The 72,089-nt window shown below is 45.5% G+C and overlaps 2 protein-coding genes and 1 pseudogene across 2 annotated transcripts in view; 2 read left to right on the top strand and 1 right to left on the bottom strand.

Annotated features, from left to right (window-relative positions):
- The window catches only part of LOC148502455 (uncharacterized), a 7,524-nt gene extending 5,017 nt beyond the window's left edge, over positions 1–2,507 (bottom strand). Inside the window, exons 1-3 of the mRNA XM_088449878.1 lie at positions 2,406–2,507; positions 1,800–1,975; positions 1,293–1,487 (exon numbers count right to left, since the gene is read on the bottom strand). Coding sequence (XP_088306004.1) covers positions 1,293–1,487; positions 1,800–1,871 — 267 coding nt within the window. The 5' untranslated portion in view covers positions 1,872–1,975; positions 2,406–2,507. The remainder of the gene's footprint in view (positions 1–1,292; positions 1,488–1,799; positions 1,976–2,405) is intronic.
- Positions 2,508–15,666: 13,159 nt separating this feature from the next.
- Positions 15,667–54,070, top strand: LOC148502454 (uncharacterized). The gene is made up of 11 exons (XM_088449873.1): positions 15,667–15,752; positions 16,376–16,441; positions 19,593–19,684; positions 20,300–20,360; positions 22,822–22,919; positions 26,748–26,853; positions 31,647–31,741; positions 41,820–41,928; positions 50,009–50,449; positions 51,962–52,033; positions 53,401–54,070. The coding sequence occupies exons 3-11, from the start codon at positions 19,628–19,630 to the stop codon at positions 54,018–54,020; spliced, it is 1,659 nt and encodes a 552-aa protein (XP_088305999.1). The 5' UTR covers positions 15,667–15,752; positions 16,376–16,441; positions 19,593–19,627; the 3' UTR covers positions 54,021–54,070.
- A 4,835-nt stretch (positions 54,071–58,905) lies between these two features.
- LOC148502453 (uncharacterized) lies at positions 58,906–60,383 on the top strand (annotated as a pseudogene).
- The last annotated feature ends 11,706 nt before the right edge of the window (positions 60,384–72,089 follow it).

Genomic DNA, 72,089 nt, shown 5'->3' with positions numbered 1-72,089 from the left:
GACGCATACCCTGGTGTTACTGTAGAATGTCCCATTCCCAGCAGTCACCTCTCCAGTCATCACCCAGACACATCCCCTGGTGTTACTGTATAATGTCCCATTCCCAGCAGTCACCTCTCCAGTCATCACCCAGACACATCCCCTGGTGTTACTGTATAATATCCCATTCCCAGCAGTCACCTCTCCAGTACCACCCAGACACATCCCCTGGTGTTACTGTATAATGTCCCATTCCCAGCAGTCACCTCTCAGACACATCCCCTGGTGTTACTGTAGAATGTCCCATTCCCAGCAGTCACCTCTCCAGTCCTCACCCAGACACATCCCTTGGTGTTACTGTATAATGTCTCATTCCCAGCAGTCACCTCTCCAGTCATCACCCAGACACATCCCCTGGTGTTACTGTATAATGTCCCATTCACTGCAGTCACCTCTCTAGTCATCACCCAGACACATCCCCTGGTGTTACTGTAGAATGTCCCATTCCCAGCAGTCACCTCTCCAGTCATCACCCAGACACATCCCTTGGTGTTACTGTATAATGTCCCATTCCCGGCAGTCACTTCACCAGTCATCACCCAGACACATCCCCTGATGTTACTGTATAATGTCCCATTCCCAGCAGTCACCTCTCCAGTCATCAGCCAGACACATCCCCTGATGTTACTGTATAATGTCCCATTCCCAGCGGTCACCTCTCTATTCATCACCCAGATACATCCCCTGGTGTTACTGTAGAATGTCCCATTCCCAGCAGTCACCTCTCCAGTCATCACCCAGACACAGCCCCTGGTGTTACTGTATAATGTCCCATTCCCAGCAGTCACCTCTCCAGTCATCACCCAGACACATCCCCTGGTGTTACTGTATAATGTCCCATTCCCAGCAGTCACCTCTCCAGTCATCACCCAGACACATCCCCTGGTGTTACTGTATAATGTCTCATTCCCAGCAGTCACCTCTCCAGTCATCACCCAGACACATCCCCTGGTGTTACTGTATAATGTCCCATTCCCAGCAGTCACCTCTCCAGTCCTCACCCAGACACATCCCCTGGTGTTACTGTATAATGTCTCATTCCCAGCAGTCACCTCTCCAGTCATCACCCAGACACATCCCCTGGTGTTACTGTATAATGTCCCATTCACTGCAGTCACCTCTCCAGTCATCACCCAGACACATCCCCTCCTGGTGTTACTGTAGAATGTCCCATTCCCAGCAGTCACCTCTCCAGTCATCACCCAGACACATCCCCTGGTGTTACTGTATAATGTCCCATTCCCAGCAGTCACCTCTCCAGTCAGCAGCTGAATGATCTTGTTGGTGAGTTCCAGGATCTTCTGCTCATTGTCTCTCTCATGTATTAGTGAGTGAGGTGGAGATACCGTGATGGGGCTCTGGGTCCTGCTTCTTCCTCCTGACACAGGGGAACGGATGCTGCTGTTGGGTGTCAAACCATCACTAGATTTCTTCAGTATGGTGTAATCCTGCGTTTTGAAAGACACATTAGTATACGCGACTATTCATAAACAATTTGTCATTATGGAAATATAATGTTAGTGTGACATTTCTGTAATCCCACATTTCTCCAGTCACATCCCTATTTTATTAATAGAGTTAGTAGTGAAACCACTGACATTTCCAGAAGCCCTCACCTCTCCAATCATGTCCTTGTTTTATTACTATAGATATCAGCGATGTCACTGTGACACTTCCAGATCCCCTCACCTCCCCATTCATGTCAATGTAATATTACTTTAGATATAAGTTATGTCACTGACACTCCCAGAAGCCCTCACCTCTCCGGTCAGCAGGTAGATGATCTCCAGGGTGAGGTTTAGTATGGTGCCGGTCATGTGACTCCTGTCCATATTCACTGAGCCAGTCAGATGCTCTATACAGGACACTTCCCGATAGCAGTATTTAACTCTCACATGAGATCTGTTAGAGAGAATCACTATTCTATTGCTGGCACCTAACAGAATAAGAAAAGAAATGAATATGATCTCCAATAACAATCACTGCTGAAGAGAGAAAATGGAAACTGAATAGGAATACATGTGAAAAAAAAGTTTAATCATACCGTAGTAAAGGCGTGATTTAACCCCAGAACCACAAGATCGATGTTGAATTATTTTTATCGATTTTAAAATAATCAAAAAGAATTCAAATCAACCTTTAGTAAATAAAGCTTCCTAACTGTGACTGGTTAACTGTCCTGGAAGATGCTGCAGTGACACTATAGTACTATTCAGTAATATCTAGGTGAAGACTAGAGCCCATCAGTGCAACATAGAATTATAGCTAGCATTATATTATACAACATATAACATTGGTGGGAGGAGAAGACATATATATTACAATGTGTATATAGTAATTATAATAAACCACTGGGGACTTCTCACACTCTTCTGTCAAGCTACAGAAATCACGACCAAAGCTTATTTTCTCTCTTTGCAGCCCTAAAGTCGGCTGGTTGTTGCTGATGACAACAATACGTGTCCTGGTGTCCAGTGACAGTGGGTAATCCTGGGAAATGTAGTGTACTGTTAAACTAATTTCATGTAACAGAGATATAACTATGTTTAGAAAAATGTCTCCAATTTATGTAGTAAGGATGAATGACGTCGGCCATTTTGTCGGAGACCATATTTATCAACATCATTTTTTCACACCATTTTCACAATATTTAAGTAGCACAGATATGTACTAAAGGGCAATTGGTGGCGCAATCGCAAATTTCTCCTTCAAGCCCTTAATTTAGCATTTTTTTAGTAAGCAGATCGCATTTCCCATAGTTGTAAAGAAAAATGTGTTCTGCTGAAATTTACTAACCTCAAACTGTAACAAATATTGGAGGAAGCCTGTGTGATAATAATGTCATCTTTAGATAGCGTTGTCCAGGCTCCCTCCAGTCTGCAATTGTGATAAGTGTGTTTTTATTTCAGGGAGAGAGCGTTCCACCTCCCTTCTTCCCATCCCTTTGTCTGCTGTCAGTGTTTACAGCTGTCCATGGCCGTGCATTATTAGAATGTCCATGTGAGCGATTGCTGCGGCACTGGATGGGAGGGAAACACCCAACATGAACAAGAAATAATATACTTCTGTAAATTATTTCATATCCATGTTGGGTCTCTCCCTCTCGTCCAGCGCTGTGGCTGTCTCTCATATCCATGTTGGGTGAGTCCTTCCCATCCAGCGCCGCGGCTGTCTCTCATATCCATGTTGGGTCTCTCCCGCTCATCCAGCACCACGGCTGTCTCTCATATCCATGTTGGGTCTCTCCTTTTCGTCCAGCGCCGCGGCTGTCTCTCATATCCATGTTGGGTCTCTCCCTCTCATCCAGCACCACGGCTGTCTCTCATATCCATGTTGGGTCTCTCCCTCTCGTCCAGCACCGTGGCTGTTTCTCATATCCATGTTGTGTCTCTCCCTCTCGTCCAGCACTGCGGCTGTCTCTCATATTCATGTTGGGTCTCTCCCTCTCATCCAGCACCACGGCTGTCTCTCATATCCATGTTGGGTCTCTCCCGCTCATCCAGCACCACGGCTGTCTCTCATATCCATGTTGGGTCTCTCCTTTTCGTCCAGCACCGCGGCTGTCTCTCATATCCATGTTGGGTCTCTCCCGCTCATCCAGCACCACGGCTGTCTCTCATATCCTTGTTGGGTCTTTCCTTGTCATCCAGCGCTGCAGCTGTCTCTCATATCCATGTTCGGTCTCTCACTCCAGTCCAGTGCCATGGCTGTCTCTCATATCCATGTTAGATATCTCCCTCCCGTCCAGCGCTGCAGCAGTCTCTCATATCCATGTTGGGTCTCTCGTTCCCATCCAGCGCCACGGCTGTCTCTCATATCCATGTTGGGTCTCTCCTTCTCTACCAGTGCTGCGGCTGTCTCTCACATGCATGTTGGGTCTTTCCTTTTCATCCAGCACTGCAGCTGTCTCTCATATACATGTTGGGTCTCTCCCTCCCGTTCAGTGCCGCGGCTGTCTCTCATATCCATGTTGGGTCTCTCCTTTTCAACCAGTGCTGCGGCTGTCTCTCATATGCATGTTGGGTCTCTCCCTCCCGTTCAGTGCTGCGACTGTCTGTCTCTCATATCCATGTTGGGTCTCTCCTTCCCATCCAGTGCCGCGGCTGTCTCTCATATCCATGTTGGGTCTTTCCTTTTCATCCAGCGCTGTAGCTGTCTCTTCCTCCCGTCCAGTGCCACGGGTGTCTCTAATATCCATGTCGGATCTCTCCCTCCTGTCCAGCGGCGCAGCTCTCTTATATTGATGGTTTGCTCTCTGCCGTCCAGCGCTGCAGCTGTCTCACATATCCATTTGGGTCTCTCCCTCCCGTCCAGCGCTGCGGCTGTCTCTTATATGCAAGTTGGGTCTCTCCTTCCCATCCAGCGCCGCGGCTGATCCTTGAAGCTGCACATGCACAGTAAAAGGATGTCTATAGCAAATACAATTAGACTAAACTACAAGCAAAGAGAGGGATTAGCCCGGACAGAGCTTTATCGCAAGCTCTGTCCCAGTGTAGAGACTTTGTTACATTCATGTGATAATTAGAATTGGCACATTGAGATTTTAATTGTTAATATGACTTAATAAATGCAATTAAATTGCGGATTTTGATAAATAGGGAAGAGGCTGCCGCCGTCTGCTTTGCTTTTTCGGCTTTTAATAAAAATGTGTTGTGGGATGGGCACAGGGTGGTTTGGCCTTTAGTAGTTAGTAATTCAGATGTCATGTTATAGAGGCTGATAAGTATTATAATGACTGGGCTCCTATTTATTAATATGAAGTTCTAATTGTGGTACTCCCAAGCTATGGGAGTACCACCTTAGAGGCTCCCTGGTGTTAAGATAACTCTGTATTATTAAAAGTGATGGTCATGATATATGGTACATTCGTTAGTAATGTTTTGCACTGTTTTGTATTTAATGCCTGTACCCTGGCTGTCATTATCCTGCCTTATTTGATGCAAAAGTGACGTGCCCTATTTCCCTAGGAATGATGGTGCATCCCCTTTGACTTGCACTGTTACTGTTAGGAGAGGGCACGAGGCAGGACTCCTCCATGGAACTGTAAAGGGGAGCCCTATATAGCAAGGGAGGAATGGTTGGCTGCTGTTAACACTACCAGCTGTAGCACGCGACTCCGGCGGGAGGAGAGACGGCATGTGTAGGAGCCCGGATGGAACATATTAAAAGGGCTGACCGTTGGGCAGTCCTGAGGGGATAGCGTCAAAGCTGGACCTGCACACCTACCTTCTTAACGTCGGCGGCCGGCCGACGGGAGCAGGGGACGCTGATCGCGGAGGTGACCGGGCTGTTAGAGACTTCAACTCCCCTCTTGTGGCCGGAAAGTCCGGTGGAGCTGGGAAGAGAGGTGGGCTGCTGGCAGTGATGAGGTCCAGAGGCGGGATCAGAGGAAGGAGGAGTAGACGAGCGGGGGCCATCCTTCTGTGGAAAGTAACTCCCATCACCAGCTGAGCACTCGCAGGAGAGGTCTGCAGATACAGTAAGCACCATCTCTGCATTACTCCGATATTACACTGCTGTCAGCTCTGCAAACATAACCCCCAGCTAGCTACAGAAGCGAAGGGATCTAACATCTGTGCCCATTATCTCTAAAGCTGCATACACACACACAACAATTTAGTTAATGAACGATTTTAGTAAACGATTTTCTCCCTTGAAAAAATTAACTAAAATCGTTTACTAAAGTTTTTCATTTAATATGTTCATTTAAATGTAATGAACGATTTTTATGAACTACAAACGATTTTTGCATATTAACTTAATGAAAATCGTTGAGTTGACAAGTCTGCCTGAACTACAACCTACAAACTACAAACATGAACGCGCATGAACAATAATCGTTCATCGTTTGACTCAGAAAGTGGACAATTTTTTCAAACGATTATCGTTAAACGATATAGTTTAACAATAATCGTTCAAAAAATCGTTGTGTGTGTATGCACCTTAAGTGTCGCTACAGCGGACAGTAGGGAAACTTAAAAGCAGGAGTATAAACTTAAGCTGCATACACACACAACGATTTAGTTAATGAACGATTTTAGTAAATGATTTTTTCCCTTGAAAAAATTAACTAAAATCGTTTACTAAAGTTGTTCATTTACAAAATGTAATGAACGATTCTTTAGAACTACAAACGATTTTTGCATATTAACTTACTGAAAATCGTTCAGTTGACAAGTCTGACTGAACTACAAACTACAAACGTGAACGCACATGAACGATAATCGTTCATCGTTTGACTCAGAAAGTGAACGATTCTTACAAACGATTATCGTTAAACGATATCGTTTAACGATAATCGTTCAAAAAATCGTGTGTGTATGCAGCTTAACTCTTAAAGCAAAGTGATTGAGACTTGCTCTTACACCTCCTACAGTGTTATAATTTACAGAGATTAGGAGTGCAATTCAGCCAACAGGCTAGTAAAGTGAAGAACAGGACGAGGATAACATTGTTGCAAAATACTATCTGCATGTATGAATTCCACTTTCTGGATTCTTCAAAAGGTTACAGCAGCTTATTTGCTTATATTGCAGCCAAGACTGCCTTAGCTACTGTTATAAGTGATTTATAGGTTGATAGCAGCATTCCCCACCAGGCAGTATTAGCCCAAAGGGGCACATCCACTAGACAATCTACTCCCTGTCCAATCTCTAAACGATTTTCCCTTGATTTTTTCCCTTTAAATTTTATCTTTCAGTCTGAACGATTTGTAAACGATCTTTAATAGATCAAGTGAAATTGACCTGCATGTTCGGTCGACTGACGAGACGATCAAACGACCAGGGGGAGCGCGCATCGTTGATCGTTAACGATCAAACACTGCACGATTTCTAAACTTTTTTTAAATGATTGAACGATAACGACGTCGTTATTGTTCAATCGCCTGCTAAAATCGTGTAGTGGATACACCCCTTTAACCTCTGTACCCTGGGTTACAAAAGGCAGGGACTCGTTTAATTGCTCTGAAACTTTTATGTACTGAGTTAATAGTTACTGCAGAGCCCTCGGTTAAAATTGTCAGCGCTGGACCAGGATTATACAACACATCCTCATCAGACTCTACATTTAAAAACCCCATTGGAGGACTTTAGGATTCCCTCAGCAACAATTGTGCACCACCGGTACTGTTAGCTGATCAGCTATTATAGAGTATAGGGTTCAAGTCTTGATAGAATACATTGCTATTGTTGATTTGCCTGATTTATACATTTCTGCAAGTAAGTTATCAACTGTCCAGTGCATTGAGTTAACCCGCTTACTTAGCAGGGGAGCGGCTGTGGAGGTATCCTGTTTCCAGTTAAATAAATCATCCATTGGACCTGTGTCCTTTTCTTGTAGTGAACAAGTTGTTATATGCATGCTATGTGTGAAATGTTTGAAGCAAGCTTTTGTTACCAGTATTTTGCATAATCTCACTTAACCTTAATATTGAAATAAACAGTAATACTGTTTGGCACCAATTGGTTGATATTTTGTGTGGGGGGCTGATCGCTGTTAATCCACCCAGAAAAGAGTCGTACGAAGAATCATACCAGACTGGGACCCTCCCGGTCATATTGGTAAGACACCCAGTGGACATTATCAATAGCAGTTAATTAGGGGGTGTTACATAATCTCAATAAAACAAATTATGTCCTTAACCACAGCTCAGATCTTGACTTCTGTCATTAACCTATATCATACTACAGTACATCCTCATTCTTAATTAGATGGGATACCCGGCGTTGCCCGGGTTGTAGACTGGACCCTGAAGTACACCTGCAGCCTTATTTGTTTACGTTGTCCTCGCCAATAACCCCATTCCATTGATCCTGAAAAGGACTCCACTTTGCTAACATGCATGAAAACAGTGGTGTAACTACCATGGGTGCGAGGGGTGTGGCTGTTATGGTGCCCGAGCTGCGTATGTGGCCCGCCACACCACCTGCACCCAGTCACGCACACAAGGTGGGCCAGACCAGTCATGGCCGCCGAGGTGGACCTGGGTGGCAGCGGTGTTGATTTGCAGCAGCAGGCAGACATGGAGAGACAGCGCCGCCGGTCGCGAGACACTCAAAGTTCACAGACCGACAGCCAATCAGCAGTGGTGACTCCTGAATGGCTGCCGGTCCGCGATCTCCGATTTGCTCACGACTGGCGCCAGATTTAAATTGTAATTAGTTGATGGCCCGGCCCTAAATCCACACCTGCTGGCTGCTGATGGTACACAGGAGAGGCAAGAGGCTGTTGGAGGGTAAAGGGGAGGTGAGTTGCTGGGGGAGGGCATAATGTGTAAGGAGCAATACTGTGTGGCATAAAGTTATAACGAGCATTACAGTGTGGCATAGTATGTATGGGGCACTACTATTGTGTGGAATAATGTGTTATATGGGGCACTACTACTATGTAGCATAACCTGTAAAGGGCAATAATGTGTAAGGAACATTACTGTGTACTGTAAGGGGCATTACTGTGTGGCATAATGTATAAGGGACACTGCTACTGCATGGCATAATGTGTATAAGGGGTACTACTGTGTGGCAAATGAATGCGTTCTGTGTGGCATAACATGAATGGGCTCTGCGTGGGGGCAAATGTATGCAATTTTTTTTTTACGTCTGGGGTGCCACATTTTTCAAGTTTTTATTTACGGGTCATGGAGCTTACCTCCGCCCGTGTTGCTAAGCCCTGCCCCTGAACCTGATTGGCCCACCCATCGATGTGGGTAATAGACCATGATTTCATGCCACTGATTTTAAACACTGGTGGTGACCATCGATGATTAACCCACTGATGGCCTCACTAATTCTTGCATTATTTGGGCAGGATTATAGATTAAAGTTATAAAATCATTGGATACATTTGTGAACTACAAGCCCTACTAAGCCTTGGCAGCCCCAGACTGCAAAAGCATGCTGAAACCTGTGGAACTACAAGTGCCAGCTTGTCCTTTCTTGTGCACGTTGAATTATGTACAACCACAAATCTACAGAACACAAAAAAATCACTAATACTGGTTGCTGTAGTATTTTATGTGAAATACGCAACCAAAGCTTTTGTTTACCAATTTATTATTTCCATAAATCCATATGGAATACTCCGTGTTCCAAAGATATGTCAGCCTACATTTACTGCAATTATGGTATGTGAAGTTTCACTGTTACTTTGTATGTGCCTGTACGGCACTTATATATAATAATAACTAAGTATTCTTTCTTGTTTTGAATGACTTCAATAGAAAAGTGAAAAAATACAAACGTTAGATTGATAAGTATTTGCTTCTATGAGAATCGGAGAGCGATTGAAACAGAGTGGTTGGTTGCAAACTCAGGGCCTGATTCCAAGACTTACGCTAATACAATTGCAGCTGAATGCAGGGGCGAAAAGATGCCACTGCTTCCAAAGTTTAGGCGTGCATAGTGGCGCCCACTGCTGCCTTCTCATATCAAATGCGGCACTCCTGCGTAAACATCGGTAACATCGACACGCATCAGCCAGTACGCGTGCGCAGTGCGAATTACACGCATGCTCCATGGCTATCAATCGCTCGATCTGCGTAAATATCGCCACTGTGTCCGTCTCTGGATCAGGCTCTCAGACGCGAAAACGTGTACAGTACAGGCCATATTCTGAAGGAGTATCTGCACCTGGCTTGGGGCTGGTGCAAGTCCTGATGGTGCTTCCTATGGTTGTGACCAGTGCCGTAACGAGTTGCACTGCTCCCTGTGTCGACTATGCCCCCTGAACGGATGACATCATGACATCACACTGAAGGGGTGGGGCTACCAGTGACATGAATGACAGCACTGCCTAGAAATTCCTGTGTATACTTGCTGCAGTGTCATACTTGCCAACTCTCCCTGACTGTGAGATTTCCCTGCATTGGTTATAAGGCACAATGATTCCCATGCATTTTCATATAAGGTTCTTGTGCCCACTTACTGTATATGGAACCCCTTGTAATACCATTACATGAGCAAGCCCTGAAAAGTATTAATGTGGTTTCATCAACAAATATATCTTACTAACTGCTTTGGGGCTCATTCAAATTTAGATGTAAGTCAGTTTTATGACATGGCTCTCAGATGTAGCAGTACGTGCCCACTTTACCGCCATGTTGCTCCCACAATCTCCCTGAATGCTTTTTCAAAAGTAGGGAAGTATGTGCAGTGTACATGCAGAAGCAAGGTCCATGGGACAGCGACGGTGCCACTCACAAAGCCCTGCGTGGCTGCGATAATATGCAAATACTACAAGAGTGTACTGAGGTGCCCATTTTTCAATGTCTACAGACATTCTGTAGACATCTGTCAGTGTACTCAAACACTCCACCATTGGCCCACCATCTGTAGACATTGGGAATCCGTCAGTGTACTCAAACACTCCACCATTGGCGCACCATCTGTACACATTAGGAATCCGTCAGTGTACTCAAACACTCCACCATTGAGGCACCATCTGTACACATTAGGAATCCGTCAGTGTACTCAAATACTCCACCATTGAGGCACCATCTGTACACATTAGGAATCCGTCAGTATACTCAAACACTCCACCATTGAGGCACCATCTGTACACAGTAGGAATCCGTCAGTGTACTCAAACACTCCACCATTGGCGCACCATCTGTAGACATTGGGAATACATCAGTGTACTCAAACACTCCACCATTACCGCACCATCTGTAGACATTGGGAATACGTCAGTGTACTAAAGCACTCAACCATTGGCACACCATCTGTAGACATTGGGAATACATCAGTGTACTCAAACACTCCACCATTAGCACACCATCTGTAGACATTGGGAATACGTCAGTGTACTCAAACACTCAATCATTGGCGCACCATCTGTAGACATTGGGAATCCGTCAGTGTACTCAAACACTCCACCATTGGCGCACCATCTGTAGACATTGGGAATCCGTCAGTGTACTCAAACACTCCACCATCGCGATTGCCATTGACCTTCTGATCTTTCTCTATATACTGGGGCCTATGTAATAGGTTGTTATCTGCAGCCGCTATCGATGGCAAAGTGGAACCCGATGTTTATTTTTCCTGACACCGAGCTTAGCCCCACTCCTGGTGGCCCATTAAACTTCACCTACGTTTTGATTGGCTCACCATGCACCCAGCAGTGGTGGCCATCGAGTGGTGCAAACCACTGATGATTCCCCCACAGATGGTTTTTGTACCATCGATAATTATTACCAATGGCACCATCCATGGTCATCCCTAGAGTAACTTCCTGTTCTGTTTTTTTGGCTCGTCTCTTTTTGGCACATTGTGGATCCACCTAGTGTCAGCCTCCTGAACTACAACATCCATTGGCTCCTATAAAGCCAGGACTATCACACATGCTAGTTTTATATGTATTATTACTGTATAACATGATTTTTCTTCACAGGAAACTGATCATATAGATCACACTGCTGTCACTTGGCTAATAGTAGGCAGGTACATATGTCATCTGTTCTGTGTCACTGTAGATAAGCGGCATAGGCCGACCCACTGGCACCCCACTGTCTTGCGCTAACCATGTCTATTGGGCAAAAATTGGTCCCAGCTTTATCTTCACAATTGCATGATGGCAGGACGAGGGAGCGGGTCCAAGGCTACCACATATTCTCTGAATCCTAAACTTCGGTTCAGCCTACCACACTCCTTGGAGACCAGCCCAATAATGCATACCACTCTTTGCTTGTACCTGGCACTCTGCCTGTGGCTGCCCACCTGTTAAAGATGGAGGTAGGGGTGCGACCGTCCTCCAAGGGTGATCCTGCAATACATTGCTTGCTCCACCCAATATCGTAATTGTGCTATGTATTTATTAATGCCGCTCTAGATTATCTGCAGATGTGTCTCATTATTCCATGCAGGGTAAACGATTGCACCCATATCTAGAGTACAGTCTTGCTCTCATATCTGCAATTATACCCGCTCACCTCATGCTGCGCTCGGGGGCCCCAGGGCAATTAACTTGTGGGGGCCCATACCAATAAATATGACAATAAGATATGCTGGCAATGTTATTAAAAAGTGCTATGTGTAAATACTCCCAGCACCGCAAGTGTATTAAACACCCAGTTCACATATGCCACAGTGCCGGGCCCAGGTAATTAATACCTGCTCCCCCCACCCCATCTCGGTGCCTGTGATAATACAATGGCTGTATAATACAATGTTCCTATACCCAGTATATAATTACTGTATAATGCACTGTTCCTTTACCCAGCATATAATGGCTGTATAAACTATAAAGCAATGTTCCTATACCCAGTAGACAATGGCTGTATAACACACTGTTCCTTTACCCGATATATAATGACTGTATAACGTAATGTTCCTATACCCAGTATATAATGGCTGTATAAAACAATTCTCATATACCTGGCATATGATGTTTGTATAACTCAATGTTCCTATATCCAGCATTTTATGGTTGAATAATGCACTGTTCCTATACCCGGCATATAATGGCTGTATAATATACTCTTCCTATCCCCATATATATAATGGCTGTATAATATACTGTTCCTATACCCAATATATAATGGCTGTATAATACACTGTTCCTATACCCAATATATAATGGCTGTATAATACACTGTTCCTATACCCAATATATAATGGCTGTATAATACACTGTTCCTATACCCAATATATAATGGCTGTATAATACACTGTTCCTATACCCAATATATAATGGCTGTATAATGCACTGTTCATTATTATTATTATCATTTATTTATATGGCGCCACAAGTGTTCCACAGCGCCTTACAAAGTATATAAACAAATTGTAGACAAGTGACTTACAGAACAATACAATACAGGACATGGATAATATATATTGCTACATTAGCGACCATATCACCCAGATAAGCAACAGAGCATAAGCAACCAAGTGTCAGGTGCCCTAGCGGTGAGTAAGAAGTAAATTACACTATAGTAAGGAGAAGCACAAGAGGGTAGATGGCCCTGCTCATGAGTTCATATACCCAATATACTGTATAATGACTGTATAATGCTCTGTTCCTATACCCAATATATAATGACTGTATAATGCTCTGTTCCTATACCCAATATATAATGGCTGTATAATGCACTGTTCCTTTACCCAATATACTGTATAATGACTGTATAATGCTCTGTTCCTATACCCAATATACTGTATAATGACTGTATAAAGCACTGTTCCTATACCCAATATATAATGACTGTATAATGCTCTGTTCCTATACCCAATATATAATGGCTGTATAATGCACTGTTCCTTTACCCAATATACTGTATAATGACTGTATAATGCTCTGTTCCTATACCCAATATATAATGGCTGTACAATGCACTGTTCCTATACCCATTATATAATGGCTGTATAATATACTGTTCCTATACCCAATAAATAATGGCTGTATAATGCACTGTTCCTATACCCAATATATAATGGCTGTACAATGCACTGTTCCTTTACCCAATATATTATGGCTGTATAATGCACTGTTCCTATACCCAATATATAATGGCTGTATAATGCACTGTTCCTATACCCAAATATATAAGGGCTATATAATGCACTGTTCCTATACCCAATATATAATGGCTGTATAATGCACTGTTCCTATACCCAAATATATAATGGCTATATAATGCACTGTTCCTTTACCCAATATATAATGGCTGTATAATGCACTAATCCTATACCCAATATATAATGGCTGTATAATGCTCTGTTCCTATACCCAATATATAATGGCTGTATAATGCACTGTTCCTATACCCAATATACAATGGCTGTATAATGCACTAATCCTATACCCAATATATAATGGCGTATAATACACTGTTCCTATACCCAATATATTACGGCTGTATAATGCACTGTTCCTTTACCCAATATACTGTATAATGACTGTATAATGCTCTGTTCCTATACCCAATATATAATGGCTGTATAATGCACTGTTCCTATACCCAATATATTATGGCTGTATAATGCACTGAACCCAATATATAATGGCTGTATAAATGACGGTTCCTATACCCAATATATAATGGCTGTATAATGCACTATTCCTATACCCAATATATTATGGCTGTATAATGCACTGTTCCTATACCCGGCATATAATGGCTGTATAATATACTGTTCCTGTACCCAATATACACTGTTCCTATACCCAATATATAATGGCTGTATAATGCACTGTTCCTATACCCAATATATAATGGCTGTATAATGCACTGATCCTTTGCCCAATATATAATGGCTGTATAATGCACTGTTCCTATACCCAATATATAATGGCTGTATAATGCACTATTCCTATACCCAATATATTATGGCTGTATAATGCACTGTTCCTATACCCAATATATAATGGCTGTATAATGCTCTGTTCCTATACCCAATATATAATGGCTGTATAATGCACTAATCCTATACCCAATATATAATGGCTGTATAAATGACTGTTCCTATACCCAATATATAATGGCTGTATAATGCACTAATCCTATACCCAATATATTATGGCTGTATAAATCACTGTTCCTATACCCAATATATAATGGCTGTATAATGCACTGTTCCTATACCCAATATATTATGGCTGTATAATGCTCTGTTCATATACCCAATATATAATGGCTGTATAATGCACTGTTCCTATACCCAATATCTAATGGCTGTATAATGCACTGTTCCTATACCCAATATATTATGGCTGTATAATGCTCTGTTCATATACCCAATATATAATGGCTGTATAATGCTCTTTCCTATACCCAATATATAATGGCTGTATAATGCACTGTTCCTATACCCAATATATTATGGCTGTATAATGCAGTGTTCCTTTACCCAATATATAATGGCTATATAATGCTCTGTTCATATACCCAATATATAATGGCTGTATAATGCACTAATCCTATACCCAATATATAATGGCTGTATAACGCACTGTTCCTATACTCAGCATATAATGGCTGTATTGTAATGCTCATATACCCAATATATAATGGCTATATAAGGCAACATTCCTATAGCCAGCATATAATGGCTGTACAACACATTGTTCTGTGAGGCACACTTATATACTGGAGACATATAACATTTACTACGTGTACACTTTAATTCAATTTATTTTTTATTCATATTATATATATATATATATATATATATATATATATATATATATATACATATAGATCTATCTATCTATACATGTATATAGCTCTATCTATCTATATAAGATATATTTCAAAAGATCATGATGAAAAGCTACATCACCAGAGAGACATACAGTACACATAGTAATAATATATGCTCTTCGCTTTCATATATTGAAACGATGTAACCCATAGTATATGCAAAAGGAGAGGTGGTAACCGTATAAGTTGTAAAAATGCCTTATATTTTTGGGACAGAGTTATACAGTACGTGTCAGACGTATGGCAAATGACAAAATAAAAGAGATCCGCCAGATCCAGGAAGCACAGACCAGCATAAAATAAATGAAAACGTAAACCAAAACCAGGAAGTCAGCTGGAACGCAGACCCGGAAGTATGGTGAAACGCAAACACGGAAGCATGGTGGAACGCAGACCAGGAAGTGCAATGGAACGAAAATCAGGAAGCTTAATGGAGCCCAGACCGGAAAGTGAACATGTTATCGTTTGTAGTTTAAAAGGGGACCCCTGATTCACATTAATTACAGAAAAGGTAAATATAGTATTTTATTATAATCTTTCTCATTAGACTGACTTTGAATTTCAACTGAATCCATCGATCACTGTTATTTTCTATCTAAAGGCAACATGCGAATGCAGTTCCTTGCTAATTCTAGAATTCCTGATAATTTAGATACCAGAGATGATAGATTAGGAATCAATGATACATATTTATGTCCCACACTACGTTTGTCTCATTGGGATTTCCCTCCATTCTTGGTCATGTGGTTTCAGTGTCCTTTATACGGGCAGATGTAATGCCACTTATTATTACTACTTATTATTTGCAAGTGGACATTGTGGATTCATCATCATATTGTAGATGTATCTGCATGTCCTGTATTATGCTGCAGTCCGTTGTTTATATGATGACACTGTCACATATTTGTTATGCCCATTAAATTGTATTCAAAATGGTTTTAGTTATATTAATAATAAATGTTATTCCGTTACTGATGTTAGACTCTTGCTTGATCTCATTCTTTGCCGTCTGACCCAGCCCAGGGTTATGGTCGAACAATTAAGAGTATAAGAGTTTTAGAAGTATGTGTCAAATATTAAAGAAGCAGTCATAAGAATTCCATCATAAAATGAATATTTATTTACCATATACAGAAATACAATAGATATACAGAGTGCATCCCAGTGACTGCCAGACGATACACAGAGCTTTGGAGGGAAGTAGGTGACATCGTTAAATCTATGTTGTGTGCATGTGTGTGTTGGTTTTTGTTACATTGTAGTAGAGCTATTAAAGTTTTTGCTAACATATACCTGTATTGTGGATACAGGAGTACAGTACACAGAGCATCCCAGTGATCGCCATATTGTATTTTGAGCATCCCAGTGACTGCCATACAGTATATCAAGCATCTCAATGACAGCTTTAGAGTTCACAGAGGGGTCATTCCACATCAGATCATCCCCACAAAAAAAATTAAATGTCCACCACCCATCTCAGATTTTTACGAACATTTTTTAGTTAAGAGAAGATGTCAAAATAACTATTTCTGCCAATATCTGGACTGTCTGACCATTAGTTTCCAAAATATTGATTTTTTCAATTTATGAAACTATTTACTAACGTATTTATTCCAGTTTATTTAAAGTATCACGGGTGTTTATTAAGGAATCACCATGACATTTGGACCACTAAGGTAACTTTTCCTCCCGAATCCAAAAATCCAAGCCAAATTACGTTATTTGCCTTACGTTTCGAGTTACAGCAAAAACGCAAGCTTTTGGAAAATAATTAAAAACGCTAGGTTAAATCAACATTAGAGATTTAATTTTTTTTTTGGGTGCTTAACAAAGGTATACATTACTACCACAAAAAATATCAGCATGGTACGTTGGGTTTTCACTGCTTGTAGACTTGTGCAGGTGGCTAGGCGTTTAACTGTCCCTCCAATGCCGTTACGCGGACTCTTCCCATGAGGTGTGGCAAAAAAATGTTGAATGTTGAAGTCATCCTTATGGAAGCATAGGTCCAAAAAGTTTTTGCAGTTCTTGTATTGTGCAGTGGCACCATCACTAAAATAGTGAACATACTCCAGTTTTGGTATTGTATTGCTAAGTGTAAGAGTAAGTGTAAGTGTTCGTGTGACGGCATTGGAGGGACAGTTAAACGTCTGGCCACCCGCACCAGTCTGCAAACAGTCGAAACCCATCACATCTTGACACGTTTGGACCTGTATAAATGGGCAAATGAAAATGTATATGGCATAAAGTTTTTCTATGTGTCACAAAGTGAAATACAAGACTGCAAAAGCAAATTACATAGCCATCTAGAAAAAGCAAAGACTGTGGCAGAAACACGTTCTCATCACAGATCTCGGCCTATTAGTAATGGTGAGCTACACGTATACCACTTGCCATCAGATGACATGAAGACAGCAGGAACCAGAGTTAGTGTCACTATGACCACAGTCACAAAAAATGTATACAAAAATGATCTGGAACGTACATAGCAGCAGTGTACGATAACATCTGGTACATTGGGTATATTATTCAATGTAATGAGGAGGAACAAGATGTGCTGGTACACTTCATGAAACGAATCAACAAATGTGTTGTCCTGGCCTTCAAGAGACGCTAAGTGTGTTGTTCCTTTTATTCACGTCCTTTGTGTAACGGAAGTGCCTACTATACAAGGATGTACTGGAAGACAGTATACGCTGTCTGCTGACACTTTAAAGAAAATTACAGACCTGAACATCATGTTCCAAACAAGGGGAAAATAATGTGATTGTTGACTCAACTTTCATTTATGTTTAAGTTTTTAAATTTCATGGTTTCTTGTATAAATTATGTATGCGGTACAACAGTAATCGAACGTCAACTTCATTATTTTTTTTCTCCACCATAAAACAGAGTACCATGCTGATTATTTCTTGATAGTTATGTATACCTTTGTTAAGCACCTAAAATTTTTTTGAATATCTAATGATGATTTAAACTAGCATTTTTAATTCTGTTTCAAAAGCTTTTTGGATTCGGGAGGAAAAGTTACCTCAGGGGTCCAAATTTCACGGGGATTCCTTAATAAACACCTGGGATACTTCAAATAAAATGAAATAAATACGAAGCGGTTAGAAAATAGTTTAATAAATTGAAAAATCAATATTTCGGAAACTAATGGTCAGACAGCCGACATATGTGGCAGAAATAGTTATTGTGAGATCCTTTCTTAAATAAAAATTTGTAAAAATCTGAGAAGGGTGGTGGACACTCCTGAATGAGCTGACGTGGAATGACCCAGAGCAAACCAGTGACCACTATACAGTACACAGAGCATCCAAGTGAGCAGCATACAGTACACAGATCATGACCACCTTACAGTACAGAGAGCATCCCAGTGACCACCATAATAGGGCCACAAAATATTACCCCCTCATCATTAATTAATGCATCCCTATCATTAATTAACCCCCACATCATCAATTATATTTATATTAATTAACTGCTTAATTACCTCCCTCATTAGTCTAAGTAAAAGCATTAACCCCTTTGAACTAATAATCAAAGCCAGTTAATCACACTAATCGTATATACCCCTTTTACACCAGAGCAAAAACCTGGGTTTTTGCTGGGTCTATCCGGGTCGCAGCTCAGTGTAAAAGGATCCCTGAAAAATAACCTGGGTCAAGAGACCTGGCAATTCAACCCAGGTAGCTTCCAGGGTGTGACCCAGGATGGACCTGGGTAATGGTGCAGTGTAAACAGCACAACCCGGGCTATCCGACCTGGATCATGCCTAAAATGAGCTGATTGGTGGTTGTGGAGCAGTCACCTCCCACTTTTTATGACCTCACAAGTTTAGCAGGGCAGACCCAGGTTCAGTGTGAATGGGGCTGACCTGAGAATAACCCAGATCGATGGTGCTGTGTAAACGGTGTCTGACCTGGGTTCTTGGAACCATGTCTGAAAACTCAGGTCAGACCCGGGTTTTTGGTGGAAAAGAGGTATTAGTCTAAAATGTACTTCTCTCAACTACAGCCCACATCCCACCCTCCTTCCCTCCCCTCCACCCCCACTACCCTGTTGCTGAGCTTCTCATTCTGTGTGTATGTCTCTCACAGCCATGGAGCAGGTCCTGGTGCTGCGTGAAGGTAGGGGCCGAGCACTGCAGCAATAGACAGCATGTCCCCATGTGTGGCATCAATGTGGGATTGGGAGCTGGTGATCCAACCCACTGCATGTATATGACCAAGACAGCAGAAACTGTGTTTGTGACAGTTATTACACTGACATCTTAATTGGCAATTACTGGAATAAATAATTAAATCACCAGTATATTTTAATGTATATTCCTCTGTAATTCCAACCCAAGCGCAAGACCATCAGTCACTTCTACGCTAACCACAAATGGATGGCTTCCAGTATAAATGGGAAGATCACAATATCCCCCTACAGGATTTCCAGGTAGATAGAGTTTTATATCCTAATAATGAATGTAAAGTTTATAAAATATGATGTTACTATCAAGAGGGGAATCCAATTAGCCCGGGGATAAACCTTGCAGCTAATTGATCGTGCCACAGAAGGAAAAGCTATTAAATTAATTAGGGGTCTATTTACTAAGCAGTGTTAGGAGACAGAGTGAAAAGTGATAAGGTGCCAGCCAATCAGCTCCTAACTGCCATCTCACAGGCTGTGTTTGAAAAATGACAGTTGGGAGCTGATTGGCTGGCACCTTATCACTTTTCACTCTGTCTCCTAAAACTGCTTAGTAAATAGACCCCTTAGCCTTTTCCCCGTGCGGTAAACATTGGGTTAAAGCGCTAACCAATGGGTTTCCCAGCGCGTTACATACAGAATCTGCATTTTAACGCAGATTTTTCCTCCTAACTCCTGAGGCTGCAAGGAAAAATCCTGCCTCTGGTAATTAGCGCATGGGGTTCCTGCAGCTAACTGCATTGGGCAGCACAATCCATTATCTGCCGGGTAAACCCAGAGAATAATTGAATTCTCCCCTAAATATTTAGTGGCATATTTATACATATGTTATGTTTTATTTTTACAATGTAAAACATGTAGGGTGAAGTTAAGAGAAATGTGAAGATTAAACAGGAGGATATTCCTACAGAAAGCAGCATGTGTGAGTAATAACTAACTACAGATATCTAAATACAGATATACATATACTCTCCTTGTTCTATCACTACTATATATCTCTTAAGGTGCATACACACACAACGATTTTTTGAATGATTATCGTTTACGATATCATTTATCGTTCAATCGTTGAAAGAAATCGTTCACTTTCTAAGTTAAAACGATGAACGATTTTCGTTCATGTGCGTTCACGTTTGTAGTTTGTAGTTCAGTCAGACTGACAAACTCAACGATTTTCATTAAGGGAATATTCAAAAATCGTTTGTAGTTCAAAAAAATCGTTCATTACATATAGTAAATGAACGATTTTAGTACACGATTTTCGTTCATTTTTCCCTTGAAAAAATTAACGAAAATCATTTACTAAAATCGGTCATTTACAAAATCGTTGTGTGTGTATGCACCTTAAGTCTACATCCAAACATGACATTAAAACGAATGAGGAAAACATACCTAGCCAGTGGGGGAATCAGGAGCTATCAGAATCTCCTCATATCATGTCACTGTGTGTTACCAGCCCAGAGATCTGACCAGTCTCCTCCCCACACTCTCTGGTGTATCTCATACATCAAGAGCCATCGGCCCTTATTATACGCCTCTGCTCTCCCCCTCACATCATGTCACTGTGTGTTACCAGCCCAGAGATCTGACCAGTCTCCTTCCCACACTCTCTGATGTATCTCATACATTAGGAGACATCAGCCCCTATTTTACTCCTGCTCTCCTCCTCACATCATGTCACTGTGTGTTACCTGCCCAGAGATCTGACCAGTCTGCTCCCCACACTCTCTGGTGTATTTCATACATCAGGAGCCATCAGCCCCTATTATACTCCTGCTCTCCCCCTCACATCATGTCACTGTGTGTTACCAGCCCAGAGATCTGACCAGTCTTCTTCCCACACTCTCTGGTGTATCTCATACATCAGGAGCCATCAGCCCCTATTAGTCTCCTGCTCTCCTCCTCACATCATGTCACTGTGTGTTACCAGCCCAGAGATCTGACCAGTCTCCTCCTCACACTCTCTGGTGTATCTCATACATCAGGACCCATCAGCCCCTAATATACTCCTGCTCTCCCCCTCACATCACGTCACTGTGTGTTACAAGCCCAGAGATCTGACCAGTCTCCTCCTCACACTCTCTGGTGTATCTCATACATAAGGAGCCATCAGTCCCTATTATACCCCTGCTCTCCTCCTCACATCATGTCACTGTGTGTTACCGGACAATAAACCTGACCAGTCTCCTCCCCACACTTTCCTGACTCCTTCACTTTCTTTCATCCTCTACCTTCAATAATGATCTCACACTGCTGAGAGACAATGTAGAAAGTCACTTCCACATGTAAACTTCATTTTCAAAATAAGTCTGTCCTCCTCCAGTTCTGCCCTATCCCTCTCTAGAGAATCTTACTTCAAGTTTCTCATTTCCTCCCAGTCTTCCACTCACCACAGACTCCTCGTTATCATGTACATTCAACATGCGGCCCCTCCAGCTGCGGTGGAACTACACATCCCAAAATGCCCTGCCACAGTTTTACTATTAGGGCATGCTACAGCTGTGGCAGAGCATGCTGGGATGTGTAGTTCCATGCATGTTGATTGTTTACACGCACAGCTGCAAGCATAGGAGGCCATTGTCACATGGAGAAATTGCACCTGCCGAAAGACTGGTGCAACTTTTGATGGTGCAACCCATGGTGGCATATAAGGGTGCACCAATAGGTGTTACAGCATGTATGAACAATAAAAGTGGGGGTCTCAGACCTTGCACATTTGGCCCCATGGATGTACACAAGGGAAGGAGTTTGTATCGACATTTGCACAAAGTTGTAGTCGGGCGGCTGCCAATAGATGCTGCTGTGCGTAGTGATGGCCATTGGAGAGGTGTCCATCAATGGATACCTTTGATGGGTCCATCTGTGATTACCATCGATGGCACACAAACCATCTATGGTGAACCATCGATGGTTTGCACCCCTTGGTGACCATTGCTGCTGAAGGCAAGGAAGGCCACGGGCCAATTAAAAATGAGGGTGGGGCTTAGCAACAGCCAGGGGCGGGTCAAAGCTCCGTCCCGTCAAGAAAAAAAAAAAATAACCATTGGCTCCCACTCATTCATCGATGGCGGAGAACCATTGGCTCTTGGCCAATGATGGCAAGACTATCAATTGTTGCTAACTATCGATGGTCAATGGCCATCCCTAGCTGTGTGCTCTTTTGTGTGCAACCAACTCAGAATCAGGCTGTGATTGAGACAAGGATTTTGTTGTGTGTATTTCCCAGAGTAGAGCTGGAATAGGGTATGAATGACGGATGTGAGTGGACAAATATTCCCTGTAAAGCGCTGCGGATTATGTGTGCACTATATAAATAACTGTTAATAATAATAATAAAAATAATATCTGACATATACAAAGAATGTACTTTTTGTGCCCTGCAGATGGATCCAGCAACAGATATGTACCAGAGAGGTGTCCCAGCCTCCTATATTCACAAGAAAGTACAATGGAAGATTATAAACTGGACAAACGCATCAAGGTACAGGCACTATGAACCTCATTTAGACCTGGTCACAAGCGCTGAGCGCTCGCAACTGGGTCGATGTTTAGGCCCTGCGCACGCTCAGCGGCCGCACTGCGTGTGCGCAAGCCCCGGAGCGAGAGAATTTCTCTCTCGCTCCGGAGCTCACTACAAAAGGGGGGGCTGTCGATGTTGATCGACAGCTCGCCCCGTTTTGTAGGCGAGGCGGGGGGGTGGTTTAGAAAATGGAGGCGTTCCTTAATAAACGCCTGCCGTTTTGTGGGCGGCCGCACTGACATCAGCAGTGATGTCAGTGTGGAGCTTCCTGCTCGATCAGAGCAGGAACCTCCCTGGGGCTTGCGGTTGCCGAGACCCAACCTTAGGGTCTCGTCGCAAGCCCCGATGGTCGCGATGGTCTGGACCATCGCGACCATCAACTTGGTCGGTCGCTAAAGCTGTGGGTGGTAACCCAGCTTAGCTAGCGACTAGGAGGCCGCACTAGAAAATTCAAGCGGCCGCCCTCATTCAGAGTGAGCGCTCGCTTCTTGCGACCGCCTCTGAATGAGGGCCAATGTCTCTTTCATAACTTTATGTTGCTTTATTTTTTTTCCTATTATTCTTTTGTATGTTTGGCACTAAATGGGAGAAGCAGTAACACACGGGAACACAAGTCTATCCCTCCCCCTTTCCTTTATTTATCAGATGTTCATCCCCATTTCCTCTACAATTCCAACATTTTATTCAAACATTATTCATACTAATTGCATGTACTGTTTATATGTATATCCTTTGTCCTCATATCATGGAACGTATCCTTACACTGGCTGTCTCTTCCATCTTTGTCACCATTTCACCTTTTGTAAAAGCCTCTCAGAGCCTATTGTGATTCCGTTACATGTAGGTAACATTTTTCACAATTGTCCCTCTCATAGTATTGAGATAGTGGTATTGTTAATATGCAATATTGTGGTTACTAGAGGTGCATAATGGGGAAATATATTGTCTGCTCTACTTCATCTTGGAGAAGCCCAAGATTCAGAGCCGCTCGCTCTGAATCAGGGCCGGGCTTTTTTTTTTGGAGCGGCCTCTTGGCCGCTCGCATAGCTGTGGGTGACCACCCACAGCTATAGCGAGCGCCCATGATGATGGTCGCGATGGTCAAGAACATCGCGACCATCGGGCTTGCGACGAGACCCTTTTGGTAGGGTCTCGTTCTTTGCAAGCCCCAGAGAGCTTTCGGCTCTAACAGAGCCGGAAGCTCTCCACTGACATCACTTGACATCACTTGGCAGGCGTTCTCATGGGAACGCCTCCTTTTGGGCAGCCACCCCCCGGCCCGCGCACCAAAGGTGGCGAGCTGTCACTTAACATCGACAGCTCCCCCCCTTTGGTGCGAGACCCGGAGCGACAGATTGCCCGTACTAGCCGGGTCTAGCACATGCGCACGATGGAGCCGGCTCCCTCGTGCGCATGCGCACTTGGCCAACATCGACCCGATTGCGAGCGCTCAGCGCTTGCGACCGGGTCTGAATCAGGCCTTCAGTTCTTGAGTCAAGCTGCATACACACGTAAAGATTTTCTGTCCAACCATCCAACTAGTTGATTGGTTGGAATGAAAATCTGGTAAGGTATGAAACCAAATGACAATCAGCAATTTGCTCCCAAACGCTGGAAAATGGACAAAAACTGTTGTTTGAACAAATTGTTTAGATCAAACATTTATCAAACTTGTCTGACCGACCATTTTCATCTGTTTTCTGACACTTACTTATGCTTACTTATGGCCATACACGATTGATCACACGATTTGGGCAGTTTCTACAGACCAATCTTTTGAAAATAGTTGTATTTTGAGTGTTCTGCGACCCCGATGTGCGTCCCCGCTGTCGTCTAGTTGGATCGCAGATCAGATGGTTTTGCAGAGAGATCTTAACTGATCGTGTAGGAATTGACACACATGTGATGTGATTGATCACTTATGTGAAATAGTTGCATTTTAAATACAAATCATCCATATCTGAAGGGAAGAATTTTCAAGGGAAATCGTACAACTGATCTGACCAACTTTTGAATCTCACCGTGTATGGCCACCTTTAGGAGCAAATTGTTGATCATCAGTTACTCCCATACGTTACCAGATTTTCATTCCAACCAATCAACTAGTTGGATAGTTGGACAGAAAATCTTTAGGTGTGTACCCAACTTTACTGTGGGACTCAGGGCCTGATTCAGAGCCGGACGCTATTTGCGCTCGCTCGTTCAGAAAAAGGGGCCGGCTATTTAAATTGAGCGCTCGCTCTTTGCAGTCTGTTGACGCCTCTATGTCTGAGCGAGCGAACGAAACATGCGCTCGCTATTTTGTAAAAACGCCCCCTGGCCACTCACATCCTACGTCATCTCCGCTATTTATTAGATTAATCGAGTACATTGAAAGGCATCTGAACTGTTCGCAGTGCTTGTGGTTGGATTTTCCTACCGCAATCATGCGATCAGTTCAGGCTAAGAAACAACCAAGTGACGTAGTCGATGACGCTGCTTTGTTAATTATGCACACCCTTAAAACGCCCGTTTTGACCGTTTGGCACGCCTGTGTTCGGATCTCCACTCCCCGTTTTCAAGCACCTTCCCCTGTTACCACCCACAAACGCCTCGTCCTGTCACTCAAATTAGCAGGCACTCGCTATTTTGCGAGCGCTCGATTTCTGACCGCAATGACTGGTTGGCGCATGCGCATTACGACCCATACGCATGCGCAGTTGTGCAAACATCGCTCGGAGCGAACAAGCGGCCGCTTACGAGTGGCTCTGAATCAGACCCTCAGTACTAGCTTTCATATTTGAAGGCTAAATTTAGCTGTAGCCAGGAAAATGTGCATAGAGGTTTATTTTCAGCAGACGTGCTGAAGGACTGATATATAAGTAATGCTTTTCCCCTATACAAAAACAGAATAAACCATAATGAGGGGTGCTTAGGGAATGGGAAAAGAAGCTAGAGCCACTCAATAAACATAGCCTCAAGCACATAGGCACAGGTCACTGTAATGGGAACAGCAAACTTACTGGACTTGAGCACAGTCAGTGTTTACATACATGGCCTAGTAAAAGAATACTCTCCATTTAAAATGGGTTCAGCATTTTTGAACATTGGCCGTTCAATAATCTGCCTCCACACAGGAAGACAACATTCTCAGATGGCTCCACTACCTGAGGTGGGAGTTGTCTTAAGGTGCCCATACATCTGAGGTGGATTGTCGCAATGTAGCAATGCGATCGGAAATGCCGATCTGCCCGGTGGAAACGTCACAGGATCGCTGAAATTTGACATGTTAAATGTCCCTGATTAAACAATCACGATAAATTTTTGATTGCGATCGTCAAATCGGGATCATCCAACATGTTGGATTCCTGCGATGCCAGGTTGCAGCATCGCAGCATCGCAGGATCGCGGAAATCCATCGCAGATGTATGGGTACCTTTATACTGCTCCTCATGGCTAATTGTTCCGTCCCTCATTAATGGAGCACTATAGAAATCTGTTGAAGAGGACTGGACGGAATGTAATATCCACTTAGAGTTGCAGCACTGCTGGACTGACAGTCAGATGTCTGCAATGTACTCCAGCTCCCAGCATCAGGTTATTGGGTGGGTGGGGGTCTATACTATAGGAGAGGAGGGAGGCAGATTACAATTAGTTTGAATGATAAAGAAGTGTGAACATCACCATCACGATTTTTCATTATGTTCTTCATTACACGGAATCCATCACTCGAGAATAAATTGGACCATTTAGTTACACAATCGACAGACATGATTACAATTTATCAGTAATAGTCTGGGTGTTGTTTAGGAGGAAAATAAGAAGATTATGCTAGTTGATTTTCATCCTGCAATTAAACGAGAGAATGTGTTGGTGAAGATTAAGGAGGAAGGAATTCCTGCAGATCTCAGCACATGTGAGTAACAATTACGATATAAAGAACTGATCCATTGTCATACTGTCCTTGTTTAGTCATTACATGAGTCTCTTCCATACCTTCCTCTGTCAGTGCACACCAATGGGGGAAATATATCTGGTGAATGAAGGAGTCAGGAGAAATTAGTCCCTTTTAAACTCTTCTCTTCCTCACATCATGTCACTGTGTGTTACCAGCCCAGAGATCTGACCAGTCTCTTCTCCACACTCTCTGGTATATATCATACATGGGAACCATCAGCCCCTATTATACTCTTGCTCTCCCCCTCACATCATGTCACTGTGTGTTACCAGTCCAGAGATCTGACCAGTCTCCTCCCCACACTCTCTGGTGTGTCTCATAAAATCAGGAGCCATCAGCCCCTATTATACTCCTGCTCTCCCCCTCATATCATGTCACTGTGTGTTACCAGCCCAGAGATCTGACCAGTCTCCTCCCCACACTCTCTGGTGTATCTCATACATCAGGAACCATCAGCCCCTATTATACTCCTGCTCTCCCTGTCACATCATGTCACTGTGTGTTACCAGCCCAGAGATCTGACCAGTCTCCTCCCCACATTCTCTGGTGTATCTCATACATCAGGAGCCATCAGCCCCTATTATACTTCTGCTCTCCCCCTCACATCATGTCACTGTGTGTTACCAGCCCAGAGATCTGACCAGTCTCCTCCCCACACTCTCTGGTGTATCTCATACATCAGGAGCCATCAGCCCCTATTATACTCCTGCTCTCCCCCCCTCACATCATGTCACTGTGTGTTACCAGCCCAGAGATCTGACCAGTCTCCTCCCCACACTCTCTGGTGTGTCTCATAACATCAGGAGCCATCAGCCCCTATTATACTCTTGCTCTCCCCCTCACATCATGTCACTGTGTGTTACCAGTCCAGAGATCTGACCAGTCTCCTCCCCACACTCTCTGATGTATCTCATACATAAGGAGCTATCAGTACTTATTAGACTTCTGCTCTCCCCCTCACATCATGTCACTGTGTGTTACCAGTCCGGAGAACTTACCAGTCTCCTCCCCACACTCTCTGGTGTATCTCATACATCAGGAGCCATCAGCCCCTATTAGTCTCCCGCTCTCCCCCTCATATCATGTCACTGTGTGTTACCAGCCCAGAGATCTGACCAGTCTCCTCCCCACACTCTCTGGTGTATCTCATACATCAGGAACCATCAGCCCCTATTATACTCCTGCTCTCCCTGTCACATCATGTCACTGTGTGTTACCAGCCCAGAGATCTGACCAGTCTCCTCCCCACGCTCTCTGGTGTATCTCATACATCAGGAGCCATCAGCCCCTATTATACTCCTGCTCTCGCCCTCACATCATGTCACTATGTGTTACCAGCCCAGAGATCTGACCAGTCTCCTCCCCACGCTCTCTGGTGTATCTCATACATCAAGAGCCATCAGCCCCTATTATACTCCTGCTCTCCCCCTCACATCATGTCACTGTGTGTTACCAGCCCAGAGATCTGACCAGTCTCCTCCCCACACTCTCTGGTGTATCTCATACATCAGGAGCCATCAGCCCCTATTATACTCCTGCTCTCCCCCCTCACATCATGTCACTGTGTGTTACCAGCCCAGAGATCTGACCAGTCTCCTCCCCACACTCTCTGGTGTGTCTCATAACATCAGGAGCCATCAGCCCCTATTATACTCCTGCTCTCCCCCTCATATCATGTCACTGTGTGTTACCAGCCCAGAGATCTGACCAGTCTCCTCCCCACACTCTCTGGTGTATCTCATACATCAGGAACCATCAGCCCCTATTATACTCCTGCTCTCCCTGTCACATCATGTCACTGTGTGTTACCAGCCCAGAGATCTGACCAGTCTCCTCCCCACGCTCTCTGGTGTATCTCATACATCAGGAGCCATCAGCCCCTATTATACTCCTGCTCTCCCCCTCACATCATGTCACTGTGTGTTACCAGCCCAGAGATCTGACCAGTCTCCTCCCTGCACTCTCTGGTGTATCTCATATATCAGGAGCCATCAGCCCCTATTATACTCCTGCTCTCCCCCTCACATCATGTCACTGTGTGTTACCAGCCCAGAGATCTGACCAGTCTCCTCCCCACACTCTTTGGTGTATCTCATACATCAGGACCCATCAGCCCCTATTTTACTCCTGCTCTCCTCCTCACATCATGTCACTGTGTGTTACCAGCCCAGAGATCTGACCAGTCTCCTCCCCGCATTCTCTGGTGTATCTCATACATCAGGAGCCATCAGCCCCTATTATACTCCTACTCTCCCCCTCACATCATGTCACTGTGTGTTATCAGCCCAGAGATCTGACCAGTCTCCTCCCCGCATTCTCTGGTGTATCTCATACATCAGGAGCCATCAGCCCCTATTATTCTCCTACTCTCCCAATCACATCATGTCACTGTGTGTTATCAGCCAAGACACACTGTATAGCCATCCCCACATACAAACACTCTCTGGTGTTTTTAATAAATCAGCGGAGTGAGAGAGTGAAGGGCAAGTCAGCCCTGTGTAGAAGAAAGGAAAGACCGCATCTGCTGTCGGCTGAGAGCACCTGACGTGGCCCTGTTAAAAAAGCATTGCAGGGTCACAGTCTGGGATGCAAGCCGATGAGATTGCGGTGAGGGGGTATGCACCTGTGTGATGTTAATGTCTCGCTATGACAGTTTGCGGCACCCCCTGGCAAAAAACTTCTCCTGGGTTAGTGGTCCTGCACAGTGCACACAGAGTGGCACCACGTGACCGCCCTTGCTGACGCGCGTTTCACCAATAGCCAGTCACAATTCCTTAAGGTGCCCATCCACTAGACGATTAAGTTGAGCGATTGAATGATAACGATCATTCAATCGTCCATAAATCTTTTGCAAAAATGTCTAAACCGACCAGTGATGCGTGTGCCCGTTGGTCGTTTAGACATCTGTCATCGTGCAAACATGCTGGACAACCTGATGATAACATCAAGTTGAGCATGTTTGCAGATGATTGATGAGCCTGCACTGAACGACTGCTCGTTCAGTGTAGGCTCATCACAGACTGACAAACGACTGCACGATTACAATGTCGTAATAGTGCAGTCGTATTCATGTCTGCTAGTGGATGGGCACCACATTGGGTAGAACATTGGTGTAGCAAAACGGGAAGCAGTCGGGAAGCTGACGGAGGGAATCCCGACTTCCGGCTTCCCGACTGTCTAATCTCTAATCTCGACGCCTGTCATTTTATCTACGCTGGGAGCCCAGCGCCCGGCATCCCGATCTAAGGTAAGCCGGGTGCTGATAGCTGCGGGGGGGGGGGGGGGAGGAGGGTTAGGTTAGGGGCTACTGGGGGGGCTTAGGGTTAGGCACCCCCCCGGTAGGGTTAGGTTTAGACTAGGGGAAGGGAGGGTTAGGCACCCCCGGGGGAAGGTTAGGGTTAGGCACCCCACGGGAGACTTAGTGTTAGGCAGTGGGGAAGGGGGTGGTTAGGTTTAGGCACTTAGAGGGGGAATTAGGGTTAGGCACTGGGTGGGGGAGGTTAGGCACCCCTAAGACAGGGTTAGGGTTGGGGGGGGGTTAGGTTAGTTTATACTTGCCAAAGTGCAGTCGGGAATTTCATCCATGTCAGGCTGCCGCTGTCGGTATTTGAACCATTCATTCAGGAAATCCCCATTAGGCAGATTTAACAGCACATTCTATAAAAAAAGTGAATCACTTCATAATAACCTGGAGTCGGTGAAAAAAGCCCACCTCATATATAAATTAATAAGCATAATATCCAATTGATCAATGAAATAGCATAAAACAAATACAATATTAATTATATATGCAAATTAATAAAAAGATCACAAAATGAGTAATCCATATATGTTGATCAAGTGAGTGTAGGAATAGTGTACTGATATGTGACTAGAAATATGATGTAAATGGTGTGTGGCATTTATATATATTCATGTGAAAATAATGTATTAATATATAAATGTGTTATTCTATTATGAGAATTATATGTAATACGAATATTTATATGATTCATTACAGATTGCAACTGCGATTACGCACACAATCAGTGTGCCCGAGCCGGCAACTGCGATCGGGACTGCGATCACAGTGACTACGCAGACCCATCGCTGATTGATTGACAGGAATTGCCGTTTGTGGGTGGTGATGGGGTGTGGTCGGTGAAACGCAGGCGTGCCAGTGCATTTGAATACCGTTGCATGGGTGTGCATAAATTAGCCACTGCGATGCCCTAAGCAGCCTGAGGCCAGAGCTTGTGCAAGTGTGCGTGAGGCTGCGATGGTACTGGATGTTACCAATGGTTTTGCAATCTTGCTAAACATTACGGGTGCGTGTAAGGTAAAGTGGGCGTCCTTATGTAGTACTATGATGGCATAGCGATTGCAATGAATTAGCATACTATCGCAGTTGAAGTGCGTGCATAATCACTTTTGCAGTCGCAGTTGCAATCGGTAGTGAACTTTTTTCTCAGTGTGTGTTAACCTGTGTGGAGCTAGCGGAGAGTGACCCACCCTATAATACAGGGGTAGCCAACCCTGGTCCTCGAGAGCTACCAACAGTGCCATGTTTTCCAGGTCTCCTCACAGAATCACAAGTGAAATATTTAGCTCCAACTGTGGATCTTTTCCAATGTGTTAGTGAGTAATGACTACACCTGTGCACTAGCTAGGTGGTCTGGAAAACGTGAACTGTTAGTAGCTCTCGAGGACCGAGGTTGGCTTCCCCTGCTATAATACAATGTAGTCATTTGCTCTGTTTGTATATCCTGCAGATGGACCCAGTAGCAGATATGCCTCGGAGTATTACAGTCCTCTGTATTCACAAAGCTGTACAAGGGATGATACCAAAGCGGATGATCACATAAAGGTACCAGTAGCACTGTCAGCATGTACCTTCTCTAGAATAGTCTATAAAACTTTTCTGTTCATTTGTTGAATGTTTGCTGAGTGAAAGTGGTGAAATCAGTATTGAGTTTGACCATTATGACCACATTATATCTTATGGAGAGTTTACATAAAACCTGATCTAATGTGTTATCCATTAAATAAAATAATTATTATTCTTAATTTGGTTTCCTTGACATACTCCATGGCAGTCATCCACGTTGGGCTAACACCTTAAGGTGGGTACACACCTGGGCGACATCAGGGGCGCCGAGAGGGGGGGAGCGGGTAATGTTTACCCGGGCCTGGGCTTCCTGAGGGGCCCGGCGCCGCCCCCCTCCCTTATCTCTCCCTCACAGCGTGCGCTGAGCAGCAGCCACAGCAGTCTCCTTTGCCTGTGGGGGGGAGCGATCACACTGATCGCGCCCCCCCTCTGGCTTTGCGCCGGGCTGAGGGGCTCACAGCGCCCCCCACCACGGCATGCAAAAGTTATTTATGTTTTTTTGCTCAAGGGGGCGTGGTCACGCCTCCCGCGTTTAAGCCACACCCCCTCTGTACCTGGGCCCGGCAGAGCTCTCTACGGCCCTGAGCGACTTATCCGCCGACCCAGGGATCTGCCGACTGAGTGGCCGATTGGTAAGGCACTACACACTCACCAATCCATGTGTCTGCACTGGCATCACAACTAGGCGGGCATTTAAATTTGACCAGTTGAGACGTCAGTCACTTGCAATTCCTGCAGGAAGTGTATGTGTGCTCTACGGGTCGCCCGTACACACAGCCCAGATGTGCCGATGATCCACAAAAAAGGTATCCTGGAGGAAAATCAGAGTCTGGAGGTATCATCTATACCCATTGGTTTTGTTAATATGTTTAAGTAGAACATAAACAACATCAGTGATAAATAACCTTGACTATTAACCAGTCTCTCCTGACTCATTACTAGATGACCCATCATGCCCAATAAGAGAGCCCAGGGACCCACTTGCACCAGAGGGCAGGATGTATCGTGTATTGCAAAGACATTGCGATATACTCCGCTACTATTCACATTTTTTAACGCCGGTATGTTGGTATAATTACCCACCGGGATAGCTCTTCTGATATAGAAGAATTGACTTCCGGCTTCATGAAGTGTTATAAAGTGTATGCGGGGCCATTGGCCAACGCATGCACAAGCCACGGCGGAAGGAGACAGATCCAAAAATCCTTCCCTGGGGATTCTTGCGAAAAGAAACCCATAGGCTTCTAGTGTTCATTCTAGCACCCAGCACCTGTCACAACCCGCCTGGGGTATCGCTCCCTGCTCTAGTGCTTCTAGCACACTCTGGTCTGTATCTCAGCAGTTGGTTGCATCAGCTGAGTGTGCTAGAAGCACCAGAGCAGAGAGCGACACCCCAGGCAGGAAAGAGGAACTGCACGGGTTGTGACGGATGCAGGGTGCTAGAATGAACACTAGGCTTCTTTAGGCAACACTATCTATAGATAGTGTTGCCTTTCGGGCACAAGCATGCTGCTTACGGGCATATTGCAGCCCCATAGAACCTGTGAGGCTTGCTGTGTTACAGATCCGAAGGAGAAGGCTGTACATCATCTATGTCCACATATATGTGACATGGGTCTGTTTTTACATATCACCTCATCCAGGAAATATTTAATTTGTTAAGTCTATTGAGCCGTGTTTGTTTTTCGTTGACAGATACAATCCACACCTAAAGCCCCTTCATTTCTCCATAAACACAACTGGAAGTCATGCCTTTCTCCTCCCTTTAACAGGCTCTGACAGAATTCTGAGGAAAAGGGTTTTTAACTAACTCAAGTTAGCCAAATGTTTTCAAGAAAGCACCACTAAGATGGGCTTACCTAGGAAGGGGCTCTTTAGCATTTGAGGGTGGGCACAGTCTTCATGTTGCAGAAATCCCCCTTTTACTGCTAGGAGAATAGTTTGCTTACCTGCTGGTTAGCACAGAGTAGAACCCGGAAGTGACATCATATACTGTAGATGCTGCTGACCGTTCAGAAGACTCTCCAACCCCACTTATGCTAATTGGAAGTAGCAACTAGCCCCCCCAGAAGCCTATCCTGTCTTCGCTTGCACTCCCAGAGTTGCATCATAGGGACCACCCAAACTGGCCGGGAACAGGTAAACCACTTAGCTAGAAAACACGCACCTACATATGTCTGTCCCTCTCTGCTAAAGCACAGGATAATCTCAGGGATGGGTATGGATCGATGGGTCTACAAAAAAATGTAGACAGTCAATAGGTCGACTCCAGAAGGTCAACAGTGTCATTAGGTTAACAGGTAATTGATTGACAGTGACTTAGATCGACAGGGTTAAAAGGTCGGCAGGGTTAAAGGTTGACATTCAAGTGGTCAACACAAAAAAAGATTGACACATGATTTTTGTTGTTATTGTAGCCAAAACCTAACCATAAAAATCATGAAAAACCTTGTTTTGACAGGTTTTTTTTGTGTTGATCATTTGAATGTCGACCTTGTGACCCTGTTGACCGATGTCACTGTCAGCCAATTACCTGTCGACCTACTGACTGTCGATCCTTCTGGTGTCGAACTATTGACTGTCTACCTTTTTATTGTAGACCTATCATCTGGATACCCTGAGGAATATATAGGCACTGGTGTTATTCAACAGTGAACTCCCGCATGGAGGTTTTGGCTGCGCTGCGCCCAGTACACAGGTCGCGGCTCTCTGTCTGGCTTGCTAGAGGTTGGTAACCAGTAGTAGAGTCAACAGGTTCAGGTTTGGTGCACGTTATGCAAAATAACGTATCCAAAGTAGCAGAATGGAGAATAGTCAGGACTTGCCCCGAGTCAGAACCAGGAATCTCAGAGACGGTGCCCAGGGAGCAGACGGAGAGTAGTACAAAAGGTCAGTATTCAGGAACAAATAATGGGGAAGACTTTATTAGGAGAGCTGTCAGGCAAGCGTAATACTCTGGCAGCGATACTGACTACCAGGGTGCTTTAAATACTTTTGGGCCATTTGAATCTGGTGCCAGCCTGATGTAAGACCAGGGACCAGGGCCGTAGGACCTGATAAGAGCCCACTATATACCTTATGGGGGGGGGGGGGCAATTTTCCCAGTCTGTAATCAGCTCGCAAAGGAGTTAGCCCATATGTTATGTGAGCATGGAGTTGAAATGGAAATAAGCTAAGACAGTCTAGTCCTGATTCAAGGGTGGACACAGTTAGGTTTCAGGGCTCGGCACCCCCCCAGGAGACTAAAGCTGGCCACACACTAGATCAACTTACATCCAACCAGCCAACTTGTTGATTGGTTGGAATGAAAATCTGGTAAGGAATCAGAGTAACTGATGATCAGCAATTTGCTCCTAAATGCCAGAAAACAGATGAAAATGGTCGTCAGACAAGTTTGTTAAATGTTTGATCTAAACAATTTGTTCAAACAACAGTTTTTGTCGATTTTCCGGCGTTTGGGAGCTGAATTGCTGATTGTCATTTGCATTCATACCTTACCAGATTTTCATTCCAACCAATCAACAAGTTGGCTGGTTGGATGTAAGTTGGTCTAGTGTGTGGCCAGCTTTAGGTTTAGGCTGTGGGGAAGGCGGGTTAGGTTTAGGCACTTACAGAGGTGGTTAGGGTTAGGCACTTGGGGAGGGAGGTTAGGTTTAGGCACTTACAGGGGTGGTTAGGGTTAGGCACTTGGGGTGGGAGGTTAGGGTTAGGCACTTGGGGAGGGAGGTTAGGGTTAGGCACTTGGGGAGGGAGATTAGGGTTAGGCAACCCTAAGGGAGGGTTAGAGGGGGGAGATGTCTTCCGGCATCGGGATTTGAACCGCTTCCGGCGGTGTTTCATACCGATCCCTTCGTAATGGCTAACAATCGCTGAATCTGTGTAAATATCGGCATTGCATCCGCATCTGAATCTGGCTTATTGGTGGTTGCTCATCTGCGACTTCATACCAATGCTGCTACACAGTCCTTCTCTTGTGTACATCCGTGCATCCACATGTGCAAGGTCTGAGACGCCCACTGTCAGTCTCCGTATACACTGAAATACCGATTGGTGCGTCCTTAGAAATAACCATCGTTCGCATCATACATGCACTAGGCACTCCATCTGAATATGGCCTCCACTGTGAGCGGTCGAGCATCTGTATACTCAACTGCTTTCACCGACACGCCCGCAGAACTCCAGGGGGAGCCGCGCCCTATGCAGGACAGTAATTTGTCGCCCCTTACGTGTGACCGAAAATAGGGGTGTGGCCCAATTACCATAAGACACGCCCCTGAATGCCCTTATTAGGGGGCGTGCCCGTATGGCACGCCTCCTGTTAATATCAGGCTGGGGGCAAGCCCAGCACTATATCAGCAGCTGGGCTGCCCCCAGCCTGACGTTAACAGGCGTCCTGACATCCTCTTCCTGCACTGAATGGATGCGCGCGGCATCCATTCCTCTTCTCCGGGGCCGGCACAGCTGCGGCGGTGGAGCAGCGGGGTAGTGCCTGAAAAACGGGACTGTCCCGCTGAAATCAGGAATGGCTGGGAGGAGTGCGTCCTCTATGTGGTGGTGGCGCCCCTGTTCGAACGCACTGGTCGAACATCCTCGAGCTGGACCTGTCCGTGCTAAGACAATGGCCACTACATTTTACTTACACTTCTCCCTGCATTCGGCTGAAATTAGAACTTTGACTGCACGGACACAATCAGGCGCAACTTAGATGCATGCACAGTAGCAAAAACTTGATCCACTATGTCTGACATGGGGAGTGCATTCGGTATGCAGTCGGGAAGCCGGCGGACCTAGGCCCTGATTCAGAGGCGCACGCTATTTGCGTTTGTTCGCTCTGAATCAGGGCGTCCCTATTTTTTTTTTGACCGGCCTCCAGGCCGCTCGCACAGCTGTGGGTGACCACCCACAGCATGTGCGTGCGGCCTGTCGATAGTCACGATTATCGTGACCATCGGGCTTGCGAGGAGACCCTTGTGGTAGGGTCTCAGGTCTCGCAAGCCCGAGTGGACTTCCTGCTCTAATAGAGCAGGTGTCACGCTTGGCGCTGGGGGAGTGGAAACTCTGGGTCCGGGTTGCGGGAGGAAACTAAGGCGAGGGGCCTGGATATATGTTCTCCTCATCCACAACTCTCGAGTGTTGACGAGACCTGGGCAATGGTGCGGAGTCTAACCCACAGGATGGTGTTCGCCAGTGACCCCTCCAATCGGGATTTGGGCTTAGCTGCACCCTGTGAGCAGGTCGCCGTCCTTTGACCAGGTACCCGAGCTCAGTGGGAATTGGAGACACAAATAACCGTGGCCCTAATAAGAGATGCCTAAGGTTTAAGGCACTGTGGAGTGATCCACAAACAACGTAAAGAAGTCTGGCAATACTGTAGCACAAAGTTCACTAGTGACACGTTTAACACACAGGCAGATATGGTAATTCACTGTTGTATGAAGTTCACTAGAGGCTCGTTTAGCACACAGGCAGCTGGTAATTAACTGTTGCACCTGGTTCACTAGAGACTTGTTTAGCACACAGGCAGATGGTAATACACTGTTGCATGAAGTTCACTAGAGACACGTTTAGCACACAGGCAGATGGTAATACACTGTTGCATGAAGTTCACTAGAGACACGTTTAGCACACAGGCAGATGGTAATACACTGTTGCACAAGGTTCACTAGAGACACGTTTAGCACACAGGCAGATGGTAATTCACTGTTGCACAAGGTTCACTAGAGACACGTTTAGCACACAGGCAGATGGTAATTCACTGTTGCACAAGGTTCACTAGAGACACGTTTAGCACACAGGCAGATGGTAATTCACTGTTGCACAAGGTTCACTAGAGACACGTTTAGCACACAGGCAGATGGTAATTCACTGTTGCACACGGTTCACTAGAGACACGTTTAGCACACAGGCAGATGGTAATACACTGTTGCAAGAAGTTCACTAGAGACACGTTTAGCACACAGGCAGATGGTAATACACTGTTGCAAGAAGTTCACTAGAGACACGTTTAGCACACAGGCAGATGGTAATACACTGTTGCACAAGGTTCACTAGAGACACGTTTAGCACACAGGCAGATGGTAATTCACTGTTGCACAAGGTTCACTAGAGACACGTTTAGCACACAGGCAGATGGTAATTCACTGTTGCACAAGGTTCACTAGAGACACGTTTAGCACACAGGCAGATGGTAATTCACTGTTGCACAAGGTTCACTAGAGACACGTTTAGCACACAGGCAGATGGTAATTCACTGTTGCACACGGTTCACTAGAGACACGTTTAGCACACAGGCAGATGGTAATACACTGTTGCAAGAAGTTCACTAGAGACACGTTTAGCACACAGGCAGATGGTAATACACTGTTGCAAGAAGTTCACTAGAGACACGTTTAGCACACAGGCAGATGGTATCTCACTGTTGCACAGGGATCACAGTAACGTCTTGGCACAGATGGAACACACTGTAGAGTAAATAGAACGCCAGGAACCTGGACCGGAACTCAACTAGGGACTAGGAGACAACCGTTGTTCAGGCAGTTTGCAGAAAGGTGGAAGCAGGCTATATACCCCACAGAACCCTTTGATAGGTGCACAGCGATCAGCTGACGCTCACCTATCCCAGGCCAGAAGTACAGTCACATGGGCCGACTGACATGGCGGCGCCCATGCCGGGAACCCCGAGTCCAGACACCGGACCACCCGCAGTCCCCTACGCACGGGGAGAATGCTCAGCGTCCTCTCAGCCGCCGTGCCAGCTGCCCGACCGCCCGGGAGATCAAAGGAAGCCGGCGAGGAGGTAAGGCCGCGCTGATCCCCGGCAGAGTCCTGACAGCAGGAAGTCCACTATTGACATCACTAGTGATGTCAGTAGGGCCGCCCACAAACGGCAGGCGGTCTTTCAGGAACGCCTCCGTTTGTGCAGCCACCCCCCCCCTCCCCACCTACAAAACGACATCGACAGCCGCCCCGTCTTGTAGCGAGCCCCGGAACGAGTGATTTCTCACTCGCTCCGGGGCTCGTGCCCGCGCGTGCACAATGGCCCACCATCGACCTGCTTGCGAGCAATGTGCGCTCGCAATCAGGCCCCTAATCCTGACAGCCAGCTTCCCGACTGCTTAATCCCGAAGCCTACCATTAGACCTACGCTGGTAGCCCGACACCCGGTTTACCGATGGAAGGTAAGCTTGGCACGGGGCGCGGACAGCCACGGGGGGGGAGGGGTTAGGTTTAGGGCTCCCGGGGGGGACTTAGGGTTAGGCACCACCCTGGGAGGTTAGGTTTAGGCTAGGGGATTAGGGTTAGGCACCCCCAGGAGGAGGTTAGGGTTAGGCTGCGGGGAAGGGGGGTTTAGGTTTAGGCACTTAGAGGGGGTTAGGGTTAGGCACTTGGGGGGAGGTTAGGGTTAGGCACCCCTAAGGGAGGGTTAGGGGAGGGAATTAGGTTAGTTCTTACCTTAGGACGATCGGGATTTCCTCCTGTGTCGGGCAGCCACTGTCGGGAATTGAACCATGCGGCCGGCGGCAAATCATACTGATTCCGTGCATTCACCTCTGAAACAGGCCCACAGTGTCATAGAATGCAGCTAGGTATATGGAATATTCGCACAGGAACTAATACTTCTATAAATCTATTCCCCTAATAAATTCCAAATTCTTCAATTGTTTGGGGAGGTGCACCTAAGACCTGGATAGTGTCATAGAATGCATCAGACTGGACACAGAGTCAGAGATGGCGTCAGAGATATCACAATCTCAGAGAATGCGTCAGAGACCACGCTGCCTGAGAATGACAGTCCATAGTGCCAAAGAATGTGTCAGGCAGGCCACAGTGTCAGAGAATGTGTCAGATAAGTCACAGTGTCAGAGAATGTGTCAGATAAGTCACAGTGTCAGAGAATGCGTCAGATAAGTCACAGTGTCAGAGAATGCGTCAGATAAGTCACAGTGTCAGAGAATGCGTCAGAGAGGTCACAGGGTCAGAGAATGTGTCAGATAAGTCACAGTGTCAGAGAATGTGTCAGATAAGTCACAGTGTCAGATAAGTCACAGTGTCAGAGAATGCGTCAGGCAGGCCACAGTGTCAGAGAATGCGTCAGGCAGGCCACAGTGCCAGAGAATGCATCAGACAGACCACAGTGTCAGATACTGCGTCAGACAGGCCACAGTGTCAGGGAATACATCAGAAAGGCCACAGTGTCAGAGAATGCGTCAGACAGTCCACAGTGTCAGTGAATGCGTCAGTCAGGCCACAGTGTCTGGGATTGCGTCAGTCAGGCCACAGTGTCAGAGAATGCGTCAGGCCACAGTGCCAGAGAGTGCGTCAGACAGGCCACATTGCCAGAGAGTGCGTCAGACAGGCCACATTGCCAGAGAGTGTCAGGTCACAGTGTCAGAGAATGCGTCAGGCCACAGTGTCTGGGAATGCGTCAGGCAGGCCACAGTGTCTGGGAATGCGTCAGGCAGGCCACAGAGTCAGTGAATGCGTCAGGCAGGCCACAGTGTCAGGGAATGCGTCAGACAGGCCACAGTGTCTGGGAATGCGTCAGGCAGGCCACAGTGCCAGCGAATGCGTCAGGCAGGCCACAGTGTCAGGGAATACATCAGAAAGGCCACAGTGTCTGGGAATGCGTCAGACAGGCCACAGTGTCAGGGAATGCGTCAGATAGGCCACAGTGTCTGGGAATGCGTCAGGCAGGTCACAGGGCCAGAGAGTGCATCAGACAGGTCACAGGGCCAGAGAATGCGTCAGGCCACAGAGTCAGTGAATTCATCAGACAGGTCACAGTGTCAGAGAATGCGCCAGGCAGGCCACAGTGCCAGAGAATGCATCAGACAGGTCACAGGGCCAGAGAGTGCATCGGACAGGTCACAGGGCCAGAGAGTGCATCGGACAGGTCACAGGGCCAGAGAGTGCATCGGACAGGTCACAGGGCCAGAGAGTGCATCGGACAGGTCACAGGGCCAGAGAGTGCATCGGACAGGTCACAGGGCCAGAGAGTGCATCGGACAGGTCACAGGGCCAGAGAGTACATCGGACAGGTCACAGGGCCAGAGAGTGCATCGGACAGGTCACAGGGCCAGAGAGTGCATCGGACAGGTCACAGGGCCAGAGAGTGCATCGGACAGGTCACAGGGCCAGAGAGTGCATCGGACAGGTCACAGGGCCAGAGAGTGCATCGGACAGGTCACAGGGTCACAGAGTGCATCAGACAGGTCACAGGGTCAGAGAATGTTTTTATGGATGCTGTCTAAGCTTATGATTACATGTAATATTCCCAATAAAAAGTAAAGAAATTAGAATATTGAGGAATATACTTAGGGGTAAATCTGTGGAATTGAGGCCTGATTCAGCAAGGAACGCAACTACGAATGCAATAGCGATTACACACGTCGTCTCACTGCGATAGTATACTAATCCATTGCGATCGCTATGCCGCCACTGCATTACATAAGGATGCCAACTTTACCTTACACACATCCGTAATGTTTAGCAAGACTGTGAAAACATCAATCGAATACCATCGCAGCCTCACGCACACTTGCACAAGCTCTGACCTTACTCAGAAATTGCTAACTTCCACACACGCTATCAGGCCTCAGACTGCGTATGACATCGCAGTGGATAATTTATGCACACCCCTGCAACGGTGTTCAAACGCACTGGCACGCCTGTGTTCAGCCGACCTCCCTCCCCCATTACCACCCACAAATGGCACTTCCTGTCAATCACTCTGCGATGGCTCTGCGTAGTCACTGAGATCGCAGTCCCTATCACAGTGGCCGGTATGCACACACACACTACGATGCATACCCATATGCAGTACGCAACAATCGGCCGACTGCGTGCATATTAGCAACTACGTTCCTTACTGAATCAGGCCTTAAATGCCTGAAACATATCCAGTAGGCAGATACAGTAGGTCACAGTGCAGAGAATATCACAGATACCCAATCAAATGTTTTCCTCCATTAAATATTGTAATAATTCATTTAAAAAAACGTAATCTTCAGACACAATGTGAATTTATTAATTTTATGTTGTGTTTGTGTATTTTTAGAAAGAAAACCTGAATGTTGTAATAGTTGATGTTGTAGAAGAGAAAGAGACAAGAGATGAGAGGTGTGAGAAGATTACAGAGGAGGAAATTCCTGCAGATACCAGCACAGGTGATTAATAATCACTACAGGAAAAAAAAGTAGATGTGCGAGAACTGAGGGGTGATAAACAGTACCTAGGACCATTGCCGAGGTAAATATGGTTACATGGGTAAGGAGGGGTAGATGAGGATACATGTATAAGGAGGGGTAGTTGTGAGGATACATGTATAAGGAGGGGTAGATGAGGATACGTGTATAAGGAGGGGTAAATGAGGTAATATGTATAAGGAGGGGTAGATGAGGATACATGTATAAGGAGGGGTAGTTGTGAAGATACATGTATAAGGAGGGGTAAATGCGAGGTTACATGGATAAGGAGGGGTAGATGAGGATACATGTATAAGGAGGGGTAGATGAGGTTACATGGGTAAGGAGGGGTAAATGCGAGGTTACATGTATAAGGAGGGGTAGATGAGGATACATGTATAAGGAGGGGTAGATGGGGATACATGTATAAGGAGGGGTAGATGGGGATACATGTATAAGGAGGGGTAGATGGGGATACATGTATAAGGAGGGGTAGATGAGGTAACGTGTATAAGGAGGGGTAGATGAGGATACATGTATAAGGAGGGGTAGATGAGGATAGGAGGAGTAGATGAGGATACATATATAAGGAGGGGTAGATGAGGATACATGTATAAGGAGGGGTAGATGAGGATACATGTATAAGGAGGGGTAGATGAGGATACATGTATAAGGAGGGGTAGATGAGGATACGTGTATAAGGAGGGGTAGATGAGGATACATGTATAAGGAGGGGTAGATGAGGATACATGTATAAGGAGGGGTAGATGAGGATATATGTATAAGGAGGGGTAAATGCGAGGTTACATGTATAAGGAGGGGTAGATGAGGATACATGTATAAGGAGGGGTAGATGAGGATATATGTATAAGGAGGGGTAAATGCGAGGTTACATGTATAAGGAGGGGTAGATGAGGATACATGTATAAGGAGGGGTAGATGAGGATATATATATAAGGAGGGGTAGATGAGGATACGTGTATAAGGAGGGGTAGATGAGGATACATGTATAATCAGGGGTAGATGAGGTTACCTGTATAAGGAGGGGTAGATGAGGATACATGTATAAGGAGGGGTAAATGAGGATACGTGTATAAGGAGGGGTAGATGAGGATACGTGTATAAGGAGGGGTAGATGAGGATACATATATAAGGAGGGGTAGATGAGGATACGTGTGTAAGGAGGGGTAGATGAGGATACATGTATAAGGAGGGGTAGATGAGCATACATGTATAAGGAGGGGTAGATGAGGATACGTGTATAAGGAGGGGTAGATGAGGATACATGTATAAGGAGGGGTACATGAGGATACAAATATAAGGAGGGGTAGATGAGGGTACATGAATAAGGAGGGGTAGATGAGGATACATGTATAAGGAGGGGTACATGAGGATACGTGTATAAGGAGGGGTAGATGAGGATACGTGTATAAGGAGGGGTAGATGAGGATACGTGTATAAGGAGGGGTAGATGAGGATACATGTATGAGGAGGGGTAAATGAGGATGCATGTAAAAGGAGGGGTAGATGAGGATACATGTATAAGGAGGGGTAGATGAGGATACATGTATAAGGAGGGGTAGATGAGGATACATGTATAAGGAGAGGTAGATGAGGATATGTGTATAAGGAGGGGTAGATGAGGTTACGTGTATAAGGAGGGGTAGATGAGGATACGTGTATAAGGAGGGGTAGATGAGGTTACGTGTATAAGGAGGGGTAGATGAGGTTACATGGATAAGGAGGAGTAGATGAGGATACATGTATAAGGAGGGGTAGATGAGGATACATGTATAAGGAGGGGTAGATGAGGATACATGTATAAGGAGTGGTAGATGAGGATACGTGTATAAGGAGGGGTAGATGAGGATACGTGTATAAGGAGGGGTAGATGAGGATATATGTATAAGGAGGGGTAAATGCGAGGTTACATGTATAAGGAGGGGTAGATGAGGATACATGTATAAGGAGGGGTAGATGAGGATATATATATAAGGAGGGGTAGATGAGGATACGTGTATAAGGAGGGGTAGATGAGGATACATGTATAATCAGGGGTAGATGAGGTTACCTGTATAAGGAGGGGTAGATGAGGATACATGTATAAGGAGGGGTAAATGAGGATACGTGTATAAGGAGGGGTAGATGAGGATACGTGTATAAGGAGGGGTAGATGAGGATACGTGTGTAAGGAGGGGTAGATGAGGATACATGTATAAGGAGGGGTAGATGAGCATACATGTATAAGGAGGGGTAGATGAGGATACGTGTATAAGGAGGGGTAGATGAGGATACATGTATAAGGAGGGGTACATGAGGATACAAATATAAGGAGGGGTAGATGAGGGTACATGAATAAGGAGGGGTAGATGAGGATACATGTATAAGGAGGGGTACATGAGGATACGTGTATAAGGAGGGGTAGATGAGGATACGTGTATAAGGAGGGGTAGATGAGGATACGTGTATAAGGAGGGGTAGATGAGGATACATGTATGAGGAGGGGTAAATGAGGATGCATGTAAAAGGAGGGGTAGATGAGGATACATGTATAAGGAGGGGTAGATGAGGATACATGTATAAGGAGGGGTAGATGAGGATACATGTATAAGGAGAGGTAGATGAGGATATGTGTATAAGGAGGGGTAGATGAGGTTACGTGTATAAGGAGGGGTAGATGAGGATACGTGTATAAGGAGGGGTAGATGAGGTTACGTGTATAAGGAGGGGTAGATGAGGTTACATGGATAAGGAGGAGTAGATGAGGATACATGTATAAGGAGGGGTAGATGAGGATACATGTATAAGGAGGGGTAGATGAGGATACATGTATAAGGAGTGGTAGATGAGGATACGTGTATAAGGAGGGGTAGATGAGGATACGTGTGTAAGGAGGGGTAGATGAGGGTACGTGTGTAAGGAGGCGTAGATGAGGATACATGTATAAGGAGGGGTAGATGAGGATACGTGTATAAGGAGAGGTAGATGAGGGTATGTGTACAAGGAGGGGTAGATGAGGGTACGTGTATAAGGAGGGGTAGATGAGGATACGTGTATAAGGAGGGGTAAGTGAGGGTACGTGTATAAGGAGGGGTAGATGAGGATACGTGTGTAGGGAGGGGTACATGAGGATACAAGTATAAGGAGGGGTAGATGAGGGTACATGTATAAGGAGGGGTAGATGAGGATACATGTATAAGGAGGGGTAAATGAGGATACGTGTATAAGGAGGGGTAAATGAGGATACGTGTATAAGGAGGGGTAGATGAGGATACGTGTATAAGGAGGGGTAGATGAGGATACGTGTATGAGGAGGGGTAAATGAGGATGCATGTAAAAGGAGGGGTAGATGAGGATACATGTATAAGGAGGGGTAGATGAGGATACATGTATAAGGAGGGGTAGATGAGGATACATGTATAAGGAGGGGTAGATGAGGATATGTGTATAAGGAGGGGTAGATGAGGTTACGTGTATAAGGAGGGGTAGATGAGGATACGTGTATAAGGAGGGGTAGATGAGGTTACGTGTATAAGGAGGGGTAGATGAGGTTACATGGATAAGGAGGAGTAGATGAGGATACATGTATAAGGAGGGGTAGATGAGGATACATGTATAAGGAGGGGTAGATGAGGATACATGTATAAGGAGTGGTAGATGAGGATACGTGTATAAGGGGGGGTAGATGAGGGTACGTGTATAAGGAGGGGTAGATGAGGATACATGTATAAGGAGTGGTAGTTTAGGTAACATGTATAATTGAGGGGTAGATGAGGTAATATGTATTAGGAGGGGCAGATGAGGATACATGTATAAGGAGGGGTAGATGAGGATACGTGTATAAGGAGGGGTAGATGAGGATACATGTATAAGATGGGGTAGATGAGGTTGCATGGGAATGTAGTCTGGAAGCCAACGGTCTTAATGCTGACCGCCGGCTTCCAGACTCTCGGCGTGGTACTAATGACAAGCGTCGAAAACTCGACACCTGTCATTAACCATACACCGGAATCCTGTCATTAGTACCACGCCGAGAGTCTGGAAGCCGGCGGTCAGCATTAAGACCGTTGGCTTCCAGACTCCATCCCCCTTATACATGCAACCTCATCTACCCCTCCTTATACATGTATCCTCATCTACCCCTCCTTATACATGTATCCTCATCTACCCCTCCTTATACATGTATCCTCATCTACCCCTCCTTATACATGTATCCTTATCTACCCCTCCTTATACATGTATCCTCATCTACCCCTCCTTATACATGTATCCTCATCTACCCCTCAATTATACATGTTACCTAAACTACCACTCCTTATACATGTATAACTTCCGAACGAAGGAAAGCCGGGCGCAGGGCGCGGACAGCCGCGCGGGGGGGATGTTAGGTTCAGGGCTCCTGGGGGGAATTACGGTTAGGCACCACCAGAAGAGGGATTAGGGTTAGGCACCCCTAAGGGAGGGTTAGGGGAGGGAATTAGGTTAGCGATACTTACCTTAGGGACGATCGGGGTCTTCACCCTTGTCGGGCTGTCGGTATTTGAATACCTACTACACCATATAAGGAGGGGAAGATGAGGTTATTTTGTGATAAAGTGTGGATGGGCTTTATTTCCACTATTAATTTAATAATAACTTAGCAATTATTATAACTAGTTATATACTTTAAACTCACTCATAAAGTTCTACTCATTAAATATGTCTGACCATATACTACAGCATGGGACAATTATATTCATGAAAGATGCTGTTATAAAAGTAATGTGTATATTTTTTTAAACAAAAGTGTTTACATATACAGGTTGAGTCTCCCATATCCAAAATGCTTGGGACCAGGGGTATTTTGGATATCGGAATATTCCGTATTTTGGAATAATTGCATACCATATTGAAATGTCTTAGGAATAGGGCCCAAATCTAAACACAGAATACATTTATGATTTATATACACCTTATACACACAGCCTGCAGGTAATTTTATACAATATTTTCAATAATTTGGTGGCTCAAACAAAGTTTGTGTACATATATGAAATTCATTTATGTGTCATATACACCTTATACACACAGCCTATAGGTCATTTTATACATTATTTTTAATAATTTTGTGCTTTAAACAAAGTTTGTGTACATTAAACCATCAAAAATCAAAGTTTTCACTATCTCAGTCATGCCAAAAATATTCCGTATTTCGGAATATTCCGTATTTTGGAATATTTGGATATGGGAGACTCAACCTGTATTAGAAAGTATAGCAAATACAATACAATATTTCTCTGTGTTGCCGTTGGTAAGGTGACCTGTATGTACAACTGTGGGTGTGGGGTTTCAGCTCATTTTGAGCAATTTTTTAGTGAAATTAACTCTTTCAGTACTGGCTGTGCATATTTAAGACTATAAGGGCATAACTTGCGGAATGTTGTGACGGTTTTCGTCTGATAGTCACGCGATAGTACTGCGGAACTAGACAGCGACTTCCATTGATTGGCCATGTGGTCACACCTGCAAAACAATCCAACAGCGAGTTTCATTACATAAACGTTTTCTATATCACATATTATATACAGTATGTTAGCATTGGCTGTTAGAGGTTACAAGAGCTTGACATCATTAGTCCTATATAAGCCGTGTTTGTGCAGATTACACTATCACAAGTGTCGGAAGGAGATACGTTTAGGTGATTAGGAAAGAGGATGTTTTTTGGAGTTTGTAGATTTTTTTGGTGTGTTAATTGCGATTACTGCTTGATTTGTTTTTTTATTTTGATGTATACTTTTTTTTGGTCCTTGTCTGTAGTGTCTGTTTGTGTGTTCTGCTATGTATGTGTGAGTAGTTTGTGCCAGTGTTTGTCTGTTCTGTCTTTAATTTTTAATTGATGGTTGTTTTTTTTTTTTGTAGAATGGCGAGTGGGAGGTTGGGGGACCCCAAGAGACAATGGAGGAGGCAGAGGGTGAGGCGTAACGTGTATATCTAGGCCTCCTTATCTATGTAACCTCACATTTGCCCCTCCTTATCCATGTAGCCTTACATCTACCCTTCCTTACCTATGTTACCTCACATCTACCTTGTTACCCTTGTAACCTCACATCTAACCCTCATTACCCATGTAGCATCACATCAACCCGTCCTTACCCATGTAACCGTACATCTACCCCTCCTTACCCATGTAACCTCACATCTACCTCTCCTTACCCATGAAACCTCACATCTACCTCTCCTTATTCATGTAACCTCATATCTATCCCTCCTTAACCATGTAACCTCACATCTACCTCTCCTTACCCATGTAACCTCACATCTACCTCTCCTTATTCATGTAACCTCATATCTATCCCTCCTTAACCATGTAACCTCACATCTACCTCTCCTTACCCATCTACCTCTCCTTACCCATGTAACCTCACATCTACCCCTCCTTACCCATGTAACCTCACATCTACCTCTCCTTACCCATGTAACCTCACATCTACCTCTCCTTACCCATGTAACCTCACATCTACCTCTCCTTACCCATGTAACCTCACAACTACCCCTCCTTACCCATGTAACCTCACATCTACCCCTCCTTACCCATGTAACCTCACATCTAACTCCCCTTACCCATGTAACCTCACATCTACCCCTCCTTACCCATGTAACCTCACATCTACCCCTCCTTACCCATTTACCCATGTAACCTCACATCTACCCATCCTTACCCATGTAACCTCACATCTACCCATCCTTACCCATGTAACCTCACAACTACCCCTCCATACCCATGTAACCTGACATCTACCCCTGCTTACCCATTTAACCTCACATCTACCTCCCCTTACCCATGTAACCTCACATCTACCTCTCCTTACCCATGTAACCTCACAACTATCTCTCCTTACCCATTTAACCTCACATCTACCCCTCCTTACCCATGTAACCTCACAACTACCCTTCCTTGGAGGCAGAGTTTAGTGAGGAGAAAGAGGAGGTTGGGGGACCCCAAGAGACAATGGAGGAGGCAGAGGGTGAGGCGTAACGTGTATATCTAGGCCTCCTTATCTATGTAACCTCACATATCCATGTCACATTTGCCCCTCCTTATCCATGTAGCCTTACATCTACCCTTCCTTACCTATGTTACCTCACATCTACCTCCTTACCCATGTAACCTCACATCTACCTCTCCTTACCCATGAAACCTCACATCTACCTATCTTTACCCATGTAACCTCACATCTACCCCTCCTTACCCATGTAACCTCACATCTACCTCTCCTTATTCATGTAACCTCATATCTATCCCTCCTTAACCATGTAACCTCACATCTACCTCTCCTTACCCATGTAACCTCACATCTACCTCTCCTTACCCATGTAACCTCACATCTACCCCTCCTTACCCATGTAACCTCACATCTACCTCTCCTTACCCATGTAACCTCACATCTACCTCTCCTTACCCATGTAACCTCACATCTACCTCTCCTTACCCATGTAACCTCACAACTACTCCTCCTTACCCATGTAACCTCACATCTACCCCTCCTTACCCATGTAACCTCACATCTACCCATCCTTACCCATGTAACCTCACATCTACCCATCCTTACCCATGTAACCTCACAACTACCCCTCCTTACCCATGTAACCTGACATCTACCCCTGCTTACCCATGTAACCTCACATCTACCTCCCCTTACCCATGTAACCTCACATCTACCTCTCCTTACCCATGTAACCTCACAACTATCTCTCCTTACCCATTTAACCTCACATCTACCCCTCCTTACCCATGTAACCTCACATCTACCTCTCCTTACCCATGTAACCTCAAATCAACCTCTCCTTACCCATGTAACCTCACAACTACCCCTCCTTACCCATGTAACCTCACATCTACCCCTCCTTACCAATGCATTAATATCAATATATCACAGGGTGGCAGCATTGGCTTCAATTAAGGGACTTATATATAATTAATTAACATCATTTATGTTGTGTGTATATATATATATATTTGTTTTTTTTAGCTGTTTTAGGTAAGCACCAAGAACACCATTTCTTTTGTTGTATTTTTCTTTAGAGGGTGAGGAGGAGGCAGGAAGTCAGTGTGCACCTGGCAAAACTAAGTCAGGGCGCAATGTCAGATTTAGTTATGAGGAGAACTGTGCCCTGGTCCATAGTATTGTGCCAGTCTATGACCGGATCCTGGGCATCCTGGCACACAGAACATCTTTACCAAGGAAAAAACAGCTGTGGCAATCTGTGTGTGACACGGTCAACTCGGTGAGGTACGTGAAGAGGAATGTGGAGAACTGCCGCAAGCGCTTTTCCGACATCAAGCGTAGACTCAAGGAGAAGCTGGCAGAGGAGAGCAGGGCAGCAGCAGGGACTGTTGGAGGGCTACAACCCAGATTGGAGTTCTGCTCATATGAGGAGGAGTTGCGCCAGATCATACCAACTGAGGTCCTACCCGTCCTCCATGTTGTAGACACAGATAGGCCGCTCTTGCAGTCACTACCTGGTGAGTAACAAACACTTGTTCACATCAAAACATGTTTGTTTTTTAAAACGCAATTTCGAATTTTATCGTTGTGGGGGTTGGGGTGGGATTTTGTAAAAAAAAAAAGTGAGTATCCGCCATTACAGTCCAGGTTTTAAGGATATCCATACTTTAGTCTAGATCACAGGTTCTCAGATTCGGTCCTCAGGGCCCCAAACAGTGCATGTTTTCCAGATCTCCTCACAGAATCACTAGTGAAATAATTAGCTACACCTGTGGATCTTTTAAAATGTGTTGGTGAATAACGAATACACCTGTGCACCTGCCAGGAGACCTGGAAAATATTACCTGTGTGGGGTCCTGAGGACCGAGTTTGAGAACCACTGGCCTAGATCAGTGGTTCTCAAACTCGGTCCTCAGGACCCCACACAGGTCACATTTTCCAGGTCACCCAGCTGGTGCACAGGTGTAGTCATTACTCACTAACACATTTTAAAAGATTCACAGGTGGAGCTAATTATTTCACTTTTGATTCTGTGAGGAGACATGGAAAACATGCACTGTTTGGGGTCCTGAGGACCGCGTTTGAGAACCTGTGGTCTAGATGGTTAAATCAAATTGACTGAGGTACTAATTAAGTCACCTGTGCTCAAGCCTGGATATCCTTAAAACCTGAACTGTAATGGCGAGTTTGGAAAACGGTTTTACACGATATACATTCATAAAAGGCATTTTTCAGCTTGGTTTTAAGCAGCATCGATCGCTTTCAAAGAACGTATCTGATCTCTAAAAATGATTAATGGTGGTTTTATTTTATTTTTTTGTCCTGCTGTCCTTCCCCATTTTTTCATTGTTTATACATTTTAGTCCAAAAAAAGGTGCTCTACAAATTTATACTTCTGTCTTAGGGCCTGATTCAGAGCCGCTCGTAAGCGGCAGTACGCTCGTTCCGAACGATGTTCGCCCATCTGCGCATGCGTACGGTTTTTAATACGCATGCGTGAACCAGTCAGTGCGGCCGAAAATCGTTTGTTCGCTATATAGCGAATGCCTGCTATTTTGAGTGAGAGAATGAGGCGTATGTGGGTGGTAACAGGGGAAGATGCTTGAAAACGGGGAGTGGAGATTAGAACGCAGGCGTGCTTAAAGGTCAAAACGGGCGTTTTATGGGTGTGCATAATTAAAACAGCAGCGTCATTGACCACGTCACTTGGTTGTTTTATAGTCAGAACTGTTCGCAATATAGTGGTAGGAAAAACCAACCACAAGAATAGCGAGCAGTTCATACGCTGTTCGATGTACTCGATTAATCTAATAAATAGCCGACATGACGTATGATGCGAGCGGCCAGGGGGCGTATTTTTCCAATAAACGTCCGCATGTTTTGTTCGCTCGTTCAGACATGGAGGCGTCAACAGACCGCAAGGCGCGAACGGTTCATTTGAATAACCACCCCCTTTTTCTGTACGAGCGAGCGCTAATTGCGTCCGGCTCTGAATCAGGCCCTTAATGTTTTTCGTCTTCTTTTCACAGCTCCTCCAAACAGACGCAAGGCCCCAAATAAACGGCCACAACCTCCTCCACAGGATAAAGGATATATTGCCGGTGAGTAGTCCTAAAAATAAAATGTTCAACATATATATTAAGTAATTGATGCAATTTTATTCTCCTAAACCAGGGGTGGCCAAACTCGGTCCTCGAGATCTACCAACAGTTCAGCAGGTGCACAGGTGCAGTCATTACTCACGGACACATTTTGAAAGATCCACAGGTGGAGCTAATTATTTCACTTGTGATTCTGTGAGGAGACTTGGAAAACATGAACTGTTGGTAGATCTCGAGGACCGAGTTTGGCCACCCCTGTCATAAACGAACAATCTCATGTCTTGAAATAATGAAACTAAAAAACAACAAAGCAAGGGCCAAATGAAATAATCTTGCCGTTTTTGTTTTAGAAAATAAAAACATCACAATAATGTCAAATGACATGCTTTTTGTTTATATTTTGGACTAGCCTTAAGTTTTGAACTCCCTATTTGATGTGTGTACCCAGGGACGGAATGACGCAATGTAACAGTACATCGCGCCGGCCATACACGCTGCACGATCCGGTGTAGGGCTGCGCGATGTATTGTTACATGCTGCATGTAGCAATGAGGCGTCATTCATCATACCGTCCTATCTGCTGTGCATGAATGACCGACAAACAAGCGCAATTTTTGCGTACACACTATACGATGCACGCAATATATATCTTATAGTGTATACCCAGCTTCAGGCAACTGTAAAATCTTTGTGTTACATTACTGAATGTTTTTGATTTTTTTTTTGGCGAGAAAACTTGTTTTATTTGGTTTATTTTTCATGCTGGCAAGCCAGAGAAAAATGGCAGGTCAATAATAATGGAGACCAAGGGCCTGATTCAGCAGCTTACGCAATTGCAACTACATACGCAGATCATCCGATTGTTCAGTACTGCAATCGCACTGTGGTTACGCACGCACAGAGGAATCCATCGCACTGTGAGTAACAGGCCGTGAGTGTTTGAGGATGGTGACGGGGGAGTGGTTGGAGAAACGCAGGCGTTGTCTTTTTGAATGCCGTTGCATGGGCGTGCATAAATTAGTCACTGAGACGGCATGCGCAGCCTGAGTACTCACTGCGTGCGACAAGACTTGCAGTTTCTGCGGTTGGTCAGACCTGCTGTAAATGTGTGTGACGGGCCGATGTGCGCCGATGTTACCGATGTATACGCAGGAGTGCGGATGTGAGAAAGCAGCAGTGGGTGTCTCTAAGCAGGCTGAGCTGTGGCAGGCATTAGCATATTATCGCAGCGGCATTCCGTGCAAAATCGCAGCTGCGATCGCAATTGCCATCCATACTGAATCAGGCCCCATGCTCTGTATTGTGTATTGTACACAAAGATGGAACATTGGCCAATGTAAAACCTACACATTTGCTTGTTTCGTCAGGGCCATCATATGCCATCCCTTCATGGGCACCACCTGTACAGACGGAGGAGGAACAAGAGGACATCTTCCACACATTGGTGGAAGAACCTGCTGACAACAGCACAGAACAAACAAATGAGGCCTCAGAGGAACATCATGCAGTTCCTCAGCCACAAGATCAACCAGCCTCGATGGCCAGCATGTACGGTTCTCTGGGTGACTTCACAAAACTCCAGTTTGAATTCATGCACGAGCAAACAAAACAATTTCAGTGTATCACCACACAGCTCCACAAACTAACACGGGCCACAACTGCATCACACTTCACAAGAACCAGACAGACCAACACTTTAGACCGTATCGACAAACACCTTCTTGACCTCACACAGGCTATCCGGGAGCAAAGCAGCAACCAACAAATGATGAGCAATCAACTTTGTGCTGCGATAACAAGCCTACAACAGGGTCATAACCAAAACTTACACCAAGCGAGTACATCAACAGCCAGCAGCCAAACAGAGACCCCACCGACATCTGCTGCAACACCACCACAATGGCGTAGAGGAAGGACCAGGGGAGGACTGAGACGTGGAATGTCTAGAGGGTCATATCTAGGGGAACATGCTAAAAAGAAAAAATAATTGTTTATAGTGTTACATTTTGCCTTGCATTTTTTGAATAGTAAAAGATTTTGTATTTACACAAAATATGCAGTGTTGATGTTGCCCAAACCCATAGAAAACATGTTGTTCAACACTGTAATAGGTATGAGGTATGTCACCTGCTTTACACTACAACTGGTAAATGTGTTAATCAAACTTAACACATCAAAGAAGCGCAAACCTAAACCATTTATCAGTGCAAAAGAAAAACACTAACATTAAGGGCAGCACCTCGAATAGGGAAAGTGGCAAAATCCTTATAATTGGAAAGTGTTTATAAAATAATTAAAACGCTTGGGCCACAACAAAATGACATGAGAAGTAGTGCTGGGTGAGCCTGTCTAAAACGTCATCAAGAGCATAAAGGAGTACACTGCCAGATTTATCGAGGCACCTCAACCTGCTCTTCAGTATGCAAAAGCAGCGTATTATCATGGATAAGGAGGTCTAGATGTGAGATTACATGGAATAGGTAGATGTTATGTTACATGGATAAGGAGGGGTAGATGAGGATACGTATATAAGGAGGGGTAGATGAGGATACATGTATAAGGAGGGGTAGATGAGGATACATGTATAAGGAGGTCTAGATGTGAGCTTACATGGAATAGGTAGATGTTATGTTACATGGATAAGGAGGGGTAGATGAGGATACGTATATAAGGAGGGGTAGATGAGGATACATGTATAAGGAGGTCTAGATGTGAGATTACATGGAATAGGTAGATGTTATGTTACATGGATAAGGAGGGGTAGATGAGGATACGTGTATAAGGAGGGGTAGATGAGGATACATGTATAAGGAGGGGTAGATGAGGACACATGTATAAGGAGGGGTAGATGAGGATACGTGTATAAGGAGCTGTAGGTGAGGATACATGTATAAGGAGGGGTAGATGAGGTAAAGTGTATAAGGAGGGGTAGATGAGGATACGTGTATAAGGAGGGGTGGATGAGGATACGTGTATAAGGAGGGGTAGATGAGGATACGTGTATAAGGAGGGGTAGATGAGGATACATGTATAAGGAGCGGTAGATGAGGATACATGTATATGGAGGGGTAGATGAGGATACATGTATAAGGAGGGGTAGATGAGGATACGTATATAAGGAGGGGTAGATGAGGATACATGTATAAGGAGGGGTAGATGAGGATACATGTATAAGGAGGGGTAGATGAGGATACGTGTATAAGGAGCTGTAGGTGAGGATACATGTATAAGGAGGGGTAGATGAGGTAAAGTGTATAAGGAGGGGTAGATGAGGATACGTGTATAAGGAGGGGTGGATGAGGATACGTGTATAAGGAGGGGTAGATGAGGATACGTGTATAAGGAGGGGTAGATGAGGATACGTGTACAAGGAGGGGTAGATGAGGATACGTGTATAAGGAGGGGTAGATGAGGATAAATGGATAAGGAGGGATAGATGAGGATACGTGGATAAGGAGGGGTAGATGAGGATACATGTATAAGGAGGGGTAGATGAGGATACTTGGATAAGGAGGGGTAGATGAGGATAAATGGATAAGGAGGGGTAGATGAGGGTACATATAAAAGGAGGGGTAGATGAGGATACATGGATAAGGAGGGGTAGATGAGGATACTTGTATAAGGAGGGTAAATGAAGATACATTTATAAGGAGGGGTAGATGAGGTTACATATATTAGGAGGGGTAGATGAGGATACATGTATAAGGAGGAGTAGATGAGGAATCGTGTATAAGGTTGGGTAGATGAGGATACGTGTATAAGGTTGGGTAGATGAGGATACGTGTATAAGGTTGGGTAGATGAGGATACGTGTATAAGGAGGGGTAGATGAGGATACGTGTATAAGGTTGGGTAGATGAGGATACGTGTATAAGGAGGGGTAGATGAGGATACGTGTATAAGGAGGGGTAGATGAGGATACGTGTATAAGGTTGGGTAGATGAGGATACGTGTATAAGGAGGGGTAGATGAGGATACGTGTATAAGGAGGGGTAGATGAGGATACGTGTATAAGGCGGGGTAAATGAGGTAATATGTATAAGGAGGGGTAGATGAGGATACGTGTATAAGGAGGGGTAAATGAGGTAATATGTATAAGGAGGGGTAGATGAGGATACATATATAAGGAGAGGTAGATGAGGATACGTGTATAAGGAGGGGTAGATGAGGATACGTGTATAAGGAGGGGTAAATGAGGTAATATGTATAAGGAGGGGTGGATGAGGATACATGTATAAGGAGGGGTAGTTGAGGATACATGTATAAGGAGGGGTAGTTGAGGATACATGTATAAGGAGGGGTAGATGAGGATACATGTATAAGGAGGGGTTAATGAGGATACATGTATAAGGAGTGGTAGTTTAGGTAACATGTATAATTGAGGGGTAGATGAGGATATATGTATAAGGAGTGGTAGTTTAGGTAACATGTATAAGGAGGGGTAGATGAGGATACATGTATAATTGAGAGGTAGATGAGGATACATGTATAATTGAGAGGTAGATGAGGATACATGTATAAGGAGTGGTAGTTTAGGTAACATGTATAAGGAGGGGTAGATGAGGATACATGTATAAGGAGGAGTAGATGAGGATACATGTATAATTGAGGGGTAGATGAGGATAATTGTATAAGGAGTGGTAGTTTAGGTAACATGTATAAGGAGGGGTAGATGAGGATACATGTATAAGGAGTGGTAGTTTAGGTAACATGTATAAGGAGGGGTAGATGAAGTAACAAGTTTTGAGAATGACACAAGTATTGGTTTTCACAAAGTTTGCTGCTTCAGTGTTTAGACCTTTTTGTCAGATGTTACTATGGTATACTGAAGTAAAATTACAGGCATTTCATAAGTGTCAAAGGGTTTTATTGACAATTACATTAAGTTTATGCAAAGAGTCAATATTTGCAGTATTGACCCTTCTTTTTCAAGACCTCTGCAATTCGCCCTGGCATGCTGTCAATCAAATTCTGAGCTACATACTGACTGATGGCCACCTATTCTTGCCTAATCAATGCTTGGAGTTTTTCAGAATTTGTGGGTTTTTCTTTGTCCACCTGCCTCTTGAGGATTGACCACAAGTTCTCAATGGGATTAAGGTCTGGGGAGTTTCCTGGCCATGGACCCAGAATTTCAATGTTTTGTTCCCCGAGCTACCTAGTTATCACTTTTGCCTTATAGCAAGGTGCTCCATCATGCTGGAAAATGCATTGTTCATCACCTAACTGATCTTGGATGGTTGGGAGAAGTTGCTCTTGGAGGATGTTTTGGTACCATTCTTTATTCATGGCTGTGTTCTTAGGCATAATTGTGAGTGAGGCCACTCTATTGGCTGAGAAGCAACCCCAAACATGAATGGTCTCAGGATGCTTGCACCCATTATAAAGACGTCTATGGCTCCAGACGGCACTGCTGCATAGATTCTGGCTGCAGTGTGCCATTCTAGGCACCCTGCTAGCCAGATGAGGCTAGCAGAAAAAAGCTCAGAGGGCCAGACCAAATAGGCTCCTTCCTCAGGGAAATAGGGTCCACCCTGAGGAAGGACCCTATTGGTCAGAAACTCATTGGTGGTGGAAAGGGACCCTCCATTTGTGTGGATCTATGGTGTTTTTTCATCTACCAGGACTCTCTGATTCCAACTCATTCCGAGTGAGAAGGATAGGTTAGACCCTCATGACCATACTTTTGGGAGGACCCAATCCGGGGATTACTATTACTATTTTTATTCTATTTTGTAATAATGTTTTTATTTTTTGCATTGATTTAATGGAATCAAATATCTTTTGGAATCTATGTTCTATTACCCATATCTTGCGAGGATATCCTGCTTTTGTGAAGATATTTTTCCCTGTGGAATAAAATGCCTAATTTTTTTTAACTATTGGGATCTCTGGGTTCAGTACTGTACATTTAAAGCAATTGTGCCGTTGGGATGTACAAAGAAACCTTTTGGGGAACGCCTATACCTGTACCCAGGTGAGTTAATTTCTTTGAGAGGGATATATGTGTATAATACTTACCTGCTGCACATACTAATGACTGAGAAAAGCAAAGATACCTTTTGATGAGTGCATCTCACTGTGGTTAGGTAAGTTTATCATAGGTCTCCTGGTTTTGTATTACAATATCTGCATATACTGTACGTTGGATTAATCCACAGACTGTTTTTTTTTTCTTTTTTCCTGAGAGGATTTTGAGAACACTATAGAGGGAAAAAATAATTAAAGGAGAGGGGAGTTCTTTTTACATGCTTGGGGGTATATTTATCAAGCAGTAAAAAACGTGTAGAAGTAGACCAATGGAGAAGTTGCCCATAGCAACCAATCAGCTCCTACCTATTATTTTATAGACTGTACTTGATAAATGCTACTTGAAAGCTGATTGGTTGCTATGGGCAACATCTCCACTGGTTCACTTCTCACTGCTTGATAAATAGACCCCTTGATGTTCTTCCTGAGGCCTGAGGTTAATATATGTGTATCTGGAGGCAAACGGTGTATTATTTATTGGTATGTACTGTAGATAGTCTTGAGAAGGCAAAGACTATGGGCCTAATTCAGTACCGGTCGTAAGTGCAACAACAGCCGCACATCGAGTGATTGTTTGCCATCACACATACGTATAAGCCTGCGATCGCACTGCGATTACAGATGCACAAAGGAATCCAGCGCAGATTGAGTGACAGGATGTCAGCGTTTGAGGGTAGTGGTCCGAAAAACGCAGGTGTGTCTATCCGATTAAACGTTGTGTCCTGGGCGTGCATAAATTAGCTACTGTGATTGCATACACAGCCTGAGAGCTCTCTGCGTGCCAGGAAACTTGCAGTGTCCGCGGCAGGTCAGACCTGCTGTAAATGCATACGTGACTTGACAATGTGCGTCAATGGTACCGATGTTTACACAGAAGAGCGACATTGGACGGATGTGAAAAAGCAGAAGTGGGCGTCTTTATGCAGGCTGAGCTTTCGCAAGCATTAGCATATTTTTGCCGCTGCATTCCGAATTAATCTGCGATCACTATTGCAAACTGTACTGACTCAGGCCCTATGACACCATCTGTCCTCACCTACAATGTTGCTTTTACTAGTATAATGTTTTGATTATCTGAGATGTTTTATCACTTCCATATCTCCTTCCAGATCAAATATCCTGCTTCGGGGAGCAGCAGTTTTCTTGTTCCGAATGTGGAAAATCTTTTACTCTGAAATCAAACCTTCTCGTACACGAAAAACGGCACACAGGAGAGAAGACTTTTACATGTTCTGAGTGTGGGAAGTGTTTTTATTCAAATGCACAACTTAATGCCCACCTCAGGCTACATACTGGCGAGAAACCATTTTCATGTTCTGAATGTGGGAAGTGTTTTAGATTGAAATCAAACTGTGGCCCTGATTCAGAGCCGGACGCTCTGACAGAGCGCTCGCTCTGAATCAGGAACACAGGACCGTCCCTCCTGGCCACTCGCATAGCTGTGGGTGACCACCCACAGCTATAGCGAGAGGCCAAAATGATGGTCGCGATGGTCAAAACCATCGTGCTTGCGACGAGACCCTTATGGTAGGGTCTCGTTGCCGCAAGCCCTGGAGTATTTTTGGCTCTATCAGAGCCAAAAGCACTCCCACTGATATCACTAGTGCTGTCAGTGGGTCCGGCCCCAGACGGTAGGCGTTCCCATGGGAACGCCTCCGTCTGGGCAGTCACGCCCCCAGCACGCCCACCAAAGGGGACGTGCAGTCAATTACCATCGACAGCACGCCCCTTTTGGTGTGAGACCCATAGCGACGGCTTGACCGTCGTTATTCGGGTCTCGCACATGCGCACGAAGGAGCCGGCTCCGTCATGCACACTTGGCCAACATCGACCCGCTTGCGAGCGCTCAGCGCTCGCGTGTCTGAATCAGGCCGTGTTCTGCGCTGTCCATACCAGGGAGAGAAACCTTTCTCGTGCGCAGATTGTGGGAAGCGTTTTACCCAGCGAGTCAGTCTGTTGACGCATCGGCGAATCCACACAGGAGACTAAGTATTTCCCTGCTTTGAATGTGGCAAATCCTTTACCCAGCGGTCAAACCTTGTCGCACATGAGAGATTTCACACAGGGGAAAAGCCATTTTCATGCTCTGAGTGCGGGAAACGGTTCCTGGTGAAATCGGAGCTTGTTACGCATCAGAGTACTCTCACCTGAGAAAAAACGGTTACGTGTCCTGATTGCGGGAAGAGATTTAGGAGGAAATTGCATCTCGTGAAGCATCAGAGGATTCACACAGGGGAGAGACCGTTTTATGTTCTGAGTGTGGGAAATGTTTCGCTACTAATTCTCATCTTGTTAGACATCACAAAATTCATAGACCATAGACACCTTGGGCCTGATTCAGAGGGGCACGCTAACTGCACGCAATGGCAATATACACACACAGATGACCGATGTTGGAAGTACTGCGCAAGTGTTGGAGTCGCACTGCACACGCGACACTATGTTTACTGCACGGAACGAAGAGCAAATTTGGAAGCAAGAGCTGTGGATTTCGGTTGGCATTCCAGAGAGGGAGCCATGGCGTGGCTACCAGCGGCTGCGTCGCAGTGGCACAGACACAGGACGCCATGAACAGATGGAGAAACTGCATCCACCATTGAGCTGGTGCAAGTTTTGATGGCCCCTTATATTCTAAACTATTTTACAGAAAGAATGAATAGACAATTATACTGTAGCAGTCACTTGTTATGACTTAAATTGGTAATGGAAGTTAAGCCATCTAGAGGGTGCGCATAATTAAATCACAGGTGATGAAGATTGAATAGGTTTCACTCTATGTATACAAATACCAATTATAATAAAAAAACATCTTGTACTAAACCATACACATCTACCTCATAAAATAAGCATATAATAAATATTAAAATCTGAGTCTAGCAGATGTTATTAGCAATAGTATCCTTCACATATTAACTCAATGTATTGATGAGTTTAAATGACCGGCTAATAGTCTCCAAATAGTGAATGTCCACTTATCCAATGTGTCAAAAGACCAGTCCTTTGAGCCTTTTACTGGAGCAAACTGAAGGTACTTGTGAAAATGTATTCCATTACATGGTATAGTCACACCTGGCAAAGAGCAAGTCCCAATATATGCCTGGTTTGGGAGAGTATAGGTGAGCTGTATATCAGCAGAAGAGGGCTTGATATTGAAAAAGCCTGCTGTTAATTACTCACAAGACTCCCGTATTGCGGCTAGACGGCTTGGGGAGGTTCCAAAATGCTGGTCATTTCCTCTCCTGGTAAACCCACATAAGCAACAGAATACTGCCTTCAGATGGTCTCCGCAAATCTCATAATGTATATGGAAGGAATTGCCTATCAAGGTATGTATAGTCCCAATATCCTGAAATCCTTGACATGTTTCTCCAACACAGTAGCCTGTCGGTTTCTTCAGAGCCTTCAGGCTGTTTATGCGGGTTAGGCTGCATGGTGGGAGGGTTAGGTTTAGGCTGCATGGTGGGAGGGTTAGGTTTAGGCTGCAGGGGGGAGGGTTAGGTTTAGGCTGCAGGGGGGAGGGTTAGGTTTAGGCTGCAGGGGGGAGGGTTAGGTTGCAGGGGGGAGGGTTAGGCTGCAGGGGGGAGGGTTAGGTTTAGGTTGCAGGGGGGAAAGTTAGGTTTAGGCAGCAGAAAGGATTAGGTTTAGGGATAGGATACTTACCGACGGGTGTCAGTATCCTAACCCTGTCTGGTTGCCTGCGTCGGGATTATGACCGCCGGGATCCTGTATCCAACCCCCTACAGACACCTCCTGCTGCATTAGGATTTTAGCTGGACGGAATTGCACTGACGCTTGTGTGCGGTTCTCAATTCCATCTCTGAATCTGGCCCACAAGATGGGATGTGTTTCTGTTGTATTGCAGAGGTTTTAGATATTTAAATGCTGTATAGCAAATGCAATTATTATTACACATAAACAAAGTGGTTTAATATATCTGAGGCTGTATTTCTTTATTTAGGGCCTGATTCAGAGATGGACGGAATTGCAGAGCCGAACACAAGCGTCTATCTAAAATGCTAATGCTGCAGGAGAAGAGACGCCTCCTGTCAGCATCTGTGATCCCAGTGCTGTGACCAAGGGTGCATCCTGGAATTACCATCGCAAATGATGGTCTCGATGTTCCCCAGCATCGGCCAGCTGTGTAAGCCTCAGCTTACGCATACTGTCCAGCTCCTTGCTATTTGCGAGGCCAGGAAGCCTGTGTCCATGCACGGAATGCGATTGTTTAGCCGCCAGTTCAAATTCCTACAGCGGATGCCCGACAGGATCAAGATCCCGACAGGGGCAGGTAAGTACCCTAACCTCCCCTGTCCCCCCCCAACCCTCCTTTAGTTGTGCCTAACCTACCCCCGGGGGTGCCTGACCCTAACCCCGCCCTTACTGCTCCCTAAACCTCCTGGGGGGTGCCTAACCTTCCCCCCTAGGGGTGCCTAACCCTAATCTTCCACCCCAAACCTAACCACAACCCCGCTAGACTCCCTAATCCTAACCCCACCCTGAGGCCAATGCCATGGGCGCACCGGACTTACCTTTGTTTGGGATGGCGTCCTCGGCGTTGGGATTGATAGGCATCAGTATTTCGACGCCTAGCCTGCATTCCGCTAATAGATATGCCCCCGTTTCCAGAAACACAGCCTGTCCCCACCCCCGCACCGCCCCCCAAACGCTTCTTCCTATCAATCAGGCGGAGGCTTGGAGGAACTCCGTATGGTATCACAGGACCCGTTCTGCACATGCGCAGAACCGTCTCCCATTTACCAGTTCTCTACCTGGTTTCCCAGCTGTGTAAGCCTCAGCTTACGCAGGCTGTACGGCTCCTTGCTGTTTGCGAGGCCAGGAAGTCTGTGTCCATGGATGCAGACCATGGCCTCAACACTGCAAGACACGCCCCCTTTTCCAGGAACACAGGCTGTCTCCACCCCCAAAAGCTGCTGCCTGTCAATCAGGTGGAGGCTTGGGGGAACTCTGTGTGGGTATCACAGGACCCGTTCTGCACATACGCAAAACGGGTCCTACGCATGCGCAGACCACTTACCATCGGAGATGTGCGCTAACCATTGGGTTAGCGTACATCTCTGAATCAGACACTTTATTTGTACATAGCACAGTACCTATGGTTATGTACACCATCCACCTCTTCCATCTTGCCCATTGCCGTGTACCCACCATCTGTCGTATCCTGGTTTCCGTCTCCCATTTACCAGTTCTCTACCTGGCTCCCCACTTTCTCTCTTCTGATCTCTCCTCCCTCATGCTAGGTGACTTTAATATTTCAATTGATGATCCCGCCTAACCTACTACCTCCAAACTTCTCACCCGTCTTTCTTCATTTGGCCTCTCTCAATGGACTTCTATCCCCTCCCACAACAATGACCAATCCCTCTACTTGGTTTTTACTCACTTTTGTGCCATCTACAACATCCTCTCCCTCACTCTGACCACCACCTCCTCTTCCTCAGCATTTCCCTTCCGTCATTCTGCCCCCCGCACCTCCTCTAAGGCTAATCTCATTAGCAGCAATCTTCATCATTCTAAATTCACTTTATCCTTATGCTGGGTACACATTAGACGATCTATCATCCGATATATCGTTTGGACGTGGATCAGAACGATATATCGGGCACAACAATGTGTACCCGTGATTGTGCTACCGTTGTTCGTCAGCGACGTCATCATATCTGCTGTTCTGCAACAGCAGATGTGATGATCCGGCAGCTGACAGCGCCACTGGACAATAATCGACAATCGTGCAACATATTGTGTCCATGATCGTCTAATGTGTACCCAGCATTAGTCTCTCTTCTCTCCACAATCTCCACTGTCAGACCAAGCTGTCCTCCCACTATGGCCAAGCCCTTTCCTCTGTCCTTGACTCTACAGCAAAGGCTGTCACTATTACTAACGCATGATGATCCTCTCCTCAGCCTTCATCACTCACTCTGACCCTCCTGTGAAGGAATTTGTGCTCTCGTGCTGACTTCCACTTTAAATTCATGTTCTCCTCCTTTAGCTCTGCACATTAATGTGCCAAGCAGTCTAAGTTTAAAACGCTCATCTCCTCCCAATAGTTCAACCCATGACATCTCTTTACCACATGTAGCGTTCCCGCTAGGCTGTTTTAGCGAGGCGCAGCGCCCCCCTAAGACAGCCTGCGGGTGCCGTCTTCACCCGCGGGTCGCAGTGTCCCGCGGGTGGGGAAATGTGCGGTGACCCGGTCACTGCCGGTGAACAGACGCTGGGCGCATGCACCCAGCATCTATTCTAGCTGTCAGCGCTTGGGGGTTGTCCGGCATGTCCATAAGTGCCGGGCACGCCCCAAGAGTGACAAAAGGGAGAGGCGTCAGACACGCCCCCTTTTCAATGACCACGCCCCCTTTTCGGGTGCACGCGCCAAAGGCCTGCCTGCCGCCGGAGCTAGACACACACAGACCCGACTGCCAACTTTGGGCCTGATTCAGCAAGGGACGCATGTGAGAGATTGCATGCACTCGGCCGCTGCGTGTATATGCTAATCAATGCATACGCACGGCAACCGCAGCACAAGGATGCAGACGCCCAGCAATACATAGTGCCGCCCAACTCCCTTTACTCAATGCTCAAGCAGTACGCAATCAACGCAAACATCGGTAACATCAAGACTCATCGGACCCTGACACAATTATATCGGACATCTCCTCCTTGTAGACTCCTGCTTTCACCCCCTCCCAACACACACACCTGCCAAATTTGTCTTCTTCCCCCGTCAGGTGTTGAAGTCCATAACCTTTTCTTTTCTTCTTCTTACTCCACCTTCCCCCTTCTCTCCTGGTACCTCTACCTGACTCCTGCTCCCACATGCCTACCTACTCAACCTATCCCTCTCCTCAGGTACCTTCCCCTCTATCTTCTGATGTGCTGTGGTCTCCCCCATTATTAATAAACCAACCCCTAACTTATTCCATCTCCAACTACCTCCCCATCTCTCTTCATCCCTAGACCTCCAACTTTGCACGTTGTTTACAACAGATTCTCCTAATTCCTCTACACCAGTGGTGTCAAACTCGGGCCCTCCAGCTGCAGTGGAACTACACATCCCAGCATGCAGTGCCACAGTTTTGCTATTAGGGCATGCTAAAACTGTGGCAGGGCATGCTGGGATATGTAGTCCCACGAAAGCTGAAGGGCCAGAATTTGACACCACTGCTCTACACCCAAGCTCTCCTTAACCCTCTCCAATCTGGTCTTAGACCTCCCCATTCTGCCAAAACCACCCTACACAAAGTGAGTATTAACAGCCTATCTACTAAATCCAAGAGTCACTTTTCTCTATTGACCCTTCTTGACCTAATGGGGGTCTTAACAGTTGTCCACCCCCTCCTCCATTAAATCATCTATTCTGTTGGCTTCCGTGACACTGCTCTCTTCTTGCCTGCCCAAGAACTATTCCCATGTCTCCACACCTCACGCCACAGCCCCTCCTTTCTTCTTAACTATTTATGGCCCTCAAGGTTCTGTACTTGGCCCCCTCTTTTCTCTCTACACTTCTTCCCTTGGTGGGCATCAGCTCCTTTAGCATGCAATTTTATCTGTATGCCAGTGACACCAAAATGTAACTCTCTTCCCCTGACCGCTTCCCTCCTATCCTCTCCCGTGCCACTCATTCCTCTTGGATGTCGCATCAAGTCTTATAACACATCCTCTTTAAAACTTGTTATTGTATCACTACCCCCTTTCCATTTCCATTAACAATAATATGAGATATGGTAAGAACTTACCTTTGTTATCTCTATTTCTACGAAGTCCATAGGGTTCCACAGGATACCTTGGGGTATAGGCGATGGCGGCAGACATCCAGGCACCACAGAGTTAAAGTTTTCATCCTCCCAGGATGCACTGGGGTCCCTCTCCTATACCCCGCCCCCGAGCCTCAGGCACTCAGTTTCGTCACAAGCCATAGGGCGGAGGAGGATAAAAAGAGAGAGAAGTCTGGAACACACAAGAATCACAGTCTCACCAGAGGGAGACAGAAAAACCGGTGACCAGAACCACAGCCCATCTGCAGTACAGGTGCGACAGGGCGGGAGTCCTGTGAAACCCTATGGACTTCGTAGAAATAGAGATAACAAAGGTAAGTTCTTACCATATCTCGTATTTTCTACATCAGGGTCCATAGGGTATCCACAGGATATCTTGGGGATGTCCCAAAGCAGTATCCTTCAAGGGTGGGGACGCTCCTGTGCTGAGAAAATCCGTCGCCCGAAGGAAGCATCCTGAGTGGCGTAGGTATGAAAAGCATAATACCGTAGAAAAGTATGGACAGATGACCACGTGGCTGCCTTGCAAAGCTGAACAGCTGAGGCGCCACGTCGAGCTGCCCATGAAGGACCCACAGACCTAGTGGAATGAGCCTTAACAGAAGATGGAACAGGAAGGCCCTTGTGAGCATAAGCTTCAGAGATAGCCAGTCAAATCCATCCTGCCAATGTTTGTTTAGTGGCAGGCCAACCTCTTTAATGGAAGCCATAAAGGACAAACAAAGAGTTTGACTTCCTATAGGCAGAAGTGCGGTCCACATAGATTTTCAAGGCCCGCACCACATCCAAGGTAACCTTACCAACCATGGTCCAAGGTCCCGTGAATTAAACGATGGTACAATAATTTCCTCGTTGATATGGAAACTAGATACCATCTTCGGAAGAAACCCAGGACGAGTGCGCAGCACAGGCCTGTTTCTATGAAAAATCAGAAATGGAGGTCTACATGAGAGAGCTCCCAATTCTGAAACCCTTCTGGCCGAAGCAATAGCCAGAAGGAATACAGTCTTAATGGTTAGCCATTTCAAATCCACTGAGCCCAGTGGTTCAAATGGCGGCCCTTGAAGAGCCTTCAAGACCACAGCCAAATCCCATGGTGCCACAGGTGGAACAAAGGGTGACTGAATATGAAGCACCCCTTGCATAAAGGTGCGGACATCAGGAAGCATAGCAATCCTACGATGAAACCACACCAAAAGTGCAGACACCTGCACCTTCCGGGAAGCCAGGCGAAGACCCTGGTCTAAACCCACCTGTAGGAAGGCCAGAACCCTGGACTATCTAAACACCTAAGGAGCATAACCTCTAGTGCGACACCACTTGGAAGAAAGCCCGCCACACTCCATGATAGATGTTGGCAGATGAAGGCTTCCGAGCTCTCAGCATAGTGTTGACCACCGAGCTGGAGAAACCTCTGGACCTCAAGAGGGCAGTCTCAATAGCCACGCCGTCAAAGACAGCCGACTCAGGTCTGGATAAAGACAAGGACCCTGAGACAGCAGGTCCTGACATTGAGGCAACAACAACAGAATGTCCACTGAGAGACTCTGAAGATCCGTGTACCAGTGCCGCCTGGGCCACGCTGGAGCCATCAGCAGTAGCGTGCCGCCTTCTTGCTTGAATTTGTGTATCACTCGAGGAAGAAGGGTGAACGGAGGGAAAAGGTACGCATACTGGAAGATCCACTTGACCGCTAGAGCGTCCACTAGACAAGCCTTTGCGTCTCTTGTTCTTGACCCAAACATCGGCAGTTTGTTGTTGTGTCGTGAGGCCATGAGATTTATATCTGGAAGGCCCCACCTATTCACCAGTAACTGAAACACCTCCTTGGGAAGAGACCACTCTCCTGGACGCACGTCTTGACGGCTGAGAAAGTCTGCTTCCCAGTTGAGGACTCCTGGTATGAACACTGCTGATATTGCGGTGAGATGCTTTTCCGCCCATACTAGAATGCGGGACACCTCTGTCAGAGCCGGCTGACTGCGAGTCCCACCTTGGCGGTTTATGTATGCCACCGTGGTGGCGTTGTCTGAATGTACCTGCACAGGTTTTCCCTGCAGGACCTGTCTTGCTTGCTTGGAGAGCCTTGAATACTGCCCGCAATTCCAATATGTTTATTGAAAGAGCAGCTTCTACCGATGTTCACCTTCCCTGAAAGAAGTGTGGACCTGACACCGCTCCCTAGCCTCTGAGACTGGCATCCGTCGTCAGAAGGACCCAGTTTGCGATCCAAAAGGGGCACCCCTTGTTCAGGTGAAACGTCTGTAGCCACCAGGCCAGAGATAACCGCACCTCCGGGGAAAGCACCATAGTCTGTCTTTATCCTTTGGGGCGACCCATTCCATCTGGAGAGGATCAGCTTCTGCAGAGGCCTCGAGTGAAACTGGGCAAACTCCACCATGTCGAACATGGATACCATGGATCCCAGTAACCTCATTGCAGAGTGAATGGACACCTGGCGACTCTGCAGGCAAAGACGGACCTTTGCCTGAAATACAGAGATCTTTTCTCCAGTCACAAAGATCCTCTGATGCTGAGAATCCAACAGAGCTCCTAGATGGAGCATCCTCTGTGATGGTTCCAGGGAGGACTTCTTCCAATTTATCAGCCAGCCGTGAGACTGCAATACAGAGACTGTTAGCTGCAGATGGCGCTGAAGTTTCTCTGGGGACTCCGCCAGTAACAGGAGATCGTCCAGATAAGGTAACAGGCAGACTCCCTGCAACCGCAGGAGGGCTGCCATGACGGCTATAACTTTGGTGAACACCCGAGGTGCTGTAGCCAGACCGAAGGGCAGAGCCTGAAACTGGAAGTGGTCCTTGACCACTGCAAATCTGAGGAAGCACTGGTGTGCTGGGACAATACGGATATGCAGGTAAGCATCCTGAATATCTAGCGACACCATGAAATCCCCAGGTTCCATTGCTAAAATAATGGAACGTAGAGTCTCCAACCTGAACCGAGGAACCCTCAGAAATCTGTTGAGGGATTTGAGGTTGAGCATTGGCCGGTATGACCCATTGGGTTTCTGCACCAGAAAAAGACAAAGGAACTGGCACTACAACTCCATTCTGGAGCATTGAGTGTATAACCTTCTTGAGTTCCCGGGCCTTGTCCTGATTGGACGCAAGGCCTGTAGTGAAAAACCGGCTGGGAGGCCTCCTGTGGAAGGAGAGAGCGTACCCGAGAGACCACTTCTCTGAAGTGGTCAGACACCATCTTTGGGTGAATTTCAGAAGTCAGCTTCCCACTTTGGGGTCCCCCAAAGCGAGGCCCGTCCCGTCAGGCCGAAGGTTTGTCATCAGACTTGGGAGTGGGACATCTGGTACTCCAGGCCTACTTCCTGGGCTTCGCAGGTTTCTTGGTGGCAGTCCTCCTAGGAAAGGACTGTACCCTGGGACTGTTCTGCGTTCTGTAGGGGCGAAAGGACGAAGAACCCGCTCCTGATGGGACAGTAGTGGATGGCAGACACGCAGCCTTAGCTGCTGCCAAAGTAGCTACAATTTTGTCCAGATCAGGGCCAAACAGTACTTCTCCATTGAAGGGTAACCCCTCCAAACCCTATTTTGGAATCAGCATCTGCCTTCCAAGAACGCAACCACAGACTACGACGAGCCACCACTGCTGCCAAGATCTTAGACGCCATGAGGCCCATATCTAAAGCTGCCTCATTAATGTAGGTAGCTGAGTCCCTTAAATTACCCACCAACTCCACCTGTTCAGGTGACAAGTCTGGGTCCAGGGATACCTCCAAGGTATCAGATCAGTGCTCCATAGCTCTTGCCACCCAGCACACGGCCATAGCCGGTCTGGACACACCTCTTGCAAGGGAATAGATAGATTTCAAACATATTTCTACCCTGCGATCCTTAAAGGAGGACATAGGCAACGTAGCACTCTTTACTAGACGTGTAACATGTGAATCCACTTGTGGCGTGTTATCCCATTTTGAAAAATAATTATCTGCTGATTATTCTTTACTGTTATTTGCATGGCCTGATGTATTATTATTATTAATCACGGCACTGATTGTGGCACTAGAAGGAATTTAGGTTTTAGCTCCGATAAGCAACAAACACCGTCATTTATATTTCTATGGAGATGGCGCTTACCTGATATTATACATTAAACGGAGCGCTTGAGCCTCAAACCTGTTTATTTGCTTAAACTGCAACAATCGTGTATAAAGAAATGTGTCTATTATTGAAGTGAAAATATTATACAGAGCTATCCAGCTCAGTAAATGTTACAGATTTGCTACAAAGCAAAGATACATTATATATTATAAATGTAACGAACTCTGTGACTGTGAAGCACGCTCCATACTAGTAACTCAAGCTATAGTATTGTGAGGAATTGTTAATAACACTATTTGACAGCGGAACAACAGATATTATCGTGACCTGATATATGGTGATCTCTGTCATACCACAGCAGTTCTGCTATAGAGCTGATAGTATTGGAGTAGTTTTGAATTTCAGGCAATAAACTAACACTAATATACTCACATGAACTGATGATGTTGTGAGATTTATAGTAATTAATTCAAAATATACAACCAGCCATCCAGTAAGAAAATATATATTTAATCAGCAGTAACAAAGATATGATTTAATACACATTTACTCATTCTTTTGCACACCTTACTCTATACTATCAATTGTATTTTAAATATTTCGCCTTATTGATAACCCTACATGGTATCAATTTTAATAACAAATTAATAAAGATTGAATATTTTAACAGCATAATGAAATGCTCTATGTGAATGAAACATATGTGCACCAGAACAAAATACTCTATCTTTTCTTTTGGTTTGTTTAATGGTTATATATTCTAGAGTATATGGTAGCACCTCAGAGATGTAATTTTGTGGTATCATAATCCTTTATCATTACCAACTGAGTAATTGTTTCACATGTACATAAATAAGAGCTAATATTGAATAATAATAATATATATAAATAACTAGTGCGGGATCACATTCAATTCTCATGAACCGAGGAACCCTCAGAAATCTGTTGAGGGATTTGAGGTTGAGCATTGGCCGGTATGACCCATTGGGTTTCTGCACCAGAAAAAGACAAAGGAACTGGCACTACAACTCCATTCTGGAGCATTGAGTGTATAACCTTCTTGAGTTCCCGGGCCTTGTCCTGATTGGACGCAAGGCCTGTAGTGAAAAACCGGCTGGGAGGCCTCCTGTGGAAGGAGAGAGCGTACCCCTGAGAGACCACTTCTCTGACCCACGTGTCTGAAGTGGTCAGACACCATCTTTGGGCGAATTTCAGAAGTCAGCCTCCCACTTTGGGGTCCCCCAAAGAGAGGCCCGTCCCGTCAGGCTGAAGGTTTGTCATCTGACTTGGGAGTGGGACGTCTGGTACTCCAGGCCTACTTCCTGGGCTTCGCAGGTTTCTTGGTGGCAGTCCTCCTAGGAAAGGACTGTACCCTGGTACTGTTCTGCATTCTGTAGGGGCGAAAGGACGAAGAACCCGCTCCTGATGGGACAGTAGTGGATGGCAGACACGCAGCCTTAGCTGCTGCCAAAGTAGCCACAATTTTGTCCAGATCAGGGCCAAACAGCACTTCTCCATTGAAGGGTAACCCCTCCAAACCCTATTTTGGAATCAGCATCTGCCTTCCAAAAACGCAACCACAGGCTACAAGGAGCCGCCACTGCTGCAGAGGAGATCTTAGACGCCATGAGGCCCATATCTAAAGCTGCCTCATTAATGTAGGTAGCTGAGTCCCTTAAATTACCCACCAACTCCACCTGTTCAGGTGACAAGTCTGGGTCCAGGGATACCTCCAGGGTATCAGATCAGTGCTCCATAGCTCTTGCCACCCAGCACACGGCCATAGCCGGTCTGGACACACCTCCTGCAAGGGAATAGATAGATTTCAAACATATTTCTACCCTGCGATCCGTGGGATCCTTAAAGGAGAACATAGGCAACTTAGCACTCTTTACTAGACGTGTAACGTGTGAATCCACTTGTGGCGGGTTATCCCATTTTGAAAAATAATTATCTGCAAAAGGGTATGCCACCGCGAACCGTCTAGGGGGCTGGTAACGCTTACCCGGCGTTTTCCACGCCTCCTCTAAAAGATCCACTAGGTGATCAGATAGGGGAAACACCGTAGCATCACTTTTAATGTTCTTGAAAAAGGCATATTTAGATATAGCTACAGGAGGAGCGTCATCCTCAATAACCAAGGCCGCGCACACCGCGC

Source organism: Taudactylus pleione, unplaced genomic scaffold (assembly GCF_031769625.1).
Source record: "Taudactylus pleione unplaced genomic scaffold, aTauple2 ptg000497l, whole genome shotgun sequence".
NCBI lineage: Eukaryota > Metazoa > Chordata > Amphibia > Anura > Myobatrachidae > Taudactylus > Taudactylus pleione.
This window is presented reverse-complemented; position numbering and strand designations above follow the sequence as displayed.

Bases quoted from the DNA above. Each gene is read 5' to 3' on its own strand.
- LOC148502454 (XM_088449873.1), top strand. From the start codon at position 19,628: ATGGATGGCTTCCAGTATAAATGGGAAGATCACAATATCCCCCTACAG. The intron at 19,685-20,299 runs GTAGATAGAGTT...TAAAACATGTAG, and splicing joins TCCCCCTACAGGATTTCCAG to GGTGAAGTTAAGAGAAATGT. The intron at 31,742-41,819 runs GTACCAGTAGCA...GTGTATTTTTAG, and splicing joins AAGCGGATGATCACATAAAG to AAAGAAAACCTGAATGTTGT.